General features: G+C 44.6%; 1 protein-coding gene across 1 annotated transcript; it reads right to left on the bottom strand.

The window, feature by feature from the left end:
- Positions 1-23,233: 23,233 nt before the first annotated feature.
- Positions 23,234-43,278, bottom strand: RND3 (Rho family GTPase 3). The gene is made up of 5 exons (XM_077861690.1): positions 42,893-43,278; positions 42,191-42,278; positions 30,035-30,144; positions 26,882-27,016; positions 23,234-25,286 (listed from the first exon to the last, which is right to left on the bottom strand). Exons 1-5 carry the CDS (start codon positions 43,040-43,042, stop codon positions 25,035-25,037), a joined length of 735 nt encoding a protein of 244 aa, XP_077717816.1. The 5' UTR covers positions 43,043-43,278; the 3' UTR covers positions 23,234-25,034.
- Between the last annotated feature and the right edge of the window lie 28,811 nt (positions 43,279-72,089).

The raw sequence follows: 72,089 nt of genomic DNA on the forward strand, positions 1-72,089 counted from the left end.
AGTTTGGAAGAAGTGGATTCCAACCTCAAGGATGACTTTGAGGTGCTTATGACTTCAGTCATGGAAAGTAACTGCAGATGTGATGGAAACAGCAAAAGCACCAGAAATAGAAGTGGGGCCTAAAGATGTAACTGAATGGCTGCAGTCTCATGATAAAAACTTAACAAAATGAGGAGTTGCTTCTTATGGGTAAGGTTGCTTCTTATGGGTAAGAAAGTATATGTTTTTGTTTTTGTTTTGTTTTGCTTTTGATATGGAATCTACTCCAATGAAGATATTGTGAGGACTGCTAAAATGACAGCAATGAATTTAGAATATTGCATACACTTAGTTGATAAAGTAGCGGCAGGAGTTGAGAGGTTTGACTCCAATTTTGAAAGAAGTTCTGCTATACGTGAACGCCAAATGGTCACATGTTACAGAGAAATTGTTTACAAAAGGAGGAGTCAGTTAATGCAGCAAACTTCATTTTCTTATGCTGAGAAATTGCCACAGCCACCTCAACCTTCAGCAACCTGACCAGTCAGAAGCCGTCATCATCAAGGCCAAGATCTCCCACCAGCAAAAAGATGATGACTCTCTAAAAGCTTAGGTGGTGGTTAGTATTTTTTAACAATAAAGCATTTTTAAACTAAAGTATGTATATTTTTTAGATGTCATGCAATCGCTCATTTATAGACTTCAGTCTAGTGTAAACATAATTCTCACATGCACCGGGGAAACAAAAAAATTCATTTGACTTTATTGCGGTGCTCTGGAACTGAACCCGCAATATCTCCAAGGTATGCTTGTGTACTGTGAAGCCAAACACAGATGTCCTCTCTGTAATACAAAGTAAATATTGTCACATGTAATTGAAAATCGATATCATTGCATATCAACAAATGTGCTCTTATCACATATGGGGGGACATATTCTATTTTTTAGATATTTCGTGATTTACTTAACCAGTTTCCTATTGAACCCATGAAGCAAGTATAAAGTAGCGATTACAAAGACCAACTCGAAAACTAGCTGGCTCACTTTGGGCAGGTTATCTAACTTCAACGCTCTCATCTGTAAAATGAATGTAAAAATGGAATTGATGTATGGAGTTATTTTAAGTGTGAAATGAATAAATTCATGTAAATTACTCAGAGCAGTTCCTGGTAGGTAGTAAGTATTCATTAAAGGGAGATGGTATTATTACTATTACTTCTTAATGTCAGAGTGAATAATATATTTCCATGTAAGAGGGAAGAATTTCAGCACATTGTTCCTATCCTCTGTGCTCTTTACTTTTAGAAGCTTAGATTCAGAATCTATGATAGTGTTATTAGATTTGTAATCTATATGAGAGTTATTATAGTTTTAATCTTTATCTTACAACTTCACATACTTGAAAAATATTTTGACATTTGCATTCTTTTTGAGGCTACACCTATAGCTTTATGTGCCTGAGTTTAGAATGTTTTAATGTTGACAATCAGCACCACTTTATAGCATTCATTGTCTCTGTCCAGCTGCCCATTTTATTTTCTTTCTTATAGTATATAAGAAATATTTTTCAAGGAAGATATGTAGGCATTATATGTTCTGAACCTATTCATACTTGAGTATGCATTTCTGATTCCTTCACACATTAAAAAAAACCAAGTTGACTGAGGACGAAATTCTTAACTTAAAATTGTTTCTTTTTGAAACCTTGTAGATTTGATTCTATTACTATTGGGGTTCTTGCTGTTGCCTTGGCATTCTGTCATGCATGTTGAGACCCCTTTTTGTTTCATTTGAGAGTAAACTGTCTTCCTTGAACCCTGTGTGGTTTTACTCTAAACTTTGGCCAAGATGCACTGAGGCAGAAGTCTTTTTCATTAGTATTGCTTACAGCATGGTGGTCTCCTTCAGTGTGCAGCCTCCGAAGGAAAGTTTTCTTCTGTGATATTTTTTTATTGTTTTTCCTATTCCATTTGTGGATTTTTTTTGTTCTTGTTTTTGTTTTGTTTTGTTTGCCACGCAGTTACACAACTAGTTTTCTGCCCTCCCCTTCTGTATAAGTCACTGGGTGGGATATCCTCCATTTGTCCCACAGATCCATTCTCCATCCTTCTCCACTATGTTCTGTGCTCTGGGAGTCTGACCTTTGTGACTGGATAACTCATGTTCCAGGTCTTCTGCCTTCTGGTTGTCTCTGACCAGGGAGGGATGTGTTCAGAGCATAGGAGGGCAAGAAGATTGGTATTTATTCCCTCAGCTCCATCCCTGCTGGATCAAGACTGGGCTATGCCTCAACCATGGCTTCTACAGGGCTTCCGCTACTGCCTTCTCTAGGTTCCATTACTCACTGCTCGCTCAGCTTTTGTGACCCAGGGATGATAACTGGTCTACATTATTGCTAGTTCTAGATGCTTTATCAATCTTTACTGGCTTCCCTTAACCTTACCCACACCATTACGTAGTTCTTTCATTCACCCTCAATTATTTTACTTGATTATCTATTTATTTCCAGCAAGAATGTTTTCTTGTTTATTAATATAACCCTTTTTTCCTCTAATTTTCTTCATACTCTCTCCTCTTCTTTGTTTTGTGAAAGTTTCTTAGTTTTGTCTGTGGTAATGGTTCTTTAATGTCTTCAGTTGAGGTATTAATTCTACTATATATTTATGATTTAGTGTGTGTGCGTGTGTGTATAGATATACCACCTATACATAGAAATAGAATATCCTTGCATTGCTTACTTACTCAGTTTCTTTTTTGCTTCATTTAGGTGCTTTTTTTTATCTCAACCTCTTTTCATTCTTGCTTTGTAGGAGACATGTTTTTCCTTGCTATTTTGTTAGGTTGCCAAGTGTTTACTGAAATTTTTGCCTAAGGCTATAGACCATTTTCAAAGACAAGCTCTTTATCTGGATCTTCTTGTCACCATTCTCTTCTTTTCACAGTAGCTTTCCCTGTCTTGCTGCAGTATCCAGTCTTTCCTCTGAAGTGTCTTGGACTGAGATGAAAGCTTTGCAGTCACAGTTGACCCAGCTGAGACCCGCCCCCCTCTGCTTTCTTCCATTTATTTCCTGGGTTGTATGCTATTTACATACACGCTGACAGCGGGGATGATGCACCCTGGGAAATCATGTGGGGATGGAGCCCGATGGTCACTCAGCTCTTCACTCTTATAGGTCTAAGTGTTCAAGTAACCAAGTACATTAAGACAATTGTGAAGGATTCCTCTACTGTTTTTCAGGTGACGCCTTTTTCATGAAACAAAACTGTGATATTCCAAGAAGCCATGTGTTATAATGACTAAGAATACAGGTGTTCTAGGCTCAGCTGTCAACACCACCAGCTACTAGCTTTATGTGAATCCCTTCACAGTGCTTCTGTTTTTCACAACTGAAAAGTAAAAAAAATAATAGTAACTGAACTCATAGGTTTGTTGTGAGGATGACATGATGATGAGAACAAGTCAAGTCTTAGAACAACGCCACACATCCAGTAAATATCACATAACTGTTTGCCATTATTGCTGTAAGTTGCAGCCTGAGGAGGTTTTCCCTCAATCTGACTCCTTTATAATTAGTGTCAATTATCTGAGATCTCAGCTATGAGTCAGTTGTCAGTTGGTTTCTGATGTTGCAAGTTTTCGGTTTCTTCTCTGTCTGCCCAGGTACTTCATGAAAAAGGCAATGAGATGTTTGGGAATGATTTTCAGACCTCCTTGAAATAAACAGGACCAATAAGCTGTGATTCTGAGCCATCATTTCTGGTCACTCTGTAAAACTGTTCTCATTAAAATGAATTTTGGAGAAATTTGCTAGCCTTTTTAGATTGAGGCTCAAAGCCTAGTTTATAAAAGTCAACATTGCAATTTAGAATTTGGAGATGTTTTATCCTGAAGAAAAAGAGGAAGTATCTGGTAGGAAACATATACTGTATTATTAGAGGAAAGGACAGATCTCTACACAGTCTGAGGCCAAGTTTCAAACCCTTACCTGACTGCCTCCTTCTGTTTAACACTGCTCAAATGAGCCCCATATGTCCCAGTCGAAATCATAAAAAGCAAAGATTACACTTGCTTTGGAAGTGCTTTCCCCTCCTATCCCCTTCCGTATGCACAAGTTTATGCAGAATGGTTGAAAGAAAAGGAAAAGAGATGAAACATGACCTCTAACTTCAACTATTAATATTATCCATGTTTTTTTTACTCGTGTTTTTATTTTGGAGTTTCTAACACTGTTTTTGGCTCTTTGAAGTTCCAACAAAAAGACATTGATTCCATAATAAAAAATGTGAAGCTGTTGAAGGCAATATCAAAATATGAAGCAGCTCAATGAATAATAAGTCGTCTGCCAAGGTATCCATATCTGCCTTTGACTTTTTGAGTCCAACTTTTAAATTTCATGTCCTTTCCATAGGTACAGATTTGTAAAGTGACTTATGATTTAAGTTACCTGGAATTATTAAAAATTACTGTCAAAGAAACTATTGAACTCTTCAATTAGTCTTTACCAAATTAGTATTGTGTACTATCAATATGGTTGTATTTTAAATAGGGTGGACGATTTAAATAAGCCAGAGAATTGATTGAATGTGAATTATAAAGGTCCAAAAAATAGTAGGGAAATAAATTGTTTCTACAATAGCTTTTTATTCAAGTTATGTGATAGTTATCTGAACTCTACACTGGGCATGCTTAGTGTTCTACCAAAACAAGTCGATGACAGAAGAAATTTAGGAAGCAGCAGTGTGTATATGCCAAGCCTGACAGACCTAGGGAACATGTAGTGAAGCAAAGATTTGCCCACTGTCTAATGATTCTAATCTAATATGTAGAACCAAAATGAGAAGTTTTGATGAATCAGAAAATTAACAGACCTCCGTTTGGTTGTGGCCGTGTAGATGAAAGCTCGGGGAACTCTCTGAGCCATGTTTCATTTTTAATGGCATGCTTCTTGAGTCTTTACAAAGAATCAGCCTCAGTAGTGTACCTGGAATGTGGGTATTACATGTGTGTGTTTTCCTGCAAGTGAAAATTATAAAGACTGTATTATTATTATTATTATTATTTAAATATTTTATTTATTTATTCATGAGAGACACAGAGAGAGAGAGAGAGAGAGAGAGAGAGAGAGGCAGAGACACAGGCAGAGGGAGAAGCAGGCTCCATGCAGGGACCCCGACGTGGGACTGGATCCCAGGTCTCCAGGACCATGCCCTGGGCGGAAGACAGGCGCTAAACCACTGAGACACCCAGGGATCCCTAAAAACTGTATTAAATTGTGGAAAGGAGTGGGGCACACATGAGAATGAAAGAAACTTCAGAGACTAAAATAAAGCCAATTGTGTACTTAGAGCTCTTTCTGGCAATATCCTTTGATGAGGATGTTGGAGGAGTTAGGACCTTTCCTGTGTGAGAAGCTGCAGGATAATCATGTCTTTAGCAAAAAAGGCATGCACAAGCTCTGCTGCAAGTTTTGCCTCCAAATCAGTGAAGGGAGAGGTTTTATGTTCCGGAGTTTACCCATACAGGAAGTAATTGAGTTTCTGAAGATGAAAGCCTGTAAAAGGTACTGGGAAATAGCCAACAACAGCTAATATCACTGACAGGATATAATGGATGATTAAAAAAAAAAAAAAAAATATATATATATATATATATGATAGAAATATAATCTTTGGGTTACTTGATCTTTCATAAAGAAAGATTTGAAATATACTTAGATAAAAACATAAGTATTTTAATCAAAGAATAAAGTTATTTTTCAGTGCTATTTTGCTATTTTCATATTCTTCCCTGATTTTACCTAAAGAGAGAACAATATGAACCACACAGAAAAGTAATATTTTTAAAATGTTATTTAAAAATAAAAGTGATAGATTGTAGGTATGAATCTCAAATTGATTAGAGCATTTTGTGTAGAAGATGGAGTCCCATGTGATCATTTACACTACTTTCATAGACACTTTAGCAATGATGTTGCATAAATTTTGTAAAAACAGAAATTCTATGTGCCATAATTTTTTAAAAATCTGATTTCTTTGTAAATTTAGTAAAGCACAGAGGTTCTGATATTCTTCTTATCATTATTTTACAAAATCTTATTTCTAGGGGCACCTGGGTGGTTCAGTAGACTAAGCTCTTATCTTTGGCTCAGGTCATGATCCCAGGATCCTGAGATCGAGCCCCGAATCAGGCTCCCTACTCAGTGGGGAGTCTGCTTCTCTCTCTCTCCCTCTGCCCCTCCCCACTGCTTGTTCTCTCTCTCTCTCTCTCTCTCTCTCTCAAGTAAATAAATAATTTTAAAAAAAATAGCAAAATCTTGGGACACCTGGGTGGCTCAGTGCTTGAGTGTCTGCCTTGGGCTCAGGTTGTGACCCCGGGGTCCCAGGATCGAGTCCCACATCGGGCTCCCCGCAGGAAGCCTGCTTCTCCTTTTGCCTGTGTCTCTGCCTCTGCCTGTGTCTCTCATTAATAAATAAATAAGATCTTTAAAACAAACAAATAAAATCTTATTTCTAAAACTCAGACTCAACAATTGAAAACACAAAGTAAGTAAAATTTATGATCAATTTTCCTTGTCATTTTTCATGTGTCTTTAAACACCCAAACTTCCTGAGTTTGTTCTAAATATTCCTTTCTGCCTTTTTTGTTCAAAATTTATCCCTCTTCCTTCCCTGTGAAAACAACCATTGTTGACTAATTTCTTTGCTAGAAAACTAAAAAAAAAAAAAAAAAAAAAAAAACTAAAAAAAAAAAATATATATATATATGATTAGGCCTAAATCAAATGGATGGTAACAGGGTTTTGTTTTGTTGTTTTTATGTCACTTTCCCAGTGAGAAAGAGAAAAGCAGTCCCTGACACCCAGGGTCTGGCGGGCAATCACAGCTAGGTTGGTGTTCTCCTGTTAAACATAACAATCTCACAGAACATCAACATCAGATGAGGGTACTCTGGGATCATGACAGATCAAGGCAAAAACAAGACTACTCTGTAATAGCGTCTGAACATAACAAAACATGAATGTTGTCCCTGTCACAACATACCAAACACCCCTCTGTCCAAATAATATGAATCACTGTTGTACATTTACCAATGACAGCTTTAGTGTCCCTCTCTTCCTCCTTTTTCTCTACTTAAAATTCATCAAGCTACTCAACTATAGAATTAACGCCACTTGCTGACAGCACTTAATCCACTGTGAATGTTCCCTTCCTTGAATCCTTCCCCAAATCACCAAAGATCAGATCCTACAATAGGTCATGCCTAACTCTTTCATGTTGAGATACCTCATGATTCTCTCATTGCAATGAGAAATAAATCCAACCTTATTTGCTATAGGTGTGTTCTTGGTGGTCTTTTGTGTGGATGAAATTGAAGCCAGGTAACAACCAAAATTTAACAACTTCCAAAATTCAAACTAGTGAGTGAAGGTTCTGATTTTTCTTTTCTTTTCTTTCTTTAAAGATTTTATTTATTTATTTGACAGAGAAAGAGAGCACAAAAAGGGGGAGTGGCAGGCAGAGGGAGAGGGAGAAGCAAGCTCCCAGCTGAGCAGGGAGCCCGACACAGGGTTCAGTCTCAGGACCCTGGGATCACGACGTGAGCCAAAGGCAGCTGCTTAACTGACTGAGCCACCCAGGTGCCCCTGCAGGTGCTGATTTTCAAAAAATAAATGGACAATATTGAGATTCTATTATCGGTCAGACAAGCTTTCTCTCCAAGATGTAAGAGAATAGTGCTTGAGTCCTTACATCCTTTTTCATTTACTCAATCCTTCCTTTACATTCTTTCATGAAACAGATAATTACTGAGTCTGTATACTGTGCCAGGTACTGTATTAGGATCAAGGAATAAACAACAACCAAAATTCCTGTACTCATTAAGGTAACAGGTTAGACCAGATATTAGAAAGATAAGTGCAAAGAACGAGGAGATTTTTGTCTTATGCGCTTGGATTTTTCCTCTGTCATCACGAAATTACAACTGCTCTAACCAGATAGGTCTTTCTACTTCATGTCATTTTTTTCTACACGTGGGGAATAAACAGATTAATTTATATGCTACTGTGTTAAAGGACCTATGAGAAAAATGCTCTCCTCGCTACCATAACTGAGATTTTGGAACAAGTAGTAAACATTAAATATGACTTAAGGTATAATTTTTTAAAAAGCTTTTCTTTTTTTTTTTTTTCCCCTAAAGATTGATTTATTTCTTTGAGAGAGAGTGTGAGTGAGGGCAGAGGCAGAGGGAGAGAGAAAGAAATCCTCAAGCACACTTCCCCATTAAACACAGAGCCTGACATGAAGCTCGACACAGGGCTTGATCTCAGGACCCTGAGATCATGACCTGAGCCAAAATCAAGAGTCAGACACCAACCAACTGAGCCCCACAGACACCCCTAAAGGCTTTTCTGATTCGATTATCTAACCCTAGTACTAAGAGTTTAAATTCCTTTCCTTACCAATGGGAAGCAAGATGAAACTCTTAATCATTTGAGTATTATAAGATATGGAATAGAATAAAGATTAGTTTAAATTATAGCCATTACTCTTTTCAAAGTTTTTAGTGAGTGAATTTCTAGATACTTAGATGGAGAGCTACTGATAATGTTTTCCCATGGTAACAGTGGGAGAATTTTCTTGGCCGAGGATATGGCATCACTCAAGAGGCCACGCACTGAGCTAAGTATGTACCAGGTTATATCTCTTAACCTTCATTCATGCCTATTCATTCCATCAATTATCCATTTGTCAACCTAAATTTGTTGAGTATCAATAGGTTCTGGTAGGTTCCAGTACCAGTCTAGGTACTGGGGACACGCATTAATAAAAAAAAAAAAAATCACAGACATAAATATAAGGTTACAGCTGTGATAAGTGCTAAGGAGGAGGGGTGCATGGTGCTTGGAGAGTGTCTGATGCAGAAAGCAAAAGTGACACTATTGGATGGATTGGGAAGAGCTTTCCTGGGATGGTGTTAATTATGCCAAGATTTAGAAGAAGTGAAGATGTTCATAGCAGGGCTGTCATATGTTTTATCATAACCACATCTTAGAAGAGAGAATAGAGTCTCAGGTATATCTAGCAATTGAGAAGTGGGTGAGCTAAGATTTGAACCCCTGTCTACAATTTTTACAACCCAGCATGTATTCCACACTGGGTAACCCTGCACATCCATCCCTTTAGATGTTCTTACTCTGCTGGAATGATGTGTATACACCTGTCTTCCCAATTAAACAGAGATATTCTAGTGGACAGACACTATGGCTTAAATGGCACAAGTTCCAGATACATAGTGTCTTCTCTGAAGGTTGACTAGATAATAAAATAATCTATATGTTCAATGCAATTTTGTTTATTTTAGAAGTTCTTTTTTGGGGAGAAGGGATTTTGGAGAATTTGTATATCTTAAAATATCTATGGAAGTTTCAATTGTTGCTGTTTCTTTCTTTTCTTTTCTCTCAACTGTAGAGGTTTTTATCCAAAATCTTTCTACTGAAAGTAGAACTGCGCTTAAACCTGTATTTTTTTTAAATGGCCTTTGTGGTCTATCACTATTTGAAGGTTTCCCTCTTTGATTTCCTAAGAAAATCAAAGCCAAATTTGTGGTTCATTTTAAAGCATTTGAAGGTCTTGATTCAAATTATTTTTCTTTCTTCATTTTTTGTGTATTTATTTTATTATCTTGTTTTGTATATGTCTTACAAGTCACCTCTATTCCTTCTTGGAATATGGCAAGATATAAATGAATAAACAAATATTATTTTAAAAGGCTTCACAAAAGAATTTGGATTTAGAGAGTTTACTTCCATTAAATCTAGTTCCATTATTCTTCTGTTTTTTTTTTTTAATATTTTAAATTTAATCTCTATATCAGGGGAAAATTTAAAAAAAAAGCTCTTTATGGGAAAAGAAAACAGAAAGGGGACCTAACGGGAATGCATGAAGATGAAGTTAGAGAAGCAGTTAAGTCATGATGATGATGGTGGTGGTAATGGTGATGAAGAAGGCTTAGGGGATAATTGTGTGGATATTTTCTACAGGACCTTTGCATTAACTGTAAATGGTTCTGTCATCTGCTTCCTGATTCACTGCCAAGTGCCAAAATTTAATGGGTAAACAAAAGTAATAAAAAGTGAAGGATATGGATATTAAGACCAGTGAATGAGCAAAGTAAAACAGAGAAAAAAGCAAAGCTGAGGTGAGGTTGAGTGGAAGAAAGGATGGGTGTTTTATGAAGCTGCTGTTATAGAGGATTTTTTTTTTTCTATGTCTTTATTTTCCTAAAACAAGAATACATTCATGGATTCCATATGCAATTAGTTTATTTTGAGAGCAGCTGCCCATGGAGTAAGCTCTGTGGCTGGGATTTCCACATCTTAAAAGTTCACCTATATCACAACCACTACATAGGCAGCAATCTAGTAAGAGCCCAAAACTTATTTTTCCAAAGTCCTTAGGCCCTTTAAATCTTAAACTGATTATCATCAAGTTTCAGAACTGTGTTAACCTAAAGTCTCTTATATAGATACATAACCAGGCCTAAAACGGAATGACACTTAGTAAAAAACCTAATCTAAGAATATTAGTTTTATTTATTTATTTTTTTTAATTTTATTTATTTATTTATTTTTTTAAGATTTTATTTATTTATGATAGTCACAGAGAGAGAGAGAGAGGGGCAGAGACACAGGCAGAGGGAGAAGCAGGCTCCATGCACTGGGAGCCCGACGTGGGATTCGATCCCGGGTCTCCAGGATCGCGCCCTGGGCCAAAGGCAGGCGCCAAACCGCTGCGCCACCCAGGGATCCCTAGAATATTAGTTTTAGATGCTATTTTGGTCAAACTCTTTTGTAAAGGGAAAACTTAAATAAGTGATTTATTGTTAACACAAAAGAATTCTCAGAATCACCAAAAAATGAGACAGTTCTACCAATTTAATACAGAGAAAAGAACCCAAGTTTCAGGCAAATATTACATCTGAGCTAATTTCACTGTCTAGGTTTATACAGAGATCTGGACATCTGAAAAGAAGAAAAAGGACTTTTTCCATTGGTATTTTGTGTTAATGTGCAAGCAAACATCAACACTATGGCAGATTTGGCTATAACAAAACCATATGGGACTATAACAAGCCCATATGGAATCATTCCCTTAAAGGGGAAATGTCAACTAATGTTTTTCACCAAATCATGCTACTCATAAAAGTAGAAAGATCAAGAAGGTAGGAGAAAAAACAGTAGGTAAATCAATTCAGGAAAATTCCTGTACATTATTTGTTCAAGCAATCAGGAAACCAATATTTAGTGAACATGTATGAAAGATGCCATGGAGGGATGAAACGAAGAATATGGGTCAGTCCTCACTCATCGGGAGATGTCAATCAGTACTCTCTCTAGGCTTTAATCATTTTAATAATAATTTAAAACCCTTGCAAGTTGCTACATACATTGCTTATATTCTTAAGAGATGTGTACTCTTTTGCCTTTCTGTGCTACTCTTTACTTTGGTCAACATGAGGAGATTCAGAATTCCCTTCCCTCTCTAAAATACTAAAAAAAAAAAAAAAAAATACTATACTACATACACTATACTACAATATAATTTGATGATTCTAATTCAAATACGGCATAAATGGTCCATTTTAAGTTCTATCCAGTGTACTTCATTGCTATGATGTACCCCTGTTTTCAGTGTATAATTATTTTTTTATTGTTTATTTAACAAATACTTATTGGATAATCATTATACATTAGATACTGTATTAGATGCTGGGATGGAATTCCTAGACTCATGGGTCTTACAATTCATAGTGATCTTTATCACAGCAACACATAGGACAAATCTGGGGAGGACTTAAAAAGATTTAAAGAACTACATTCTCAAAGATCTGGTTCCATTTTTCTTTAAAATTTTTAAAAAACTTCTTTAACTTTGTAAAAAGGAATCCATGATCTTTACTTGGCCTCAGCAGCACACTAAGGAGTGAGAATATTACCAGAAGAAGTAAAACTATGGTGGGTGATCCAAGCTGTTAACCAAAGCAGCTACATTGGGTTAAAAGAACAAGAACCATGAGACAGTGAGAAAAAAAAGCAGGGAGGATGAAAAAATTATAGATAAGCGAGCCAGAAAAAAAGTCTACTACTGTGTAATTATCTGTTACTTAAGGATGTGGTCCCTGTGGTTTCGGAGAGACTTGTTTGAGGCATGTTTGTCTGCAGGGTTGGCGGGATTATAAGGCTGGGATTGGAGGACAAACAAAGATAAAACTTGTTGGGAAACAAACATAGAAGAAATTGCACCGTGAAGTCTTCCAGCTCCTGAACATTCCCCAATATCTCCAGGACTAGCTTGTTGGTAGCTACAAGAAGTCACGTGCATTTCTGAAGAAGCGAGCAAACAAGGAAATTAACTGAAAAAGTCCTGATGAGATGTTCCCATGAGAACAAAGGGAAATTTTACTAGCAAAGGGTATGGCATCGCTTAAGGGGCAAGGCACCAGGCTAAGGATGTGCCATTTTAGGTCACTTCATCTTTTTTTATTAATTTTTTATCTTTATTTAGGCAAGTAATCATTTTTAAATTATTCATTCATCAATCTAAATTTATTGAGCACCTACTTGGTTCCAGGTGCCAGACTAAGTACCAGAGACATGCATTAATCAAAGAATCATAAATATAGTTACAGCTGTGATAGTGCTAAGAAGGAGGGGCACACAGTGCTACGAGACTGATGAGGAAAGTAACACCATCAGGTGGGGTAAGAAGAGCTTTCCTGAGATGGTGCTAAGCATGCTGAGATCCAAAAGAAGGAGATGAATGAACTTTAGAGATCTACCGTACAGCATTATAGCAACCATAGTCAAAGTACTATAGACTACACTAAACACTTGTTAAGAGGGTAGATCTGACGTTAAGCGTTCTTTCCACAATAAAGGAAGGAAGGAAGGAAGGAAGGAAGGAAGGAAGGAAGGAAGGAAGGAAGGAAGGAAAGGAGGGAGGGGAGGAAATAAGATGTTCATAGAAAACCTACATTGTAGGGATTATTGTCCTTATTATCCTTCCATCTTTTAGAAGAAAGATGTCAGTCTCAGATATACCTAGCAACGGGGAAGTGAAAGAGTTAGGATTTAAACCTGTGTCTTCATGCTTACCTACCACATTGAGATGTGTACAGATGATGAGCTCATGGTGCCATTAATGGTGATGCTAGGGCCAGAGGGGTCTTTCTTCGGGAAGGCGTCATCAACCTCACCTCCAGACAGGCACAGGTCTATTCTAAGACTTCAGCGCTTCCTTGTCCTTCTGATGCTTAGTGCTTCTCATTGGTTAATTTCTTTAGAGCAAACTGTATACTAATTGTATTTTCTGTTAGCTTCTATTTCTTATTTCCTAAGCAAAAATGAAAAATGTTGACCGTACTCCCTTCTCTCATAGTTGAATAATGACATCAGAGGTCTACTCTGGACCCTTTCAATCCTTTTGTTTTGGAGGCCTGATTCTAGTTTCACAATTTGCGTTGACTAAGGCCCTCCAAAAATTTAATGAAAAGTTAGGTCCAGGTTTCCTAAAGACTTTCTTCCATATTGTTACCCTTCACTCCAAGACTGAATCTATTTTCTTAAACATAATTGCTTACTTTTTTCATGTATTCCCTTGGAGTCATATTAAAAATGTCCTTTTCCTGTTTTCCCAAATGTTGTTCATTAGGTCTCATCTTCCATTTGTATGGTTTTCCATCCCCCCTCCCCATCTCCACTTGGCCCATGTTCTTGGCACATGAGTTTCAGCCTCCTGGCTTCAGATGAGCATAGCCCTAGTTTGCTTTCTTCCTTTCTGCGGGAGTGGACTAGTATTGGCAGAGAAAATGAAAGAAGAACATTATCTTTGCTGATTGCTCAATAAACACATATTTATTGAAAGCCTAGTGTGTGCCAGAAACCAGGTCGACGTTCGGTTCTAATGATGAAAAAGGCAGATATGTGTGCTCGTGCTGTGATACATCCTGTGATGTGGGAAGTCTCTTAGATCCAGAAAACAGGAACATCTAACCCAACGTGTAAGATCAGCGGGAATGTACATAGATCAGCGTTACCTGAGTTCAGATTTGAAGGACCAGAATGACTTTGCCAGATAACCAAGGCCAACTATGGGAAGAAAGAAGAGTATTTCTGGCAGAAGGAATAGCATATGTGACGGAGAATTTAATAACAGTAGCCTTTTTCCTAATCTTCATGCAAACTAAGAGATGTAGAAGAACATAAATTAATATTTTATTCTTTTAGTTGGGAGGGGGAGAAAGCTTACATCTTATATGTAGTATTATAGAAATAATTCCCTTATAAGTAATTGCCTATAAACTTTGGGATCACATAATGACCTGTGCAGGGGGGATTAGTGGTCCATGGACTGTGAGAGTTACAGATTTAAAAGGACTTAAAGAAGCTCCCAAAGGCTGGAGCAGACCGTAGGAGGAGAGGAAACTAGTGACTGGGAAGAGGGAAAATGTGGTACGAGGTGTCTCCATTGGCAAACAAGGAACAGAGGGACTGTATCTTAGAAACCACAGAAAGATGGTAGACCATGACCGTACATGTGATGGGAAGCCAGTTTTCAGCCAGTTTCTGTTGTTTCACAAGGAAAGGTAGCAGGTATTGTATTTTTCCCATCCTCTCTTCTTCCTTTGCTCTCCGTTAAATTAGAAGTCACAGCAATAAAGATGAATTAAAAAGATACTGTCTCCTACCCCAGTTTTATGAGAAACAGCCCCACTGATAAATCTAGGGTGATTTGATTTGACTAAACCCATGTTTAAATGATCACCAAAAACAACTCACCATTTAATTGTGGACAGCACTTAAAAGAGTCACAACGTACAAAAAAAATGCAGAGATCTGGGGTCTGCTGTCTAAAAGCTTATCATTTACTCTCCTGCCTGTGTTCTCCCCAAGCTATCATCATTCCTCCACCGCGTCTCAACCTTTTCTGTGTCATTAGCAAACTGCAAATCCAACCCACTTTTTCTCTTGAGTGATACCAAGAGATGCCAAAGAATTCGGCAGCATTCTTTCTAGAAAGATATTTTCTTCTCACCCCAGCAGGACATCGGAGAGTGACAAAAGTAGCCATGATCTGAAGCCCGGCAAGTCCTGGTTTCCCCTGGCTGACAGCTTCATTTCAAGGACCATGCTTTGCCAACACTCTGACTTACGCAGCTGGAAGGTTATTTCCATAAATCTAGATGACTCTTTAAAAATAGAAGCAATCTGTTCCTTTTTTCTCCAGACACCCATTTCTTTATAATTAAGTCAGCATTAAGGGGATTTCCCACCATCTTTTATCTGACGCTGCAGAGAGGGTGACTAACTCCCGCCTAAGGTGGGTTTAACAGATCCTGGGTAAGCAGTACGAAAGTCTCACAAATTAAAAAATGTCTTGGTATGAGAAGAAAAGATGCCACTCATATTGTCCCTCGTTAAGGAATTAAGGTTTGGGATCTGAATTGCTGAGTTCTATTCTTTAGGACAGCTCGGCCGTTACTGCTACTTTGCTCTTGAAGCTAATTGGTCTTACCATATAGATCGGCGTCCTCTCTTCTCCAGCAACACACACTCACCCTATGGTGCTTATGTCTTTCCTAAGACGTCACTCCTTTTACTATTGATTATGAAAAGTAATTCGCTCCTGCTTCGGTATATGGGATCAAGAGAACATCTGTGCCTTCTCTCTCTTAACTCCAGGAAAACTATGAGTTTGCATTTGGAGGACAAAGCATCACTTTTTTATTTTTTATTGACAGAATTAGACAGTCCTTCTCAATAATAATTACAAAGGGGGAAAATATCTGCCACTGGTGATCTGATTTTATTTTATTCTTTGTCTTCTGGTTCTTCTAAGACTCCATCTTTGGAATGCAGGACAGGAGCAGAATGCATCAACAACAATAATAGTAACAGAGACAGGAGAGAGCTGTTCATACTTTCCCTGTGTTACTTATCACTCTGAATTCTGGCTTTATTTTTATTTGTCTTTCTCACCGTTAGACTGGCATCCATAATGATAAGGGCAGGGGCTGATTTATCTCTCTCTGTACCCAGCACAGAACACAGACATTTGTTGACTATGGAAACTACTAGGTCCCCAAAAGCAGAAGACATCACCTGAATAATAATTTCTGTTGTATTACTTTTCACTCTCAGAAAAGTTCTGTTGCATTTGCCTGTAGTGCCACATTGGGATTTAGAAGAGATCATGTATTCTATTCCCATCAAGAGGCAGATGCACAGGAACTGGGCCTTTTCAAGCAGTAGGCTGCTCATTGGTCTAGGTCTGGGAAAAGAATGACTCAGAAATTCCAAGGCATAGGTTTAGTCTCTGCCATTACCTTACTTCTCGCAACTTTTGGCAAGTCCCCAAGTGACTGGGCTTCCATTCTCCTGTTTGCATAATAGAGAAGTTGGACAGAGGAATTTCTAGCTGGAGAGCAGAGATTTATGGGTATCAAAGCAAGTCTGTGAACTTCCTGTGTGTAAAATGTTACAGTTACATGGATAAATGCATATGTGCATTTTTTTGGGGGGGTAGGGCAGGAAATGGGGTTAAACTTGTCATTAGTTTTTTTTTTTAAAGAAAAATAACTCAAAAAACAAAGGTGAAGAAAATCCTGAAGAGATAACTTCTGATATCCCTTTCTCCTATAAAATGTCTACACTTCCAAGAAAACATCTAAAACTTTTTCAGCCATAATACGTTTTCTCTTCTCATTGTCCATTTTTCCCCAGATCATTCACAGCCTCATGATACTTTATTTTATTTTATTTTTATTTTTTCCCCATGATACTTTAAATATCTATATATGTCCTGCTCAAATTCCATCTACTTTATTAAGTGCAGAACTAAGCCTTTCATTTTTCCAAAGGCCCACAGTAAATATTGAATGAAAATTTTTGTAGATGTTTGATCCCAGAACACTGATTATTTTCCCTCAAATACTGCATGTCTTCCAGGATTAGGGCTATAAATATTCTAGACCCAAAAAGAGCTCAAGGGATAGTAGAAGGATTGTTTGTTGAGACTATCCATCCACATAACAGGCCAGTGGGGTGAGACTGTAGTCTAGGAACTTTGGAGGGAAGATTCCTGATACTTACCAGGAATGGCAGGTAGACATTAAGTGAAAGGAGTGACTTGGGTCTTTGGTAGCAACTCTATGAGCAAAGCCCATTACCTCATAACATGGAACCATGTTATGGTTACATTACTGGAACCAACTGTAATGGGTGAAGGAAGAGGAGGATTTTGCTTAACATATCTGTGTGGGCTTCCTGTAATTACTTCAACAAATCACCACAGTGACTGAAAACAACACAAATTTATTACAGTATAGTTCCTGGGGTCAGAAGTCTAAAATAGCTCTTCAAAGATGCATTCCTGCTAGAAGCTCTAGGGGAGAATTCCTTTCTGTGATCTTTCCAACTTTTAGAGGCCAACTACAGCCTTTGGCTGTTGGTCCCCTGCCTCCATGTTCAAAGCCGGTGGCTTAGCTTTCTCTTTCTCTCCAGCCCCCTGCAAAGCCTCTGTCATCACATTGTCACTGTCTTGAGTCTTCCTGTGTCCCTTGTGTAAGGGTTTATGATTACTTGGGACCCACTTGGATAATCTAGAACATTCTCTCCATCTCAAGAGCTTTAACTTCATCATGAAAACAAAGTCCCTTTTGCCATGTAGGGTAAATGTTCGCAGTTAATAGGGATTAGGAAGCACACATGCACGGGGAGCTGTCCTTCAGCCTATATACTACCTTGTGTTTCCTTGCCTCTATTTCCTTCTTATGCCACAGTTTTGCAGGAAGAGTCCCGTTCATGGATATTATGTGCAGAGAAGGAAAAAGCAGAAAAGGAATTCATATAGCTAAGTATGAACAAGCAGTAAGAGAAGAGAGAAGGAACCATGGGCTTGGAGCTGAAGGAAACCTGAAGTTTTTAACAAGTGGTCAATTGTCTCTGGAGGACAGAAAGAATGAAGGAATCCCCCTTCCCCAGCATTTTGTCACATACCCCACTTCTAGACTGCTTATATATGAAGGCTGGAAAATTGGGAAGATTTTCAATAATATAATATTATATATTGCAATAATATTATTATAATACATTAGCTGTGTGCTATAGCTAAATGAAATGAGAGTATCTGTGGCATTCTCATAGGTTGATATTTTCCTGGCAGTGGAGATGCGTGCAGTGGAGAAGGGGCACAAATACAGGGTTGGGATAAATATGGGGTGAGTACATTCCAGAGGGCCACAGGTACACAAAGATTTCCTGCATAGTCTTGTCCTCCCATTAGGGTAATTCCAGACCCAGCAAGCTTTCAGGGGCTGAGACAATCCTAAGAACTCTGCTTAATCTGGGCTGTTAGAAATGATTCAAGTCAGGCCTTAGCAACCCAAAGAGCACCCTTTTATTTGGTAGTTCAAGTTGTGAATTAATTAATTAATTAATTAACCTGCTATCTACTGTTGCAAATGATGGGTATGCATTAGTATAAAACATAGTCTCTTCCTTGTAGAGCTAAGAGTCAGGCATTTCAAGGCACCCCGGAGGTTCTGCTATCTCACGAGGAGCCGTGGAGGTCCACATGCACAGATTGGAGAAAATCTGGGCACAGAGTGACCAAGAAAGTCCAGACATTTGCAGACTCAGAGATGATGTTAAAAAGACCATAAAAGTCATATTAGTTGATTGCCTTTGGCCTTCTTTGCAAACGTAATGCTTGAGGAAAGATGAACAAATGATTAGAAATGACCACTTGGCCCAGTTGGACAGTGAGCGGATGAAGGGCAGGGCCTCAGAAGGTTGGGAACCAGATAAACAAGAGGAGGATGACAAACTTCTTTTCCAGAAGCGTACAGTGGCACTTAGAAAAGAGGGAACGTCACACCATCCTGATGACAGGTACATGCGGCATGTCTCTCAGCTCTGTTAAAGTTAGCTGATTCACCCTGGGAATGATCGATCCCATGCAAATCACTGCATTGTTTTCATGGAGTTGAGTTTTCTCTGTCCATCTCTGTTCTCTAGAACTATGTCAGCCCCCAAGAAGGAACGTAAGTTTTAGCTATTCTTCAACATTCTTAAACAGCAATTTACTGTGGGTGCACCCTTGGGAGACCCAAAGTGAGTAAGAGTAGCTACCTCCTCTAATTGGCTTCCTTGGATTTCGAAAGGGCTTATGTGTTCGCCATTTGTGGGTCCTGTTATGGACTGAACTGTGTCCCCCAGAATTCATGTGTTGAAGCCCTAACTCCCAAAGATAAGGATTGGAGTTGAGGCCTTTAGGAGGTAATTAAAGTGAAAGGGGGTCATAAATGTAGGGTCCTAATCCAATAGGACTGGTGGCTTTTTTTTTTTTTTTTTAAAGATTTCATTTATTTATTCATGAGAGACCGAGAGAGAGAGAGAGAGAGAGAGAGAGAGAGAGAAAGGCAGAGATACAGGCAGAAGGAGAAGCAGGCTCCATGCAGGGAGCCCGATGCGGGACTCGATCCCGGGATCCCAGGATCACGCCCTGGGCGGAGGACAGCGCTAAACCCCTGAGCCACCCGGGCTGCCCGGACTGGTGGCTTTTTAAGAAGAGGAAGAGGGGATCCCTGGGTGGCTCAGCGGTTTACCTCCTGCCTTCGACCCAGGGTGTGATCCTGAAGTCCCAGGGTCAAGTCCCACGTCGGGCTCCCTGCATGGAGTCTGCTTCTCCCTCTGCCTGTGTCTCTTCCTCTCTCTCTGTGTCTCTCGTGAGTAAATAAATAAAATCTTAAAAAAAAAAAAAAAAAAGAGGAAGATATCTCCTGCCCTCCACGCCCTCTCCACACACACGGAGGAAAGGCCACGTGAGCACACAGCGACCGGATGGCCGTTTATAATCCAAGAAGAGAATCTCACCAGGAACCCAAGGGCTGGCACCTCCATCTTGCACTTTGATTCTCCAGAACTATGACAAAGAAATGTCTGTTGTGCGGGCCACCCAGGCCGTGGTATTCTGTTACGGGAGCCTCAGCAGACCAGGACAGGTCCTTTCACTGTCTCCTAGGAATGCTCTTGCCCCCCAAGAAGCAGGGCAAACATGCAGAGAAGTAACAGCAGAGGTGAAAGAGTGAACGGGAGTGTGAGCAGCGTCAAGAAGTAGCTGGCAACATGGGAAGGACAAGTAGCGGTGCAGACCTGGGGAGATCACGGGGGATGTCCTCTGGCTCAGATGCATGGCCATGATGCTCGGTTTCCACGCACCTGGGACACGCTCCATACCCGTGAAGTCTGTGTTACGACAAGATAGCGTTGTAGTGAAGAGCGTGGGCTTGCAGAGCCCAGCTGCCCTGCCCGAGTCCTAATCTCGGGTCCTCCATGGGATTCTGAAGAAAACACCTGGTTCCTTAGCTGAAGGAGGGGGAACTTGATTGCACTTAACCTACTAAATCTATTTGTAATGGGGAAGGAGTTATCATATAAATTAGAACAGCGCCTGGCACATACTTTGTGCAATATCAGTGCTAACTATTACTTTGACGGTAGGGCTGACCATACACTGGCCTAGTTTTCATTTCCATTGTGGAATGCCTTTTAAAAATTTCATTTCACTGTTCATGGAAGAAAGGCACTAATGATTCCCCTCAAAGGAAACAAAATCCGAAAGAAAAAAAAAAAAAAAGTCCCAAAGAATGAATTGGTTTTGCCAATCCTGAAATTTCTTGTTTTGGGGTTCATTAGGATTTGTTTCCTGTGTTCCCAAAGGGGTTAGAGACAAAGAGCCTTAGAATTCACTATTAGTGAATACTCTCAAAAAGATTTTTTACTTTACTTCCTACTAAATACCTATTTTCGACATCAGATAATGAGTTCTGTGCCTTCACCCAGTGCCATTAGAAATACCCCCTGAGTTAATTCTACAATTTCTCAAGAGCTCATTTCATTTTATAATTGGGGTGCTTTCCATTTATTTCAAACTTTATTTCCTTTTTACTTTTCTAGTATGTTCAACAAGCGAAGACTTCATGGAAACAGAGTACAACTCTTTAACAATCCCAGCAGGTTTTATAAGAAACAGATTGAAGGCCTTTCAGGTTCAGATGGGAAGGACGTTGTCCCCTACTGGACTCCTAAAACCAGCCGCAGAATCCAAAGTCGTTGTACAGAAACTAAAATGCCTGGCAACCAGCATTCACATCGCTCTTCCTCGATCACCGTAAATGGACTCCAGCTGTTCTGTTAGGATCACTTGAATATTCCTTCTGCACCATCGTTGGTGCAGCACAGAAATCACAGCATAGACACGGACCATTGGTGGCTATTGCATTGGTGTACCTGGCTACCCGCTGTCATGTTTCCCACCGACCCAGCATTTCCGGCTCAGTTAATGTTGATGGAAACCACACCCAGACATTGTGCATCGGGACTGTCTCCCTCCATTAGATTGTAAACTCTCGGGACAGATTTTTTTGTTGTGATTATGTTCCAGGCCTAAAAATGGCGAGGCACATGGTAAGGACTCAGAAATATGTGGCCAATGAAAGAATGACAAACAAAAATTGGGGCGATTTAAAAGAGAATGCTCTCTTATTATGTCAAAATAATCCATCAAAAAGAGGATATGAAGCTTTCACAGTTTCAGCAATCTTAAGGGAATGAGGTGATTTTTTTTTTTATTCCTTTTAATAAAAAATAATTCCCTGGGTTATTTCTAAATTTGCACTTAAGGCACATTTTCTGAAAGACCAGAGTTTTCCAAGCAACTATTCCTGGAAAAGATTAATAGAAGTGAGAGAGACACAATTAAAGTCTTACTCCAAGTTTGAAAATCACCTTTTAGTATTTAAGGAGGCATTAATCATGATCATTAATCAATAGAAAGGAATGTGCACAGAATGCTTAGAATAAATGTTTGCAGAAGCAAAAAGTCAGAGGAGAAAAGGAAGGCATACATGCCCAGGGCTGAAGACAAACTTTTTTTTTCTTTTTGGTTTAACAAATTAAAGCTGCTGGAAAAGAACAATTCGCTAGAGGGAAACATTACTGTACAACCTATAAAATACTGCCAAGGTCAGCAGAACCTCAGCCGTGTGTGTTTCTGTGCTTGTGCTTGTTGAGAAATGAGTTTCTTGCAAGCCTGATTTAGGTATTAAGCCTAGGAGTTACTCAACACCAAGGATTAGGAAAGTACTTTTATTTCCTTTGCTGCTTACTGACAAGAATGAGTTACATTTTTGGTAATTCCTCGTGCTTGCTGAATTTTTTCACAAGGCTATCCTATTATGTCAATGCGCTTTAACTTTGTTCTTTCGTGCCAGCTCCTCTGGTTTTCCCCTTGGTTTGTGCTTCTGAGAATTATTTCCAAGCAAGTAACTATCCCTCAAAGATTGCTAAAGTCATTTTTTTTTTTTTTTTAAATCCACAAGGATGCAGTTTTTATAGGAAGTGACTTAGCTGTGCGGCGAGAAGAGCTGTTTTGAAGTCCTCCGTGGAGTACCCCCTGGACGCTCATGCAGAACATCTATGTAAGGGTTTTAGCTAAAGACCGTTCGTGAACCTACTGGGCTGTGAGGACCCAGGCCACTCATGCTGCTAACCATCCCATGCTTGCATCCTTCAGGTCACTGGAAAAGCTTATACTGTCTTCCTGTGTTAGTGAGAGATGCTGCTACAATAAACAAGGCCATTTCTTCTTATGCTTTATTTTTGTTGTTGTTCCTTCCCTGTAATTGTTCATAGCTCGGTCCTGAGTCATCAACACAACTGGCCTCTGTGAACAAGAACACGCAATCCAAGGTGGATTAGGGATGGAGGCCGGGGGTGGGGGACGGAGTGGGGGACCAAGGGAAGGGAAGCAAACCAGGCTCCTCCACAGAATGAAACCCGTGGCCTGGGACTGCATCACGCTGTCTCACTACTGAAGAGCTCCAGGAATTTCCTATTTCCTTGCAATTTTAAGATTCTTTCCCTAGTTTTGAATCTTAGGATCGTAGCTCTTTTGGTCTATGAGCGAATCACTTTGACTACACTCCATTTTCTTCTTGAGATTTGAAAATGATGAAAACCTCTCATCTCTGTGGGTTTACCTTTGCCTAAGGAACCTGCACTGTGGGCAAGCCATCAGGAAATTCCAAAGCCTACGAGTTCAGAAAACTTGAGGCCGGATGCTCTCATCAGCTCTATAGTAAAGAACAAAACCAAACAGCTACATCAGAAAGCAGATAAAAGGACAAATCACATTTAGACAAAGACGTGGTTACTTTTTTATTCGAAGGGAAAAAAAAAGTATGTTTTAATAAATACTGCGGAAACATTGACCAAACAAACATACAAAGTGACTTCGACACTTAAAAAAATGCAACGCAAGTTCTGCTTTATAACAGTTATAACTTATTTTCTCTTTACAATATTTAAATACAGAAAGCACTTGCCAGCTATTTTGTAATACTGCCCAAAGCATAACGCTGCCTCGATCAAAGCATAGTATGTCGGTAAAACGTCTGTATTTCGTGGGAAATGACGGGAATGGCATTTTCTCGCAGAGACCAAACAAAGTGCTTGTAAGACAAAGAACTGAGTGTTGTAATTACCTTAATCTCCTCTCCTGCCACAATTTAATGGGAGCACAGCTTCAACACTTCAAAAATGAAGCTTTATCATTGGAAAGAAAGCTCGTTTTCAACAAGCGCCAACAATAAACAGGTCAGATCTGGTTTCTTCTCTGAAAGAAGCTCTAAAAGGAACTGGTCAAAAAAATATCTGTAAACTATTTTAAATGCTGATTATTTCACGTAACAACAGCAATCAAGTATTGAACGCGGGCCTTGGCTGAATCCGGGTACGTGAGGTTTAGCAATCGCCCTCTGGAAACGCCCTAGCGTAGTGTCGGGACTGAGCTCGCACACCTTTCCTCTAAGGATTCTCGGAAGCTTAGGTCAGAAGGTCCCTTAGACTCTTACCGATGTTCTTTGCAAAAAGTGAAATAAAGCAAGAGATCATCAGATGCTGCCAAGCTTTGGAGCTTCATCCCAAGATAACGGGCCTTTTGCTTTTGGTTACTTTTGGTAACGGGATCCCAAAGCTTTACTCACAGATGTGTGCTTTCCGCTGCTATTCCTTCATTATCTCTCCGGGCGAAAATAGTACCTACACTCCCCCCCCCTCCCTTGGATCATTTTCTGACGTCAAACGGAGACACCTCTTATCTGACTCTGCACCTTCATCAATGATGGCAAAAGAAATCACACACCTTCTTTTCTAAACAGCGCACAAAAATATTACACTGAGCAATTTACCACTTTTTAATGACAATCACAATGATGAACAGAACCATCAGACTGAATAAAAACGGACACCCTTTTCTCTATTTGATCTATTTCGTCTTGGTGGCGCCGGGTCCGCATTATCTCGCCAGACTCCAGAAGCCTTTCCTCAGAACCATCTTGCTCAGCTAGCTTCGGGGAGGCAAGATTTCAGAGCCTCACGAACTTTTCCTCTGGAGATCCCACGGGTCCTGATACAATTTCCATTTTAATGATGAGCTAGGAGGAAATTAGATCACATCCTCTAGAAAACTAAACGCTAAGGTCACAGTGCCAGGTCCCCGGCGAGGACGGTATATTAATATATACTTTCTGTAAAGGAGATTAAAACATTTAAAAATCAAATCAAAGAGTCGAGATCCATGAAGAGATTGCAACAAAGAGAACGAAAACGCAAGCACCATTCAGAGCGTGATCCTTCTTCGTGGAGGTCCTCGTCGTCCTCCTCCTTCTCTACCTCCAGCCCGGGGGGGATCTCTCTTTTTTGGCATATTTTTCAAGTCACACCTCCCAACTCTTCAACGTGTTCACCATCTGCTCTACGTGCCGAACCTAAGGACGGGATTCCAAAAAGATGAGCATCTTTTCAAACACCTCCTAAGCCGCCGGCATGCGGGACTTGGGCTGTGCACTTCATTCAGATTCCACCTTTTTGCTTCGCGGGTGGGTTCTCTTAGCCGGCCCGGCCCTCCGCTCCGCGCTCCGGGGGGGCGGCCTCTCACATCACGGTGCAGCTCTTGGCTTTGTCCTTCCGTAAGTCCGTGGCGACCGCAGACAGTTCGGGTCTGCTGGGCATGTGTGAGATCCGCTTTGTGGCCCGCTGAGATTTGTTCCGCTTAACGTTTTTATTTGTCTTGTTGACACACGCCAAGGTGGCAACGTGAAAAATGTCTCTGACGCTGTTCTCGGACTGCAGAGCCGAGCACTCGATGTACGTGGCCGCTCCGATCTGTTTGGCCATATTTGCCCCCTGAGAAGCAGAAGAAGGGGTCGCGATCAGCAACGGGTCTTTGGGGAAGATGCAAGTGTCTTCCCAATACCACAAAATAACAACGACTCGTGAACCGTACTTTCAAAGTGTTGCTGCGAAAAAACCGCCCCCAAACCCCTCCTTTTAAACAATTTAATGATTTCTTGATAAATTATAATAACAATGAATTATTTCATTAATATCTGCAGCCAAGACTCCGTCCTAAGGTGTTCGATTCTCATCACTCAATACAGTCCTGGACTTCCCGGAGGTACGAAAGTCTGATTTTTCAGGAGTGTAAATGGGGCTCAAGAGTGGTCGATAAAGACTCATCAATAAGCTGCCGGGGATAATAAAACCGGGGAAGGGCAAGGGATGGAATTTAGAATCAATTTTGAAAGGCGTGGCCAAAATGCATTGAGGAGAGGAACAACACTCTCACGATTCCTGGGGCTTCGGGAAACACACAATACGGAAGGTCCAGCACGGACCAGGCAACCAGGGTGCACAGTAACGAGCATGTGTGCATCAAAAGGACTTATTTAACTAACTAGGTTTTTATTAATTAGATACATAACACCGCAGTATTCAAGAAGGTGATCACGACGGACAGTCGTAGCTACTTCGACTTGAAGTCTCTTTAGAACCTGGTTTTAAGTTCATCTGACGCCAATTCTCTTCCCTTCTAGATACTTGGGGGAAACCCCCACGGAAATGACGAGTCTCTAAAAGACCGTTTCATGGGGACTTCGACTTTACTGGCAACGTCCTCCTCAAGTATTTTATTGTGCTGCTGAGCGTAAAGTAAGATCAACCCTCTCAAGAGTATTACCAATTTGATCACATTCTCTTTTGGATTTTTTACTTTTTCTTTTTTTTAAAGACTTATTTATTCATGAGAGACACAGAGAGAGGCAGAGACACAGGCAGAGGGAGAAGGAGGCTTCCTGCAGGAGCCCGATGTGGGACTCGATCCTGGGACCCACGGGTCACGCCCTGAGCCCCAGGCAGGTGCTCAACCCCTGAGGCCCCCAGGCACCCCTAGATTTTTTAACTTTAATCCCAGTGAGCATTGCAGAGACATACAAGGGGTGGACTACGAGCCTCTGTCTACACTCAGGCATCAAGTGTCACGTGATTACCCTACTGAACAACAGAACTGTTCTCATTTTGAAAGATGTTTTCCAAACTTGTCCTGTTTATGCTCACACACAGATCCTCACGTAATCCAAGCTCATTCTACAGCATAACTCAAGGGTCGTCAACCTGAGGCCGACCATTGGTTGAGCCCTTAGAAAAGCGGCTCCTTTTTATCATGAGTGATATCCTACTTCTTTTTGTTTTTAAGATTTTGTTTATTTATTCATGAGAATACACAGAAAGAGAGACAGAGACAGAGACAGACAGAGACAGAGAGACAGAGACACAGGCAGAGGGAGAAGCAGGCTCCATGCAGGGAGCCTGACGTGGGACTCGATCCCGGGACTCTAGGATCACACTCTGGGCCAACAGCAGGTGCTAAACCGCTGAGCTCCCCAGGGGGCCCCAATGTCCTACTTCTGAAAACCCTATCTGCACCCCGACAGCGTACGTACCTGGTCATAGGACACCGGGGTCTGTCTGTGGTTGGAGAGCTCTACCAATGTGCTGACATCTGTCCGGAGGTCAGATTTGCAGCCAACCAAGAGCATTTTGGTGTTGGGGCAAAACTCCTGGATCTCACCTTTCCACTACAGGGAGAGACAAGAGAGATGAAGAGTCAACAATGTGCGGGCATCTGTAGGTCGGTGCCCGGAATGGGGCACAAAAGGAACATTTAGGAGTGTCCCTTGAGATGAAGAAGGACACCTGCATTTACCTTCTAAGTAGACATTAACTTTTCCTCTTTAAAATCTTATGTATTTAGTCTAGAGAGCGTGCATGTGAGTCGAGGGAGAGGCAGGCTCCCGGCCGACAGTGAGCCCGATGCAGAGCTCGGCCCCCGGGACCATGACCTGAGCCAAAGGCAGACACACTCAACTGGCTGAGCCACCCGGGTGCCCCCAAACTTTACTACTTTTTAAAGTGGATCCACTGGGGAACACTCGTGTGTATTCTCATCTATCCTCCCTCTCTGTGCGGCTCGTGACCAGTCCCTACTACAGGAGAGTTGTAGGGTGCTGCTGTCAGAAGGCGGCTTCAATAATTTCTTGATTATTGGGGTATCTCTGCAAGATGAAAGTGCCTGAGGAATGATTATATGTTCTAACAAGTACTATGCCCTCAGATTCATGGAGCTGGTACTTCCCAGCACGGAAGGCTGGGGGGGAAGGCAGAGGAAGCACAAGCACGAGTATGCACCTCCAAGGCCCATCGAGGACGACTGCACAGCTCCCCTGAGCTGGAATTGCTGATGAGGTTTCCGGGGCTGGAGACAATGTTCATGAACAGACTGTCCTGCCCTTAAGGAACCTCCACTCAGGTGACTGGACCAACACGGACTGCGGCCTGGTCAAAAAGGCCCATCTCCTGGGCTCCTGGGAAAGCATCTGGTCCTAAGTGCAGAGGCCCTGAAGTCAGCTTTAAATTACCCAAGTTGTTTACTATTTCAATTTCAATTCAGTCCAATTGCCTACTTGTTGCAAGACTTGACGAGAATTATTAGAACCTCCAGAGATGCCTAAGCAGGGAATTCCAACTTCCTCTTAAAGAGCAGACAACTGCGTTCTTGTGGTTCCATTTACTCAAGCTCAAGGCTACCATCAGGATGGGAGTGAAGGGTGGGCACCTGACAGGATGAGCACTGGGTGTTACACTATATGTTGGGCAAATTGAACTCCAAAAAAATGTATACAAATAATAATAAAAACTGGTCAACTGAACTGTCACCTAAGAAATACAATGCAGCACACAGAGAATAATAAAAATAAATAAATAAAATTTAAGAAAGACCAGTTGACCATTAAAAAAAAAAAAAAGGATGGGAGTGAAGGGAGGGCACCTGAAGAGATGAGCACTGGGTGTTACACTATATGTCGGCAAATGGAACTCCAAAAAATAATAATAATAATAATAATAATAAAAATATAATAATAAAAAAGAATAAAAATAAAATTTAAAAAGACCAGTTGACCATTAAAAAAAAAAGGATGGGAGTGAAGGGTTCAGAATGTTACCAGGAGAGCTCTGGTTCCTGGGGAGGGGGCACCAGAGGGCTGCAATCGGGAACCAGGTGGGCTCACCCAGGCCCCGTGCTCAAATACGCATCGAGTGCTCTACTAGGTACCGTGGTCGTCACAAAGGTGAGGACAGGGGTGCGGAATTCACCGAGGGGCGAGGGTGACCAAGCCACGTGTACAATACAAGGTAACGGGGACGTCCTGCAGGAGCCGTTTAGCAGACCGCTGGAGGCGGCATGTGCAGATCTAGAGGCGCACCTGGGGCAGACCCAGGGACGGGACGCACTTCCCATGAAAGCCTCGGGTATCCGCCAACCGCCTCCCTCCTTCCTTCCTTCCCACCAGAGTTATTACAAGCATCTACCACTTGCTAGAGGGCGCGGACATAGCGACTGGAGGATGAACTGGGGAAAAAAAAAAATTCAAAAAATATTCTGCTTTATGTCACTCGGAACGCGTGGATAGTCAAGGACTTGCGGAGTCAATTCATCGAGACAAATCCCAGCACCGGTGATGCTGAGCCTTAAACTTGACACAAACGCAAGACACGTCCATTAATGTCTCTCTAAGGCCAAAGTCACTACATCAGGTCTCAGAAGACAAAAGCAAAATAAAGCAAGAGCAAGGAGTTTCATCCCGAATTATGCGTGACCTGAGGGACAGGAGGAGAACCCCCGGTAAACAAGCGGTGCCTTTCATCTGCACACAGGCAGGGCACGCCCGGGCGGTGCTCGGCGCCACCTGTGCAACGACTCGGGCCGCCCGCTGCACGCCGAGCAGTTGTTTACAGGCGCGGAGGGGAGGCCGGGAAAGGGGTGCTCCTGCCCGGGCGACAAACAGGAGCCTTCGGTGCGTGGGTGCACGACTCACAGCCAGATGGACTTAGAGCCTTTGATCTCCTGCGAAATTCGTATGTAACCGAGCGAACGGCGTTTGTCATGTTTGGTACAGACCCGGGTGCGGGGGGAATAAACCACCTCCAAAGCCGGACACGTAAGACGAGCCGAGCCGCCAACTATCATCTGAAACCTGACGGCGCTGGGGCCAGGACCGGGAACACCTGCCCCCGCCACCAGGTGCCCTCCTGGCCTCGGCCCGGCCCTCCGCCACCCCCAGGCCCTAGACCGTCCTCTCGCGGCCCGAGTGCAGCCGGGCTCCTTCGCTCTGGGATCTCCTCCGTCTGTCACCGCAACTCCCTTAGTCTCAGGTCTGGAAACACCCCTGCGCCCTCCCCGGAGCCGCGCCACCTCCAATAGATGGCATCACAGTACACAGATGGCACCATCATCATCTCAGTACCGCAGTGAGGCCAAACGCGAAGGTGTCCACCGCGGCGCCAGCGCGAGCGCGAGCCGAGCCCGAGCCCGACGGGGACGGTGGATGGGAGCCGGCAGGGCCCTCGCGTTAGGCCTCGGCCCGCAGGGGAACCACGGAGGCTCTTCAACGGCTACGTCGTTTCTTAACAGGAAAGAAAATCTTGCACAGGTTCAGCGTCGAACCTCGTGACGGCCGCGTGGAAACCCGTCGCGGTGTGCGACAGGGCGCGGGCGCTCCCCAGCCCCGAACCGAGCCACCGGCCCCAGCACCTGCCTTTTTCAGGACGCTGTCCAGGGTCTCCGGCCGACTGACGTCAAAGCAAATCAGCACAGCATCCGAATCGGGGTAGGAGAGGGGCCGGACGTTGTCGTAGTAGGGAGAACCTGAGGGAACAGAGATACACACGTTTTCAGATAAACATTCTTCTCTGTCAAACGTCACCTCCACCTCTGGGGTCAGATCACCGGACGATCACGGGGCCCGTCTCCACCTCCCCTGATTCCTGGAGAAGGACGCACACGAGCAAAGGCCCAGCGGTGGGGTCTCATTTCGAGTGGAAGACAATGAAGCCCCCCAACGTCTGTCTTACGATCCAGGGGAGGAGTCCGGGCCTTAAGGTGCAATCTGCCCGGCTGAGTCCCCGAAGGCCCCTGGGGGAGGCAGAGCAGACGCGCCAGGAGTCAGGCGGCCTGGGATGCAAATCCAGCTCCACCACTGAGGTTCGGGGGGCTTGGGGGGGGGGAGGTGGATCACGACTCTGCACCCCTGACTCTTTATTCTAAAACGAGGATGACGACAGCACCAATCCGGGAGTGGGCGAACCCGGTAGAGACGGGAACTGAGGAAGGGACGGGTAGGTCACACCACGGCCCTGCGGCCCGGCTGCCAGGACAAGCTGAGCGTGGCAAGCACCGCAGTGGAGCTACGTCTTCGGAAAGAGACCGGAGCTCAGGATCTCTCTGGCAACAGGTGGGACCGGTGGGGAGGAGAGGGCCAGCCCCGTGGAGGACCGCGGTGCACGCAGAGCCACCCCGTCGCAGTCACGGGCCTGGGGGACTCCGCGGTACCCCCGGGGTCCACGTTTACAGCCAACTCACTCAACCAAGGGACCATCTCATAGCTCAGACGATTCCTTCCATTTCTCTAAGAACACCAGTTATCATAAGAAGGTGCGACTATAAAACGAAACCCAGCTTGCCAGCGCCGTCTGTTCCTTAAGAACATCACTTTCTGGACACGGACCTTTCATCAGCAGGCGCAGGAAACCCCCTGACGGCCCGTGGGGGGAGTCCAGGAGACAGAGAAGGTCTCAGCTACTGAAGCTTGTTTCGAGACCCAAGTTCAGTTTGACATCCCCTTCCACTTCCAACGGGAACCCAGGACATGTTGTCCCCATAAATCAAAACCTCCGTAGTCAAAGTCAGGAGGAAAGACTCAAGAAGCTTTAAAAATAATCCATTAAACTTCTATCAAAACAACACTTTTCAGCAGGTTGCTCTCGACCTAGAAGTGGCTGTCGCGGGGTGCGTCGTCCCTACTCACGGCCCACCCTGGTTGGTCCCCAGTGTTTACTAGGGGACCCTACGAACACCGTGGGCTCTTCGCTGGCTGCTTCCAGGATGGACGCAGCAACTTCAAGGCGGCTGCGTCTAAGGGGAAGGAGGGGAATGTTCTAGAAGCCAGGAAGAAATCTAAGCCAGGAGTTGTCATGTGCTGCAGCAGCTCCCGACACACTTCTGGAATCAGGGCTCCGGCCTGAGGGACACTGGCAACTCAAAGACGCTTTCCAAAAGATTTAAGGGTTTGGGGTCAAAACACATCAAATCGTCCTAAATATTAAGGCACACTGGAATGAAGTGCTGTGTGGACACGGCAGGGCGCTGCGGCTGCTTTCTCAGCCCCTCGGAGAACGCTGAGGCCGAGAGGATATTCGCCAGCGGCTCACCGATTCGAACGTTTTTATGGGGTCTCAGAAATGAGGCGGCTCAGCGCTGCTTCTGGGCAGAGGTTACTTGGGTATTTGTTCCGTGACGTTCCACTGCAACCCGCCTCGTGGCTGGGTCCAAAGTCTAACTCCGACACCGCTTCTTCGGTCAACATTTAGCAGGTCTCTCGCCAAACACGGAGTCAGAAAATTCCAGATCACAGAGTGGAAATCCGAATACCAGCCGCGTACACGAGGACCTCCTCTGCTCGTCCAAGCCGGCAAGAGCTGCCGTGACCCCGCCCCGCCTCCAGCGGCGCAGCGCAGCTCCCAACAACTCCCCGGGTCCGGGGCCTAGCGGGGCCTCGGGGGTCTCTCCCGGAAATCAGTCCCTTACAGAAGACAGCTATGGCACTGGCTGCGTCCCAGCCTCAGTCAGACCTGAGCTTCGGAGAAGGGGCATCTCCGGGGGCTCTCAGGACACAGCCCACGACTCGATGAGCGCGCTCACCACTGACCTTGGATCCGAGAGTGCTCACCCCTCATCCTGGATCTGAGAGTGCTCACCACTCATCCCGGATCCGAGAGTACTCACCAGTCACCCTGGATCTGAGAGTGCTCACCACTGACCTTGGATCTGAGAGTGCTCACTACTCATCCTAGATCTGAGTGCTCACCACTCACCCTGGATCCGAGAGTGCTCACCACTCCTCCTGGATCCAAGAGTGCTCACCACTGACCATGGATCTGAGAGTGCTCACTACTCATCCTGGATCTGAGAGTGCTCACCACTCATCCCGGATCCGAGAGTGCTCACCAGTCACCCTGGATCTGAGAGTGCTCACCACTGACCTTGGATCTGAGAGTGCTCACTACTCATCCTAGATCTGAGTGCTCACCACTCACCCTGGATCCAAGAGTGCTCACCACTGACCTTGGATCTGAGAGTGCTCACTACTCATCCTAGATCTGAGTGCTCACCACTCACCCTGGATCCAAGAGTGCTCACCAGTCACCCTGGATCTGAGAGTGCTCACTACTCATCCTAGATCTGAGTGCTCACCACTCACCCTGGATCCAAGAGTGCTCACCAGTCACCCTGGATCTGAGAGTGCTCACTACTCATCCTAGATCTGAGTGCTCACCACTCACCCTGGATCCAAGAGTGCTCACCAGTCACCCTGGATCTGAGAGTGCTCACTACTCATCCTAGATCTGAGTGCTCACCACTCACCCTGGATCCAAGAGTGCTCACCAGTCACCCTGGATCTGAGAGTGCTCACTACTCATCCTAGATCTGAGTGCTCACCACTCACCCTGGATCCGAGTGCTCACCACTGACCTTGTAATCTGAGAGTGCTCACCACTCATCCTGGATCTAAGAGTGCTCTCACCACTGACCTTATATCTGAGAGTACTCTCCACTGACCTTGGATCTGAGAGTGCTCACCACTCCTCCTGGATCCAAGAGTGCTCACCACTGACCTTGGATCTGAGAGTGCTCACCACTCACCCTGGATCCGAGAGTGCTCACCACACCTCCTGGATCCAAGAGTGCTCACCACTGACCATGGATCTGAGAGTGCTCACCACTCCTCCTAGATCTGAGTGCTCACCACTCACCCTGGATCCGAGTGCTCACCACTGACCTTGTAATCTGAGAGTGCTCACCACTCATCCTGGATCTAAGAGTGCTCTCACCACTGACCTTATATCTGAGAGTACTCTCCACTGACCTTGGATCTGAGAGTGCTCACCACTCCTCCTGGATCCAAGAGTGCTCACCACTGACCTTGGATCTGAGAGTGCTCACCACTCACCCTGGATCCGAGAGTGCTCACCACACCTCCTGGATCCAAGAGTGCTCACCACTGACCATGGATCTGAGAGTGCTCACCACTCCTCCTAGATCTGAGTGCTCACCACTCACCCTGGACCCGAGACTGTTCACCACTCATCCTGGATCTGAGCCTGTTCACCACTGACCTTGGATCCAAGAGTGTTCACCACTCCTCTTAGATCTGACAGTGCTCACCACTCATCTTGGATCTGAGACTCCCCCTCCCACTCCCCGACAATGGAGACCACCTTTCCCAAGTAGAGTTTAACCAAGACATCTGGGGAATTACTATGGCGCTAAAACAATAATCAGCACTGGGACTACCAGTAAAACCCGGAAGTAGATTCAGCACTTAGGTCACCGTTTGGCTGCAGAGCATTCTCCTCCCTCCCTCTGGGTACTGAGTTTCCCCTCCCCACCCACTTTTGGCCCCAGAGAGGGTCTGGCTTTGTCTTCAGTCCTCAGCCAAAGGTGGAGACTCCCACTTACTACTATCAAGTGAGCTGCCCCCTGTGCCTCGGAGTACCTGGCGTACCTGTAGTGGTGGCACCTGAAAACGAAACTGTTTGCAACTGAAACCAGATTCTATGGAGGTTTGCTTCTGCTTTTGTTCTTATTTGCTTTCATATTTTGAATAAAAATACAGGGACACCTGGGTGGCTCAGCAGTTGAGCACCTGCCTTTGGCCCAGGGCGTGGTCCTGGAGTCCCGGGATCAAGTCCCACATCGGGCTCCCTGCATGGAGCCTGCTTCTCCCTCTGCCTGTGTCTCTCATGAATAAATAAACAAAATCTTAAAAAAAAAAAAAAAAAAAACGAAAAGAAAAGAAAAGAAAGTACATCTGTATGCAAAGGTTCATGAGAAGTAAACCAACTCACTTCCAAGGTAGAGAGCTCTTTTAAAGAGCTTTAACAAGACCTAATTATGAATGACACTTTGATCCTGCCTTATTACTTTTGCTAACGACCAGCACTTTTAGATCAACAAGTGTCCAAAGGTGCTAATAAAAACCGATGCCCACACTTATTAGTTATAAGCATAATTTGTCTAACCACTAACTACAAGAGTAATTTGTCATTAAAGATGAAAAGTCCACTTGTTCATTTTGTTTTTTTGCTGGGGTTAAGGTGAACACTTTTTCGGAATGAAAAATCTGTCTCTATTATAATTTTGTAGTCACGAAAAAAAGACGGCATGGAATCATAGAGAACTATCGTACCAGGAAAAGCAGGGCGAAGCAGGGCCGTCAGTTAAAAAACAAATCCTGACTGGACAGCAGGCACCCTGCGTTTCAGCACTCTGAATTCTTCCCAAATCCTCCGTGGCTATAGAGCCCATGTGAGGGTGGGGCGTGATCCCCGAGTGTGGGCCCCCCCAGCAGCCACAGGGACACGGAGGGGACCCCCCCGGGGTGCCCGTGAAGGGACAGCAACACAGGCCAGCAGCTGTGACATGAAGGATCGAGCCCAGGTAGGCAGATGAGCGGGACGGTGCCTGCCTCAACCTCCCGCGTCCCTCCAAAAAAGTCTCCCAACATTCTACTAAGCCAAACAACAACAAAAAAAAAATCTAAATTCTACAGATTTAAAAAAGATGCACATGAAAAGCTTCCAGGTTAAGTGTAGACCTGAGCACAGCCCAAGGAAGGGTGCAGCATCATTGGGTAGTCCGCAGGAAGGGCACTGCTTACACACGACCAGGACCCAGCACCCAGGGGTGCCCCCGGGCTCACCCAGTCTGCCCAGGGACTGAGCTCTGCTTGTCAGGTCCAACCCCTTCCTGGCGGGTGCAACAGCTCCAGGCCCCTGGGCAGTCCCTAACACCACAGTTTTGTCACCCTACAGGCAACTCTGTGCACACAGCACTGTCCAGGTCCTGCCTAGTTCACCTATCAGAACATAAAGGGTGGACCCCAGCAAGCTCTATCGTAAAGAAGCACCTGCAGCACGTATGCAACATGGGTCCACACCCCGCCCCGCCCCGCCCAATACACTCAAGGTGCTTTGCTCTGCGTAGACCAGGTAAGTAGGCATTTGGGGCCCTCGGAGCTCCTCGAGCTTGGCTAACGTCAGCAGAGTTCTGAAGGGCTTTTGAAGCTTCAGGTCTGACCATCTTTGTCCTCAAGATCGTGAATTCTGGGTGACGGCACTGTTTCCAGCCCGAGAATAGTCACCAAGTGCCTCACCCAGAAACTAATTCTGCAGACACATAGCTTCTTGCTTCAGTCATCCTTGCACGAAGATAGAACACACCATATATGTCCATAATTAAATGTATATGTAAGAAGATTCGTGCCCAACAGGGAAGCTGTATGGAACCTTTTGCAAAACCAGTTCAAACACTGAGGTTTTATGGGAGCTTGAGAGCTGCAGACCCCTCGAGTTATTTCATAAACACAACTTCCTTTCCTTGAACCTGAAATTGAAAAACTTTCCCGTCCCCCACGAGAAGTTCCTACCAAGAGCAGTAAAATTAGGAATATGGCAGGATGTTGGCAGAGAAAATATATTAACGTTTTAGTGTTTTTAGTGGCCAGCTAGAGAACATCTGTACCCACCAGCAGCTAACAGGTGGGCCTGGATGAATCTGCCCAATTATTACCAGATTCCATTTCCTCATGCCATCGCTACTAAGCATGAAAGCTTCAAATCAGCAATAATCCCAAGAATGTGAATCAAGTCTGGGCAGCACTTCTGTGTCTGGCTTAGTACAAGACTCTTGAACTATTTTCCCAAGCAGCCTGCACTGTAAGCGCGATCCATGCCCATAAAAATGCAACAAACATTCCCAGGGAGGCCATTTCCTTGGTTTCTTTCTAAGTTATTAATTCCTAAATTAAGAAGAATTATGAACAGATTTGATGAAAATTTGAGGGCATTTCTGTGTTCCTATGAAAATACAGTCAGTACTTTCAATTTCTGGGGGCAGGCAGGTATATTGTTGGAGAGGAAGTCTAGGAGGTAGAAATGATGGCTATTTTTGAGCCTGAAATAGAGCATTAGCTTCAACCCCTGATCTTATGGAGATACCTAGAAAATAGAAGAATCAAACTATTTTGCTTAAAGTAGAGCCATTGTATACTGGTCACAGAACTTTAGGGATAAGAGTAGACAGGTATTCTCAAAATTACATGATCGCTCCATGAGAGAGATTGAAGATTCTGTGTCGTATCTACTACTTAAGCGTCTGAGGCCTTGGAGGCGAGTCCCAGGAGTGGATTCACCTGGCCACATGCTGTCCTCAGGCTCACTTTTCAAGATCAATGTGCACAACTCCTGATGAAACTTCCGAGGCAGCTTACATGCCACGACAACAAAATTACGGGCGTCTCTGGGTCAAGTTGCCAATGTAGAGTGACCGAGAAGACGTTTGAAGGGCATCACAAAATGGCCAGGGCACAACTAATTCACCTGGCACAGCCCACCCGGCACCACGAGCTACCTGGAGAAATTATTGGTCCTCGGTGTCCTATCTACAAGCTAGAACTGGGTTAATGAGGAAACATCTGTTTATTTCAGGTGGCATCTGAATGACCAACCTGGACACCTCACTGAAATGCGCAGAACCTAGCAAGAAACCAGGTTGGGGGAAAAAAAAAAAACAGTACTAAATGAGATTTTTTAAAAGGTCTAGAGATAAATATAGACTGAAAAAGGGAATTTATACCCTTTTTTTAAAAAAAATGCTTGGTGGACAAATCTCCAAATGTAGTTTTATGTATTGCTTATTGGGAATCACTATACACTGCCTGTCTTACGGAGTTTCAGGGTAAAAATGGAGTTGAGTCCGGTTTTGAGACTCAGCTGCTAGGGATCATTACCACCTTAAAATCTAACTGGTTTTCTGCAGTTGTGCCCCAGATATTCACATCCTAAGTCCTCCTGCTTCCCTGGCCTCTTTGTAAATTTTTGCCCCGCTTTCTTTCTCTACCGAGATTCATTTAAGTGAGAAAGTTTCAAGTTTCAGAATCTTGTGGTCACTGAAGGCCATTAAATGTAGGCATGTTTTCAAGTGGGAGGGCTGTTAAGGACTTCCTAAGGATGGAGTCAACTCTGGAGCCAAGGGAAGAATTGTGGTGAGCTTCAATGGGAGGAGTCACGGGTCAGGCGTGGGGGCTGGCTCTGGGGCCTCTGACTAGTCTCTGGATCCTCTTGCTGTGAGGTGAATCTGGCTTTCCAATGTGTGGGCCCACCCTCCTCTAAGCCAGGACTAGAGTTCCAAGGCCGAGGCCCAGAGAACCTCGGGGGCAGGGACCGCTGCTCCCACGGCGTCTGGCTGTCTTCCTGCACACAGATGGCCTTGAAACATGTTGACTGGTTTTAGAATCATTTCTATAGGTCTTGCCTTGAGGGTTAATTTCCATGTTAAGTCACCAAACAAGGGACCAGTGAACTCTTCTTGAAGCCACTTTTCTGGGTTAATTACATACTGATCCCCAACACAGCTGGGAACACTTCTAGGTCTGTCAAGAAATATTTCAGTTGGGAGCTTGCCTCGAAGACCATTCTTCTAATGTGATGGGGAAGGTACAAATGCAATACGCATCCACTTGTGTTTGCACCCGAGTTTGTCCTCAAAGTCAGGCCCTTAAGGGTAATTGAGGTTTTTCTCTCTTAAGTATACGATTTAAAGAATACTACATTCTCTGTTAATTATGCTAAAAACACAGGAAGTGCTAACTTTAGCACCCACGGGCTAAAAGCAGCCTGTATCTTGACAAGATTCAAAAGAGTGTTCACGAGGCAATAGCATAGTTATTGTGGGGGAATTTTAGCAGCTGAATGGAGTATTTTATAACTAATAATACGCCTTAAATAAAATGCGCATTAACTTGCATTGGTTAAAAACTGGCATGAATGATTATTGCTCCCGTGTGCTGAAATGATACCATCAGCAAATCACTTAGAAAAAGATATGGTGATCCTTAAGTGACTAAGTCTCTGTTATCAGGAAGCATTTGGCTTCTTGCTTCAAATTGCTTCTGTGCTTGGCAAATGTGGCACGTTCTGAAAACACAAGGTATTAGGACCACTTTGGGCTCCCTTGTCACTTCAAAATGTTGACACCACTACCCACTGTTTTGCAGGCACTCACTGAGCTCATCTGAAAAACCACTGGGTGCATTTCTGCAACTGATAATAAAAAGGCTCATCTTATCAACAGAAGGGGAATATGTCATTAAAATACAGATAGGCCAGATCTGCATGCAAAGACCACCTTTAAATTTCCCCTTCCCCTTCAGAGGATTGATAATAACATTACTTGGTTTTGTCTACTTTGGGGGGGAGGGGGAGGCGTGGTGGCTGGAAGAACTCCAAGCAGCTATATAAGAAATCAAGTGGCAAATTGCCATTTGTGGTTGCTTTTATTGGTGTGTGCCTTGAGGGTGGGAGGGAGGAAGTGTTTCCTACCTGAGGAGGACCGAAAGGGTGGGTCAGCACTAGGGACTCCTGACTAGGGAAATACACTGCACCCTGGGTGGAGCGGGCACTTGGGTATGGGAACCGAACAAAATTAGGTCAACACAGGTTGCCTCTCAGCTACACTAGGCTGGGAGAGCTTCCTTCTCCCCCCTCCCCACCCCAGCAGGGCCATAGGAGTCTTAGGGGAGAGACTATAAAGCAACACTGCACCCCTAGGCCTAACAGAGGCCCTGTTCATCTAGGAATGGAAAGAATGGAGGGAGAGAGAGTGCGAAGGACTGTTAAATACTCTGCCTCAAAAAGTGGGGAATCAGTTCTCTTGTCTTGGTGCAAAGAGGGCCCACATACCGGACTTACACTTGATGTTCTTTCCTACATGCAAATTAGCAATTTTGCCTATGCACCTATGCATGATTGCATGACCCCCGGGGCGGGGCGGGGGAGACCATTTATGAGGCGCTGTCCAAGTAAAGAAGCCACAAGAGAACTACTTCCGTCTCCTAAATGCTTGCCCCTCTGCCAAGAGGCTAGACAGGATGTGAATACCACCCAGAAGGTCAATGCCGATGCCATCTGTCTTCCTACCTAAAAGAAGTTAGGCCTACCTCATTTTTTTCTACTAACCGTAAACTTTCACAAAGTTCTAGAAGGCAGAAAAAGATCTGACATTTAGGACTTTAGAGGCTTTGGCTCCAATGTTCAGTCCAGTTCAGTTAAACTGATAGAAGCTGGGAAAAAAAAAAAAAATGTATCAAGAGGCACTGGACATTTGCAATTATTTTCACAATCTGAACTAAACAAATGTCTCAGTGGGCAAAGAAAATGTCAAATATTTGTCAAGAACTAAACCTGTTCAGAAATTTGTGATGAAAAAACCTTGAGGTGAAGTAGAAAAATGTTCAATACTCCACGAGCCGCTTGACACAATGGCTCTTGCTAGATGTTTATCAGGGACCATAAACCTTTCTTGGTAGAAACAGTCTATTTTTAGAATTTAAGAAATGCTTCATGACCAGGCTTAATCACTTAACATTTCACCTCACCAACAACCTAATAGGATTCTAAACAATACCCTTATGCTTTTTTGTTCCCATTTATATAAATCTAAATTTCAGCTAAGATTTCATTACTGGATGATTCTGCAATGTGAGGTTTCTTAATCAGGTTTTTTTTTTTTCAAACCCTTATATTTTAGTTAAACATGCACAGGTTTTGTTTTCATTAAATAAAAATACAAGTGATTATTTCACTACAGACTTCGTTTCAGGTGATTATCTTTAATGCGATGAAAGGCAGTGTTCATAAAGTTGCCATTCTTTGTGAACAGGTAATTCAGCGGTAATAAATGTCAGGGAATCTCATCTCCTTGGAAACTGTGCATATGATTATTCATGTAACAGGTTTTCCTGGGTGACTACTGCATGCAAGGCGTGAGCTTACATGTGCGGGGACTACAAACTCTCCGGGAAGGAGGAAGCAACGGAGAATCTCTGAAGTGCTCTTACCCGACCAAGCACTGACCACATTTTGTTTGTCATCCAGCCTTTGAAAAAACAATATGCCTTTTCTCTCCTAAAAACAAAGTCAATTTAGCCCTTTGGTCGCCTCCTATAAACGCTCCATTGGTGGTCCTCTGACTCAGGAGGCAGGACACAGGGGAGGCATGATCCAGCATTCCTGGGAGCCCAGCCATGCCCCCTCCCGCCCCACACGGGGCTCCTTCCCAAATCTGCCAGGAAGCGGGGGCTCCCTTCAGAGCCCGGCTGGCTCTCTGGGTGGTGCGAGGCCCAGCAGGGGACGCCAGGGCCCCTGGGCCCACCGAGGTCCTGGGAAACAAAAAGACTGGCCGCTCTCGCGTGCAAGGCCAAGGAGTATGCAGCTGGGGGAGGGAGGTCCTGCGCTTTGTCTAGCTCTGCACCCCCCACCCCCAAGGGGACAGGAGACTCAGGGAGGCAGCGATTTGCACACAGAAATCCCCAGTAACCAGTACTAAGAGCTAAACACAGTCGTTGCCTTTTTTTTTTCATAAACAGTGGATCAGAATCACAGACCCCACTCCTGAATGATTCTTATCCTGCATTGGGCCCCTACAGACTGGGGGGGGGAGTAGGCCGCGGGGGAGCCCGGCGGCGGAGGGGCCCCGGCGGGAGGAGCCGCAGGAGCAAGGGCGCCTGGCACCTGGGCGCGTGGGCGCTGTGGGCGCCTGGCGCTGTGGGTCACAGCCTCCCGGCCACGTGCACAGCCGCGCGCGGGGCTCCCTGCGGCCCGACCGAGCCGACTCCCCGCGACCCTCGGGGGCTGCGGGCGGCTGCTGGGCCACAGGCGCGTCCCCGGCCTCGGGGCCCCTCTCCCGCCGCAGCCCCGCAGCCGCTCCCCACCCGCTGCGCCCGCCTCCCGCGGCTCCTCCCCCTGCAGAGGCGACACCTCCGGGAAGCGGGATTCCCCCGCCCCCCCCGCCCCAGCTTCCCCGCGCCGCAGGGGGGCCGGGCACCAGCCCTGGGGCCGCCGGGGCCTCCCGCCCGCACCCCCGCGGCCGCCCCGCGCCCGGGACCCGGTGACCCGGCCTTGAACCCCGGACCCCTCAAGATAATTCACCGCGACGCCGAGGATTCAGCGGGACAGGAAGGTCAAGGCCGGCGGAGGGTGATGCAGGGGGGCCGGGAGGGGGGCGGGGGGGCCGGGATCTGCGCGTCCGCACCCACGCGGCGCGGCCGGCCGGCTGCCGGACTCCCGGCCCCGCGCCCCTCCGACCCGCGCCCCTGCGCCCTCTCCACCCCGTGCCCCTGCGCCCCCCTGCGCCCCCTCCACCCCGCGCTCCTCCGCCCTCCACCTCGCGCCCCTCCACCCCGTGCCCCTGCGCCCCCCGGCGCCCCTGCGCCCCCCTGCCCCTGCGCCCCCCCGCACGTCCCGGCCGCTCGCGCCCCCGCTGCTGACCCCGCACGCGCTCCCCACACGCGGGGCTGCGTGGCTCCGGGCACTTTGTCCCCCTCCCGGCGCCCCGCGGCCCCCGCAGCCGTCAGCAGGTCGGCTCCCGGAGGGGCGCACGCAGCCCCCGACCTCGGGCCACCTGGCTGTCCCCTTCGGCCCCACTCCCTCCCCCCGCCCCGCCCCGCCCCGCCGGGCGGGGACCGCGGGCACCCGAGGCGGAGGCGAAGTCACCCGAAGTCACCCGGGGCCGCGGGGAGCCACGCGCTGGGGCCCGGGACCCGCCCCGAGCGCCACGCGGCCCGACGGTCTCTTACCCGACGTGTCCCACAGGCTCAGCTCTATCCTTTGTGTGTCGATCTCAAAACTGGCCGTGTAATTCTCAAACACCGTGGGGACGTAATTCTGGACAGACAGCGGACAGAGGAGGGAGAGAGGGCGCAGAGGTTACCGGAGGTGCGCGACACCCGCAGAGCGCCCTCGAAACCCGCCTCCTCGCTCCCCGATTGGAAAAAGACAAGAAAAGGGGGGGAAAGCCGCACACGCGAGACGGCCGGAGCGACCCCGAAGGCCCCGAGTGCCCTCCGCGCTATGGGGACGCGGCCGCCGAGCCTCCCCGTTATGGGGACGCGGCCGCCGAGCCTCCTCCGCGCTATGGGGACGCGGCCGCCGAGCCTCCTCCGCGCTATGGGGACGCGGCCGCCGAGCCTCCCCGTTATGGGGACGCGGCCGCCGAGCCTCCTCCGCGCTATGGGGACGCGGCCGCCGAGCCTCCCCGTTATGGGGAAGCGGCCGCCGAGCCTCCGCGCGCTCTCGGGACGCGGCCGCCGAGCCTCCGCGCTATGGGGACGCGGCCGCCGAGCCTCCCCACCCGCCCGCGCGCACCGGAGCCGGCAGGTGTCGGCCGCCGGAGCGGAAGGTGCAGACGCGTCCCCGGGGGCTCGCGGGTCACCGCCCGGCCGGGGGCGCGGGGGGCGCGGGGGGCGCGGCGGGGGGCAGGCGGGGCCCGGCGCGCTCACCTCGGGGAAGCAGTCCTTGGCGAAGACGTGCAGCAGCGCCGTTTTCCCGCACTGACTGTCCCCCACCACCACGATCTTGCACTTCACGTTCTGATTAGGATCCATGATCGATTTACTGGACAATTTCTGGCTGGCCCTTCTCTCCTTCATTGATCTTGCCTTCTTTTCTCTTGGAACAGGAATTTTCTCTTTTGGAGGAAAAAAAAAAAAAAGAGAGAGAGAGAGAGAGAGAGGAGAGAGTTCCGTCTCTCTGGAAGCCGGTCTGGAAACAGGAGGCGGGCGGGGCGGCGGGGCGGCGGGGCTTGGGGGCGCAGGCGACCCTCCCCTCCGCGAGTCTCAGGCCGGCTCGGCGCGCCGCCCGCGTCCACCTCGGCCCGACTGCTTTGTCTCCCGCGCCCGGCGCCGCTTTATAGGCCGGGCCTTCCAATCCTCTTTCTCAATGAGCCGGGAAGCGACCCGCCTCCTGCCTCCGCGGGGCCGCGAGCGGGGCGGTCCCCTCGCCGCGGAGAGCGCGCCCCGGGCGCCCTCTAGGGTGGCCGCGCGGGATGGCGGTGCGCACCGAGCGGGCCGCGGGACCCCGGAGGGGGGGGTTGGGGGGCTGGGGGGCGGGGGGGGGTCCGGGGGGCGGGGACTGGCTTTTATTAGGGTTCCCGAGCGGGCCGCTTGGCGGAGGCCGCAGGAACGTCGGTGAGAGCCAACGCGCTTCTCACCCAAGTTCAGGCAGCTCAGGCGCCGAGGAAGCAGCCAGTCTCGGGTTGGGAAGGGTTAAGCGCTTGCATTCTTTTTTTTTTTTTTTTTAGGCATGGTTTCTATCACCTATGTAGGCCAGGGAACAATAGTTGAGCCAGGCTATTTCGGATGCGGGAACTGGCCTGTCTGGGTCACAGCGACACAGGGGCTTCCAAAACTGTCACTCAGGAGGAGGCAGGAGGGTTTTGAGGAGTGCCCAGCTGAGGTGGGAACAGGAAAGGAAAAAAGAAAAGAAAAAAGGAAGAGGAAAAGAAAAGCAGAAGATGCTTATAACTGAGTGTGAAAGTCTTGTGCAGTCAGCCCCACTGTCCCAGGAACCCAAAGGTGCAGGGCAGCGGCTGCCCGGTTCCAGGAAGGAGACTGGGTAGGCGGGTGTGCGGCCCTGCCCCGTGTCCTCCCTCCGTAGCCTTCCCTCCCCCAGGATCAAAGATGAGCCCAGATACCACAACTGTGCCCAGCTGGAGAACACAGGTACAGCTCCCTGCTCCCTCTCCTCCTCTCTTCCAGGCCGTCCCCTGACACACACACACACACACACACACACACCCAAAAAGGAGGAGCCAAATGGCCACGCATCTGTTGCCTCCCCTATCAGAGGTCCTTCTTTACCATCTGGATCTCCCGTGTTTCCAATGGAAAGGTTTCAACTATTAAACTGTAGTAAAGACATTGGCCAAAAGTCTCATAGGTACCCTTGTTGGAGACTTGTAGGCTTGTAAATGAGAAGGTGAGGCAAAAACCCAGAATGTTCGGTGTGCCTGGGTGGCTCAGGTAGTTCATGGACTGTCTGTGACCCTTCATGACCCTGGGGGCCTGTGACAGAACCTGGCATTTGGCTCCCTGCTGGTGGGGGGAGTCCCAAGGCTCCAAGGCTCCCTCTCCCCCTGCTCCTATCTGTGCTTCTGCTCTCTCTTACTCTCTCTTTCTCTCTCAAATGAATAAATAAAATCTTAAAAAAAAAAAAAAAAAAAAAAAGGAAAAAAAGAAACCCCAGAATGTTCAGCATGGGGAATGAGAAGGCACTGAAACGGGGCTAAAAACACAGATGTAAGTATCCGGTGAGATGAGAGAAAAAAGAAAAAGTACTACTAATGATCATGAAGCCTCATGGATCCCGGGGGTGGTCATGTCTCTGCTTCCGAACTGACAAAACCGGAGCCCCTCAGGGAGGACCCTTCCGCAGACCCAGGGAGAGGGTGTGTGTTGATACACAGGCAGGGCTGACCCAGAGAAGAAGGGGGAGCTGGCCCCGATCAAGGTCCCAAAGCAGCAAAGTATTGTCTGTAGGACTTTAGTCCTCCTCACAAACAGGGACGTGGGTCCCAATGAATGAGGGAGACACCGTGCCCATGTCACCCCTTGAGGGTGCACGAAGTGCTTCGATAGGTTACAGACACAAAAAAAGTTCTAAGGAATAGTAGCCTCCTCAATGTCCTTGATCCCGCCTTCCCTACTTAAGCACAGGAAGCTTTCATCAAATTATTTGCTCGTTTGTCTGAGAAGCAATGGGTGCAATGGCCGGGGCCAGGGGGTCACCAAGAAGTGCATCCGTGTGACCCTAGACGAGTTCCTCAACCTCTTGGAGCCTCAATGGCATCATCTCTTACACAGGAATCCTAAGAGTAACAATGAGGACATGCAAGGGAACTTTGTGGAGTAGTTTCTGGCACAATAAAGAATCTCTACGTTGCCTTATGTTTTGCCTGTAACTCCCATTTACATGTCTTGGAATTATTGAACATACCTCGGGAAATACTAGCCTCATTGGTGGACTCCTTAATTAGTACGGGGAGAAGAGGTCCACCCTTCTTTCGGATTCTTAACTTAAAAAGTTGCCCTTTTCTAGAGATACGATGTGAACTTCCATTTTACGGTATTGAAATGGTCTATGCGGTTAAGCCACCCTAACTAGCAATAATTATGAATTATTAGTGTTTGGCTGACAGTGAATAGGCATGTAATTTGTCATATCAACCGGGCACTTTTGAGAGAAAAAAAAAAAAGGTACTACTAATGATTATGTCAGAACAGCAGTTGTAAACAAGGTCTATCCCAGGCAACATGAGAGCCCTAATCGGAAATCACAGTGGAGGACTATTTTTGGAAACCAGGTGACCTGAGTCTCCAGGAACCTGCCAGTTGCTGAGCGAAATTTAACGGCCACATAATAGAGGAGGAAACCACCTGCCGGATGTTCCGGGTCTCCAAGTGTCATTAGAGCAAGAGTTCTTTCCTTTTCTTCTCCAGATCTCTGGAACTCTGTGTGTCATAGATATTCAGTACTTAAAAAAAAATCATTTAGGATTTAGTTCAACAAATATTTAGTAAACACCTGCCATATGCCAGGCACACTTCCAGGAGCTGTAGGTGTAACAGCAAAGAGGCCGGACCTGTTTGCTGTTATCACCGGGCACATGCTCCAGACCAGGGACAGACCGTAAGGGAGGAAGTACGCAAATAAGAAGGCCTGTGCAAGCTCCAGGGAGAAAAAACAAGATGGTACCATAAGTGGGTGGGGAGTAGAGCCAGGGCCTGGCTCCCACTGGGGCCATAGGAGGGCAGAAAGCTGGGGGGTGACATGACAGGACTACCTGAATGAATGAATGAGTGAATGAATGGCTCCACATTTAGGTCTGCCCCTGTCACTTCACTGCCTGTAAGATGATGATGAAACTGCTCATCTTCAATGTGATTTTCAGACCTAAATGGAATCTAAAGTCCTGGAAAAGGCTTAACTTTTAGACTGTGGTGAAAGTTTTCCCCTGAAGCAAAACATTCATCTGGAGGATGTGAAGCCCCATGGAGGGATCATACATTACCTACTGTCCTCCTTTTTCTGACCTTTCCTGTTTGTCTTCTCATTATGCTCTCCTTTCCCTACCTAACCCCTAAATGCAAGGCAGAGAAAACAATAATGAAGATTCCAAAATGAACTGGCTGATAACCCACGTGGGGTCAGCATTCCATTGCCCTGAGAGGTGTGAGCTTAAGAATTCCTTCCTTTACGGTCAACAACCCTTGTTCTTAATTGCAGGGAAGCCAACCCTCCCACAGGAACTACCTTTCATGGGACACAAAGAAAGGGTTTGTGCCGGGCCTGGCGAGTAGGCTGGCCTGGTCCGGGTCCGGGTCACACCAACGTGCCGTGTGTCCCCTGGCAAACATGACCCAGTGATTTCCCTCAGCTTCATCCTTACAAGAGAATGAGGACATCTGCCTCCTTCAGGTTGCAAGATAAGGCTGCTTGAAAATCACGTGCCCTGTATCTTCAAACATTCTTCTTTGGAAACACACCACAGACACCGAGGCTCTGCAGGTCCCCTGTGTTCATGGAGCCCCCGGCTCGCGGAGCGACATCGTGAGGCAGCTCCGAGTTGTTTACTCGTGGTTGCTGCCTCTCTTCTGACTCCAGCAGACGTGTTCCAAGGAGCAAGTGCCCTGTGAGGAGGAGGCTCAGACCCCTCTTGGGCATCAGCAGTGGAGCAGGAGGGTGACAGAGACGCAAGGAAACATGCAGGATGACTTCGTAGACATCGTGTCAGAAAATAGGGAGAGGAGTCATGGGTGTTCTCTTCGAGAGTTTGGTAACATGGTGGGTATGCAACAGCTTCAGATACCTGAAGTTCAATATGAAAACAAGGGCAGGATGTACACTCTGTCCTGAGGTTGTCTCTTCTTTGTCATAGTCACTCAGCTGGCCTTATGTAACATCAACAGAATGGGATGCATTTTTTTTTTTTAAGAGGAATTGAGGAAAGGTTCATAAAAAAAAACTCAGTGGATTGAATTTGTTGTCTGGGAAGAATTTGTTCTCTTGGAAGACAGTCTTTATCTTTATCTCCTCTTAAAATTGGGGCTGAGTGCCCTGTCAAGGGCATTGCAGTAAGCTGTGTAGTCTGTTTGGTAAGGGTATTCCAGTTGGGTTGCAGAATCTGATCTTGTTTTTCCTCATTAATGCTGACTGCTAATGTGATTTACTGCTGCTGTGTAGACTTAGCTCTCACCCTTTGGCCAACAGGAAATGACACAGCTGTGTGAATGTTGAATAATAAGTGATTGCTCAATTGATCATCCTTTTCTCTCTTTATAGCAAATTCGACAAAGACATTGCACCCTTCTAAGACCGGGACCTCATAATTTTAGTTTTGTATGTTATCGGGCACCCATAATCCTTCCCAACTGCTCTTTCCAAACTTCAGAGTCTTTGATTCCTGATGGCATTTCTTTATTTTACCGTTCAGGATTTCCTAGGGGAAACAAAAAGATCAACACATAAAGGGTTAATACAGGATTATGAGACTCATTGATTCCTTAATATACTAAACATCCATATATATACTTTATATTAGTTGATCAGTGCAATAGGAAAAAAAAATTAAGGAACTTCCCTAAGAAAAGATTTTTAAAAGGAGTGCTTTATAACTTGTTCTCTTTGAAAAGCACATAGTACACTCCAAAGATACACCTTTTTCGGCATCCTAGGAGTATTGGGAGAAAAGCAAAGATTATTACCGAGCACAGATCGGGCCTTCTTTCAGAGACTGCCAGGGCTGCATCACTAATCTGATGAGATTTTCAGAGCCAGGGTACTCAGGGCTCCGTATGTGGTCAAGTGGCATCCAATATCTTAATCCAAGACTTAAAAGATGGAGTCAGAAAGGTCCTGTCAAGTTTCTGGAAATATCTTTTGTGAAAATTCTTGCCCCCTACGATGAAACGCTAAAAAAAAAAAAAAAAAAAAAAACGAGAGAGAGAGAGAGAGAGAGAGAAAAGAAATGTGAAAATGAAAATGTAGTTGAGGTTTCTGTTTGCTTAAAGAAAAGACAGTGATTGTTAGCTTAACCTTGAAAACAAAAAACACTGAACTCAACGTGAGGAAACAAAATGATTGGCCGGGTTGAACTGAATGGATTCATTAGCTCAGGCAAAGACCAAGACAGCAGGTTAGGTTTCAAAGCATTTAACCTTAAATTGCAGATATTGCTCGACAGTAGTAGCTTTCAATGTAGGATGGGGTGGAGGGTTACTACTGTCATAAATAAGACCAACGCGCTCACCACCGACCAAGAAGAAAAGCCGCAGGTGTTCTCCGGGATGCTACACCTGGAATTAACAGCCAAATTACAATCATTTTGATGACAAGCCTATAAAGCGACGTCCAGGTCTTCTACTCTGTAGTATTTACTTAAAAGTTGCGTACCCTAGACGAGTCATTTTAGAACTTGAATGGCACGTGATGCGTGAACAAGGCTTACAATGGATCACCAGGGATTCCAGACCTAGAATCTGAGAATGGCTGCTCTAACCCAGATTTTAGAGGGGACACATTTCCTTTCTGACCCTACCAACTTGACTGCAGCAGAGCAGATTCAGTGCCTTAGATTATATTCTCAGCCGGAGGGGTAGCACTTGCCAGAGAGTTCTTGGCTTACGTGCTAAGGACTACAGACTCTATGACAATATCGGTTCTTCCATTTTGTTGCAGAAATGGGAGTAAAATAATTTTCTTTGCTCTCAATTAATTATTGAAAATAGTTGAGGTTCTTACCATAAAAGATCCTTCCAGTTAAATTTTCTTTATATCTGGCTATAAATTAAAACCCCAGATCTTATTCTTTCCTTTGAAGGACACCTGTGTAAGGGAAGAGGGCATCCCCAAGTGCTCAAAATAATGTTCAAAAATATCTAAGATAATGCAGGTCCCGATGAGATCCTGCAACCAATAATTTTTGAAAGCATGGATGAGGGAAAGAAAAGTACTCTTCCATGCCTGGCCAGCAAGCGTCTTGTCTTCTATAAACCCTTGCCAGTCTTGTGGGTCCTCTGTTCCCTCCTTCTCCACTCCAACCTCCAAGGAACCTTCTATGAAAGGCACTGCTTTTTATAATGCTGGCTCATACTGAGTGTCGTTGAATGTGATTATGAACTAACTGTTAGCGCCTTCAACTGGGCCACCTAAGTAGAGGTCAGATGACTCACCGCAGTCTGATCCTGGCCCTTCTCCAAGACGTTTCTGCAGGTCACATCACTGTCACCAAACCACTGCAGACTGGCCATAGGTTAAATGACTGTGTAAGCGTCATGATGCAATGTCTGGTAACTAACACGATGTATAAGTCATATGGAAAATAAAACCTGTCTTGTGCTTTAAGAGCAGAGAGGGGGCCTCAACACATCAATTATACAATTCATCTTAATGTTAAGTCTGAGCAAAAGGCTACCATCAGCACATTGTGTGTAGCCATTGATCTTAATAAATATTTACTGAGGATTTATGCCAGTATACATTGTTCTGGCTTATAGCCTCCACGGTGCCTCTGAAAATGCCTCTACACTGTCACAGCAAGGCTGTGTTGTTTTAGGATCTAAAGGATGGATGAGCACAAGGGACTCCTGACTGGGGAAATACACCGCAACCGGCTGGAACGGGCCCCTGGGGTACCGGAACCAGACAAAATCATCTCAACACGGGTTGACTCTCAGCTCCACTAGGCAGGGAGAGCTTCTTTCTCCCCACTCCCCGCCCCGCTAGATGACACGGGAGGCGTCTAAGAGCGGTACGTAGAGGAGTCTAGCTTCGTGTTAGACCAGGTCACTAGAGGCTCTGAACATGTCGCCACCAGGGCATTTATGGCAGTTCACGTACAATCAAAACACATTTGAAACCAAATTTTATAGTACATCGGAAATCTTGGCCTGGTGTGAATGAAGAAAAAAAAAGGGGGGGACAAATACGAATGTATTTATTTTTATTAAAAAGCATGAATTAGAAAGAAAGGCTAATATTAGTGCGCTAAAGAGAGGTTTATTTATTATGATGTACGATGGAAGCCATTCGACTTTGATTCATTTTCCAAAAAGCTAACTAGCCGTTGCCCAATTAATACATCTTAGAAATTTTCCCCAAGGGGTGCTTCCCACATTTATAAATGCACAGTTTGCTGTCTCCCCGGAGCTCTCAGTTTGCATTTTCAGTGGCCGCGTTGAGTGCTACGTGGCCTGTGCTTCTCAGGCAGGGGCTGCGAAGTCAGGTCGGAGGAGTTGGAGCGAAGAGAATCGGGAGCTCTGCGGTTGTGTGGGCCTCCCTAGGCCGCTCCGTGGGCCGCAGGACTTCCCAAGGCCTCTCGAGCGGACTGACGCTAGTGGAACTTCCCCCCGGGCCCTCACGCGGCCTCGGAGGAGTGAGGACAAGACTCTAGGAGCAGCAGGTCTAACCTGGCAAATGTCTCTCTGTACTAGAGGGGGATGTCTGGGCGCCAGTGTAATGGGAGGAGTCCTCTACTAAGGAGGGACAAACTGGCTAACTCGAGGCCCCAGGTGTCCACTGTCCCCCCCTCCCCACAAGTGCCCAAGGGCCTTCACTAAGACGAAGAGAATCAGTCTGTATTAAAATATAAACAGCACGACCGGCTGTGACCCAGTCGCCAAAGGAGATCTGGGCCGCAAGCGTGATCTCTAGGTTTTCTCAAATTCCACAGGAGTAACAACAATGAAGTTACAGTCTGGAAAGCGACGTTTTGCTTACTTGTTGAAAATGTAAATGATCCTTAGATGGTTTTAAAACGCCCAATGAAATTACTGCGTAAGTGCAAAGGAACGGTTGTGCGCACCTCGCGCACAGGGGCAGGTTCTCAGTCCGATGATGCGCTGCCCTCCCCGGCCTGGTCTGAAAAGCTCCACGGAAAGGCCGCCCTAAGAGAGGGCAACGCGGGGCTTGAGCGAAACCCTTCTCGGTCCCGAGCGGGCCCTCGAGGCTCATGGGCTCAGGCAAAGACCCTTAGCTACTCACTTCCCGCGCTGCTCTGAATCTGGGTCGAGTCTCTCAGAGGAAGCCTTTGGAGGTTTGGGGCAAACTCAGGAGATGTTTCCACTGGCGAGTGGAGGCTCTGGTGGTCCACTCACTGCTGCTTCACAATCACGACACGTTACAGGTGTGACAGGCGTCCAGGCATAACGGCTTCACAGGATGCTGGGAGAACAGCTATTTTGATTGTCGCTGGCTGCCGGGGTGCAGCCTCTCTGACCGTCGAGTCTGTGCCCGTAGAATTAGAAGGCTGACCTAGACGGCCCCTGGGACTGCGTGCAGCTCCCGCACGGCCTGGCTCATGGCTTGCATCGCTTTTTTTAAATCAATAGGAAGAGCTACGTCTTCCACGGCCCACTTTCGATTAGCCTGCAGCACCTGGCTCCCAAACGTAGGGCTCTGGGCACTTAGACCACCTTTCCAGGAATTGGATCCTCCACAGGCACGTTTATATTTCGACTCACAGATCCAACTACAGGACACATTGTGCTCATGGGCCTATAAGGCGTTTAATCTCCAGGTCTTGTCCCCATAGCATCTCTCATACGGCATTAAGAAACATCCATTCAAATCCGATGCAGAAGAGAAGATTGCCACGGGCTCGAATGACCTGGTTTCTTCATACGCACACGTGCAAACGTACCTGCAGATATCACACCTGCCCACGATGACATGAATCGAAGAGATTTTCTTTATTTTATGGAGGTGTAATTACATACAGTATTAAGTATAGACTTTGAGTGGACTTGGGGCACCCAGGGGGGTCAGGGGTTGAGCACCTGCCTTCAGCCCAGGGCATGACCCCGGGGTTCTGGGATCAAGTCCCGCATCAGGTTTCCCGCAGGGAGCTTCTCCCTCTGCCTGTGTCTCTGCCTCTCTCTCTCTCTGTGTGTCTCTCATGAATAGAGAAATAAAATCTTTTTTTCAAAAAAAGACGAAGTGGACACATGAGTGAATCTAGACAAATGTATACGCTTATGTTATCAATGTCCCAAGAAAGATATAAAACATTGCCTTTGAGACTTTCCTTAGCTCTTTTTCTAGTCAATTTCTCGTCTGAAGGGAGCAACTCTGGTTTTGATTTTCTCCCCACAGGTTAGCTTTGCCTACCCTGGAACGCTGCGTGTTGCTTAATATAATTAAGCAATAATTATATCTATTATCTAGTTTAATTTATCTATGGGATTGTGTGTATTTGCAATTTGCTCCTTTTTCTTGCTGCATAGGATTCCGTCCTACGACTCTACAACGACCTACCCAGGCTTTTGTTAATAGACAAGTTGGCTCCATTCCAATTTCTCGTTAAAATGAATAAAGTCACAGTGCACCTTCCTGTACGTGGCTTTTTGGGGACTTACATTTTCCTTGGCAGAGGAGGGGTGTGTGTGTATTAACACCTAGGAGAGGATTGCTGGGTGAAAGGTTAAGTACATATTTAACTTCATGAGAAATTGCCAAGCAGCTCTCTGGTGCTGATGTACTATTTTACTCTCTCATTTGCAATGTGCGAGCGATTCCATCGCCCTACATTTTCCCCGACATTTGGTAATTTTGCTGTTAGTAGCCATCCTCATCTACAATGAGGATGTACAATGATAGCTCTTCGTGGTTTTAATTTGCATTTCCCTTATGTACTTCCCATGTTTTCATATGTCTACTGGGAATTTGTATATTGTCTTTCTGAAGTATCTGTGTAAAACTTTTACCCATTTTTTCTTGAGTATTAATCTTTTTACTGTTGATTTGTAGTTTAAAAAAAACATTCTCCTGTGTAGGTTATTTGTCAGGTGTGTGGATTGTGAAAATTTTATCCCAGCCTGTGGTTTACTGTTTCATTTCTGTAACAGTGTCTTTTGAATTTTGGTAAGTTTTGTGTATCATTTTTTTCCCCTTTTTGCCATCTGTTTGTAAATATTTTTCTACCCCAACTTCACAAAGATACTCTCCAGCTGTTTTCTTTGTAGGCTTTGTTTTTAGTTTCTGCCTTAGGTCTGTAATCCTTTTCCAGTTAATCTTTGTGTACAGTGTAAAAAATTTTTTATATGAATATCCAGTTATCTAGCACTTTTCATTGGGGAAAATTATTTTACTATTAAATTTCATTGACTTCTTTGTAAAAAATATTTTGATCATAAATGTACAGTCTATTTCTGTACTCTCCATATCATTCCACATATCTGTCATCTATTCTTACATAAAACCCATACTCTCAGCTATAACTTTATATGAACTCTTGATCATATAGTAAAAATTCTCCAATTTATTCTACTTTTGGAATTTTGTCTCAATTATTGTAGGCCTTTTACATTTTCAGTATCAATTTCAGTTTCAGCTTGTCAAAAAAAAAAGACTTGCTGGGTATGTGATTGCAGTGGCATTGAAGCTATAGGTAAATACGGGGAGAATTGGGATCTTAGTGATATTCAGTCTTCTGATACAGGAATCTGGCTCATTTCTCCATTTTTTAGGTTTTTAATTTTCTCAGCAGTATTTTGTATTTTTCAAAGTGTGGGTCTTGCACATATTATATGTATTCCTAAGCATGTATTTTTGCCATCATTTTGAAATGTTTATTTCTGACCTTCTATTGCTAGTATATAGAAACAGAATTGATTTTTTTGTATACCAATCTTAAATCTTGTGACCTTGTTGAAATCACATGATCGTTTATTACATTTCATAGGTTTTTGGTTTTGGTTTTGGGGGTTGTTTTTGATTTTTGCTAAATTCCTTAGGATTCTCTTCACACAAAATCCTATTGTCTGAAATAAAGATAGTTTAAGTTTTTCTTAGAATCAATACAATATCGGGTAGGGTTGGTGAAAGTAAACATCCTTAGCCTGATGTTTGCCTTGGTGGAAAGTGTTCAATATTTCTCCATTAAGTGTGATATTAGCTACAGGCTTTTCATAAATGTCCTTTATCATCTTAAGGAATTTAATTCTGTCCATGGTTTGCTGAGAGTTTGCTGGGCTTTGTCAAATGCTTTTTTTATACCTATTGAAAGTATTGGGAGAGTTTCTCATTTATTTTAATACAGCGATTTCAGCTGAAAGATGTTTAAATATTAAACCGATTATCGAATTCTTCTGATGAGCTCTATTTGCTTATATATTATATTTGCTTATAATATAATGCATTATCATTTTAATATGTTGTTAAATTTGTTAAGATTTTGTGTGGGTATGTATGTTTGTGAGGAATATTGGTCTGTAATTTCTTTTCTTATAGTGTCATTTTAAAATTTCAGTTATAAGGTTAATCTGGCCTCATAAAACACATTGGGATGCATCCCTGCCCCCTTATTTTCCAAAAAGTTTTGTGTAACATTCTTTCTTCTTTTAAATACTTGATAGAATTTCCCCTGAGCCAGGTGTCTGAAACAGGAATTTTCTTCGTTGGAAATTCTTAATTACAAATTCAATTTCTCTGACATAGACACTTTTATTCATGTTATATGTCTTCTTGTATCCATTTGGGAAATAATATTTGTCAGGGAATTTTTCCATTTCATCTGTGTTGTCAAAATTGTTGCCATACAGCTGTTCATAGAATTTTCTTGTTTTCTTTCTAAGGATCTGTTGTGATGGTCCCTCTTTCATTCTTGATTTTAGCATTTTTACAAATTTTTTGATTAGTTTTAATAGAAGTCTATCAATTTTATTAGTTTTTTAGAAAAATCAACTTTTGATTCTTCCAAATGTGTTAATTTTCTTATATGGGGCTGAGTCTCACAACCCTGAGATCATGACCTGAGCCAAATCAAGAGTCAGATGCCCAACCGACTGAGCCACGCAGGTGCCCCTTTTTCTATAACTTTAAAGTGCAATAAATTTTAGACTTATATTGTTTTTCTAATATAAGCAGCTAAAGCTATAAATTTCCTTTTAAACATGTTCTTAGCTGCATCTTACAAATTTCAATATTTGTGCTTTTTATTGTTCTATTCAAAGTATTTTCTAACTCCTCATGATTTCTTCTTTAACCAATGGGTGAGTAAGAAATATGTTGTTTAATATCCAAATATTTGGAGGAATCTATTGATTTTTTTGTTACTGATTTCTAATATAAACTTGTTGGGGTCAGATTGAAAAAATACTCTGTGATTTCAATCCTTTAAAATTTATTGATGGCTTTTGATAGACTAGCACGTTGCTTTTTTTTGTTTGTTTAATATTCCATGTGTGCTTAAAGAGAATGTATATTCCGCAGCTGTCAGATGTAGTATTCTATAAAAGTCAATCAGTTCACTGGTTGGCTGTTCAAATCTTATTTTGCTGTTGATTTTTAAAAATCTATTTGTTCTTTCAATTTCTGAGAGTTGGCTATTAAAGTTTCTAGTGGTAATTGTGAATTTATCTCTTTCCCCATTTCATTTCGTCAGTTTTTGTTTTATGTACTTTAAAGCTCCGTTATTAGGTATCTTATGTTCAAAATTGTCATGTTGGTTGATACATTCAATATTTTATCAACATAAAATATCCCTCTTTACCTTGGACAATACTTCTTGTTGGAAGTCTACTTTGTCTGACAGAAATGCAATTACACTAGCTTTCTTATGACTTATGTTTAAATAGTGTATATTTTTCTTTTTACTTTTAAATTATCTGTGCCCTATATTTAAAGTGTATTCATATGGCAACACACATTTCAGTCTTACATTATTCATTCTGATAATCTCTATTTTTCATTGAAAATTTTAATACAATCACATTTAATATAGTAATTGATATAGTTCATTTGCTATAATATATCCATTGTTTTTTCTTTTTCCTTCCATGCTAGGTTTCCTTTTGTCATATATTATCTAAATAGATTCCCAGGTGTCATCCTTTCAGCTTAGACTGCTTCTCTTATCTTGCAACAGAAGTAGATCACCACAAAATCTATATACTAAATAAAACCAAATAAATAGGGAAATGGAAAATATGTCTATTGGGAAGATAGGCTAGGGTGGATCACACAACTTCTGGTCATTTTGCAGAGAGGCCTTATCAGAGGATCTGTGTCAACATTTGTGGTACTACTCTGGGGCCAACGCCAGCCTTGATACTGCAAAATATTTTCCTTGGTGATTTGTGAGAATAATAATTAAGGAGGTAAATGATGTACTGCCAGGTGGAAAGGTTGTTTAGTCCGTGGTTGACCAGATTATAAAAATAAAATAATATGTTGGAGAAATAATCGGTAGCAAACAAAATGAATGTTAATTAGATATGTCTTTAGCTGATACACTTAAAAACAGAGCTAAAGGGGATCCCTGGTTGGCTCAATGGTTTAGCGCCGCCTTCGGCCCAGGGCATGATTCTGGAGTCCTGGGATCGAGTCCCCGCATTGGGCTCCCTGCAGGGAGCCTGCTTCTCCCTCTGCCTGTGTCTCTGCCTCTCTCTCTCTGTGTCTCTCATGAATAAATAAAATAAAATTTTAAAAATAAAAAACACAGCTAAAAAAATTCAAAGCTAGTAAGGATGACAAAGATCAGTAGGAAAAAAGGTCTTGAGGTTAACATGGATAATAAAATGATTCTTTCACCACTTACATCCAATAATTTAAAAATATTGTGAGACTAGGATTCAGAAGTAGTACTACAGCATGTCCCAGTAATGATCTAACTTCTATACTTAACACCAGCATGTTGTGTCCAGTTGTGGCTTCCCTAATTAATGTGGAAGAACTAGATAGATTTCAGGGAAGCATCAGAAATTGGGTTTTAGAGATAAATGAAAAGTCAGAGATAACTGTATCCAAACTCCACATTTCACTGATGACGAATCTCAGAAGGTTGAAATATTTTATCCAAGGGTACACAGTTAATCTGTGATAGAATTGTGACGAGAGCCTTAACTGTTAACTCCTTATCTGTTGTTCTTTCCAATTCTCAGAATGAATTAGGGATTGTGAAATGAGAGGAGATGAGGAAAGATGCAGAGAAGTGAGATTATTTATTACAGAGAAGAAGATGTTTAGATTATATACAATACCTATCATCGAGCCTATGAAAATTTCTTATTTAAGGGTTGGTGACTAGACACTCTTCATCTCTTCTAACAAGGAACTTCATTTTTTTACTGAGGATTAAATGGGAGGAAATGCACAATAAAGTGCAATAGGAGGAATTTAGGAGACACATCAGGGAACTATTTCATGCAGCAAGAATCATTCCTTATTGGTGTGGTAACTTATAATATCTGTTACGGTCCAAAAGCATTCCCAGAGCGAGCCGACTCCCTGTTGAGCCTTTATTTTATGATTTCAGTTTTCATCTTCTACTATGAACTACAGGATTGTGGTGTTAGGTGAGACAATTTACCTAAGCACTCCCTTGGCTGGCCAAGATCTATCGGAGAACATGACACTGCTTGGCAGTAGCAAATGGAATTCTTCTTGATAAATGCCATAGAAAAATCTTAAATTACCAAGTCGTGAAATGCTCAAAATAATAATTTGTTACCAGTTTATTGAGGAAATTGTAAAAACCTAGATACTACAAACTACAAGAAAAACTATGATTAGAAGTAATTGCCTGTGGTTGATTTTTGCTTGTAAGACAGAGTTTTTAAATGGAAAGCAAGTTCAATTAACATCAAAATCTGTTATTACATAAGTTCAAATGTATAAATTTAGAGCAACCTTAATGATCTTAGAAGTGCAGAGATTGAATTTTGTTATTTATCTATCTTCTTCCCCAAAGGTCTTGTGCTACGAAAGAAAACAATTTCCCCCTTTTTTCCTTTCTTTTCCTTTTACTGTATTTATATGAGCTGACGGATGTTAGCTGAACCTATTGTGTTTATCATTTCACAGTATATATAAGTCAAACCATCAAACCGTATGTCTTAAACTTTTACAGTAATGTATGTCAATCATTTCTCAATAAAACTGGAAAAAAGCCCAATATAGTATCCCTGATAGTTGAAAGTGAATTGAAATTCTTTTTTTAGGCAAGTACTTTCAGTCAAGAAAAATAACTGTGTTTTAGTTTATTTCAGAGTTGATTCTCTTCCTTATGGAAGAGTGCTTACAAATGATTTTGACAAAGATCGCACAACCAAGTCATTATTTTTCTTTCAAGAATGTACCTGTATAAAAGATAACAAAGTAAGAACCAGCCAAGGAAAGTAAATAAGTTTGTTGAGTTCTCTTGAGTATATGTGAGGACAGTTTGACTTGCCCACATCCCAGATAATTTATAAAGGAAAGAAAACAATTACACTATAACATGCATTGGTTTGAATTGGCTTTAGTGTTCAAAGGTATCTTCTTGTATTCCATTCCAGGTTGTTTTCCATCAGATAACATGCACCCATTAGATGATGTTAATAAAGAATTTTGTTACGCCATGGAAGCTGTGGCACACATTTTTTTATGCCCAGTCATATTCCTCATGTAGAGAGAGGAGTTCTGGGTGTGGACGGATAAGAGTGTGGACAATGGAAGTCAGTAGACCTGGGTCAGATTTTGACTAGTAATTTCCTGTGAACGGGCACTCTGGGCAAGTCACTCAACCTGTAGTTTCTCTGTGCTTGTGGATGATGACTCAATTACATTCTTTTGTTTCTAGTAATCATCTCTGACTTCTGTAACGTTTTCTGTTTGTCTTTATGCTTACTCGCATGAAAGCAGGCAGAGCAACCCCTGCAAGTCCAGGAAAGCTGGTCCTGACAATGTCGCAGCTGTACAGGATACCCCACGGTATCCTCCAGACTGGAGGGAGCAGCTCTACCTCTCTCTATCTTGGGCAACATGAATCTTAAGGGATCATCTGGAGTGTCTGCAAATAGACAGATGTCACCATTGTTAGTTTAAAAGTACACATTTGGTTTACATTCCCTGGATATTAATTGCACGAACTTTCATGGTAATTAGAGCGATACCAGGGTTAGAACTTCTGACAAGCCAACAAAGTGATTTTTTAGAGTTACAGGTCATGATTTCCAAGCAGCCCAGCATTCTATGCAGATAACACAACATCTATTCTGAAGACTCCTCTGCAACTTTATGGCATATTTTATTCATTTCTCTGCACTTGTATTAATAAATGTGGAAAATGTCTGATTTTTTTTAAAAGATTTTATTTATTTATTTATGAGAGATACACAGAGAGAGGCATAGACAAAGGCAGAGGGAGAAGCAGTATCCCCGGTGGGGTGGCTGTTGTGGGACTCGATCCCCGGACTCGGGGATCATGACCTGAGTCGAAGGCAGACGCTCAACCACTGAGCCACCCAGGCGTCCCCTGGAAAAATGTCTTAGATTGGCTGACATAACAAAACAGCACAAACTACATAGACTTAAACAGCATAAATTTATTTTCTGGTAATTCTGGGGAAAGGAAAGTCTAAGGTTAAGGCCCAACAGGGCACTGTTTCTGAGGAAGCTTCTCTTCTTAGTTTGTAGGGAGACGTCTTCTTGCGGTGTCCTCACATGGCCCTTCCTCTGTTTTCACAGAGAGACAGAGATGGAGAGGCAGAGAGAAAGAGGTCTCTGTCTTCATGTAAGACTTTCAGTCCCATCTGATTAGGGCTCCACCCTTCTTACATCATTTAATGTCATTACCTCCTTAAGATCCTATCTCCAAATACAGTCACGTTGGGGGTTAGGGTTTCAACATATTAATTTACGGGGCATAATTTAGTCCTTAGCTGACAATAAATATGGATATTTATTGACATCATCTCAATTTCTTAGTACATTTTTCTAAAGAAAGGCAATTATTTTTATGTATAATTAAATGTGATATGATTTTATTTTACTAGGTTTTTTAAGGGTAAAATACTTCTGTATCTTTGCTTGACTCTGCCAGAGTCTTGTATTTATAGAGCCTACTTAGATATGTTGTAAATCTGAAAATGACCTTTGTTACATCACCAGCTGTTGGGTTCAAAAGATGACCGTAGCTTTTTAAAGTACCTTTAGAAAAACTAGGTGGGGAGCAAGAAACATGAACATCATCTTGAAAGGCCAGAGAAATTGAGTTCAGTGCCTCCTAAAAACTACAAAACTCATGCACCTGAGGTCCAAGGAGCATCACAGACAAATAAGTAGCTGAGGCACTTCTACAAACTTGATCAGCTTTCAGACTCTCACTGAACTTTGCCTTCCTCACTAATTCATCCACAATCCTTCTTTCTCCTACCCACGTTCTTTTAAAGTCAAGAATTAAATGTAAAACTCTTCCATGGAGTGCGCACAAGGCGTAACCTGAGTCTGTAGCTGAAGAAATTCTTGTGCTGTGAAGTGGTGGCACAATTTTGACCTTATAAATCGATCCAATAAACCTGAATTTCTAAGTGACTAGAGATTCCTAGGAATTCAATCGGTCACACAATGACCCAATTTAGAAGAATAAATGATGTAATAATATATAGCCATGAAGAGAAAGACATCAACTCTTAACTGAAGCAAGTTATTTAAAACTTGAAATTGTTGGCGTGTTAAACAATCATCAGATGGACCAGAATGCTGATAAAGTATTTCATGGGTTATTTTATAGAATACATATCTAGTGGTCACCTAATCAATAACTGTAGTTTACTGAGCACTAGGAAACAGTATCAAATAGTAAAATGGCATAATTGCTCTGTTTTCCAAATTGAGACAACCTCCCAATGTTACCTAAAGTATTTTATTTTATTTATTTTTATTTATTTATTTTTTTTTTACCTAAAGTATTTTAAACTAAGATGAAAAACATACATGCGTTGTCTTATAAACAAAGGATTTCATAATAAGGGCAAAATAATCAAAATTTTAAAATCAAAAGCATAGACAGCGAATATTTCATTACATCCCAAAGTACTGAGTTCCATTGTAGTGAAAGCTGCCAATTCACTGCCCAGAACAGGTCAGACACGGAGGTGAAGAGGTACCAAAGGGAAAGGAGAGCTCTAAATAAAAGCTCGGCCTCGCTGCAGAGTCACTCAGGCCTCTCTGTGGGGTGCTGGAATCCACCTGCCCTCAGCAAACTATCTCACTTACCTTCCACTTGTCTCTTGCCCCAGCCTGAGTGCCTCAGTGAGACAGTGGAGAGAAGTGACTCTTGGGACTGGCTGTGGGTTGTAAGATACTTTTGCTAATGATAGTGTAGGCAAGGACCTGGTTCAGAGGGGGTTAAATCGAGGGCATGGAGCATTCATTCCTGCTTTGGGTTGCAGAAATCTCAAAGGTGTTCCTGAGCTCAAATGTAAACTGCTGAAAAGCAATAATTAAACTTACACCTTTAACTTTGTTAAGTGACTGATCTAAAAGCTCCACCCCTCTCCCGGAAAAAAATAAATTAAGTAGCATGAGTGTGCTCTGGCAACTGCAGTGATTATATGGGGTGTGCAGTCCGGGATTATTTGGATTAAGAACAAATTGTATGCATGGAGCATTCAACCACTGAGGAAATATTATGATTCTTCCAGGACATGTTCACTATTATAGGATATAAACATTTATCAGATAAAGCCAAAATCTCCCCCAGACAGGAATCAGTCTACAGTTCATAGGACTGTACCTCCAAAAAATAGTGAGAAAAAAATTAAATGTTCTTTCTTTTGGATCTTAAAAATGATACAATCCTCTGTTCTAAAATTCCCCTTAATGTCATTTGTAAGGAAAATGTTCTTATAAAGGCCAAGCAGAGAAAAAGTCAAGATTGATGTTGAAACTATATTGAGAAGAGTCAAGATTCTCACAATACAAAGGCAACAAACGTCAATATAACCACAGCTCAAGAAACCAAAGAAACAGAGACCTCATTCCATCTAAGGAGACAGGGGACCGACGGGTGAAAACAGCCAGGTGTTGCGTTCGGCACCTTCCGGTGAGGTCATGGAGATGGTAAGAAGAATCTACGACCCTGTGCCTTTCCTTCTACTCTGGCTAATAAGTGTGTGCGTGTGTTTGTGTACATCTGAAGTGTTACCATTAGGCCTCCTTCCTCTCTGTGGACTTGTCTTCAGTGTAGACCATAAAATTCTTCCTGACGGACACCATGCAACCGCCCCTGCTGTGCTCCCCACCTCCACTGAGCGTGCAACACGCTGGCCGGGCTCTCAAGGAGCACCTGCGCTCCGGAGCAAGAGGGCCCTCCACCACTTGCTCTTTCCCGGAGGCTCAGGAGTAAACCCCTTGGAAGAAGAGGCTCTTCCCACCTACGAGAGGTGACCTTGCGGGGGAGGAGTTTGCTCTCTGTGCTGCTCTGCTGACTGGGCACTCGGGGAATCCTTTGAAGAAGCCCATGGCCTCACCAGTGTTCGGTCACCCCGAGTTCTGTAGATAATACCACGCAATCACCCCGAGGCATCTCAACCGAGTGAGCATGACTGGCCCGATTAGGCAAGAGGCCTCACTATTAAACATTATTAGACTTAATTTGGTGCCCCGGGAAAATTCTCGATGGAGCCCATCCCACTAAGGATGGGGCAGCCGTACACCCACAACCTCACTCTCGGAAAACCCTTCTGCGGTCTTGTCGCTGAAGTCCCAGGCAAGGCCACTTGGTGATATGTTCAGGGGGTGTGTGGAAACTTCCAGCATTGCAGCTGGAAAGAATTTGGGCAAGGGCACGATGTCTGACCCTGTCCCTTTACAGATGAGGAAGAGGAGGTCCGTGCTGGTGTGGGTGGCCGGTTAGCAGAAAGAAGACTGGATCTTGGTTCTCCTGACTCCTCCAGCCCAGAGTTTTTTACGCAAGACTGTCGTACACCCCAAACTACGCCGGTGACTACAAGCACCTCCCTAAAGCTGTGATCTCTCAACCAGGCTGCTGTTGGCGGTGGAGTGACAGTCCTTAGCTTTGCATTTCTAACCAGTGTTTTAACCTGGAGGAAGTCAATCTGACTGCATCTCATTTCTAATTGTAAATTAGAGATAATTTTGTCTGTCTCAGGAAGTTGGGGTGAAAATGTAACACGCATTGCACGACAGGGTGATTTCTGAAAACATAATGGTAAAACGGAGATGACCATTTGTCTTGGGAAGCTTCTCTGTGACTTCTGGTTCCAGATGGTGAATTGAGCACCTGTGTTGTTTTCTGCACTGGGCAAGCATGATAGCTCACTACTGTGTTAGTTTTACTTTCTGGGATTCTTAGTGGGATTTATCTTCTGTTCATATGCTTATTAACCATCTGCATTTTTTATTCATAGCTTTCAATTGTAGCCATTTTCCTACTTAGCTGTTTGTGGTTTTCTTATTACGCTTTAGTTCTTTATCTCGTAGAAATATTTGTTTTATTATATATGATGGAAGCATTTTCTCCCAGGCTATTGTTTGTCTTCTGTGTTTTTAATTTATAAGTGTCACCAACTGCCTATGGATTGTCAGAGAAGTCAGAGAGGGGATAGAGTTAGTTATTTCTGTGAGCGCTTAGTTTTTTATATACATCAATTTGCCTTGACTATTGAATTTTCGCTGTATACTAATACTATATGAATCAAATCTAATTTGCAACTTCTTAGGATATGTCCCTTCAAAATTAAAAACGAAATTTAATAAAACTCATTTCAGAGATTCAATTTCCCAAGCAAACTCTTTTTCAGGAGTTTTTGAGGATCGTCCTCAGCAAAATGAGGGAATTAACCAAGAAAAAAGAAAAGCATGAACTCAAGTGTATCCAAACCAGGGGAACAGTTGAAGGAAGATCCAGAAGGGCAGCGGCCCAGCAGGCTCATAGAGCAACCAGCACAGACTGAAGGAAGACGAGCCTTCTCTTCCCGTATGATGTGATTTTTTTTAAGGCGTATCCATGTATTCTAGTCACTAAACATCTTTAAGATTTAAAAAACAGCATATTTAATGTTACTGACTTTACTCCAAGCACACGAAGCCCTCCCTCTGCATTTTTATTTTTAACACATTGTGTTTTTAAAAATTCCATTAAGTGGCAACATCAGTCAATGGAAAGGAAAGTATATGGAAGTACAATGAACGTCTCTGGCTGCCTCCTACATGCCCGGGAGTCAGCGACTGTTGACATTATGCATCTTCTCAAACTCTAGTTTTTATTATGATTATATGTTTTACCAAAAGAAGATCATATTATGTATATATATATATATCCTTTCACACCTGGCTGTTTCGCACGATGCCACGTCACAGATATACTCCCTTGTCAATGAGCACACATTCAGCTTATTCTCTTTCACGACTGTACAGATTTCTGCAGATGGACAGACCACAATTTATTTAACCTGCACCTTATTAATAGATATTTAGATTGCTTCCAATTTTTCACTAATGCAACAAATGCTGCCAGAAACATTCAGACACATGCTTCTTTGTACAAGTATTTTCTTAAGATAAATTTCAAGATGTGGAATTGCTGGTTCAAAGGACACATGTGTTTTAAATTTTAATAGATTAGAAAGTGAAAACCCCTTCCCCCAAAATGAGCTGTACTGTTTTACACCCACACTAAAAATATATGAGTAGTCATTGCCCCAGATTTTACCAATCACTGATATTATTGACCTTTTTAAAGTTTTGTTTTATGAAAACAGCAAGCATAATAACTCACCTTTGTTTTAATTTGACTTTTTATTACTAGCAGGGCCTATCTTCTTAAGTTTATTAGCCATTTGTATTTTTCATTCGTATCCTTCAGTTATTATTATTTTCCCATTTGGCTGTTTGTTATTTTCTTGTTATTTTGTGGTTCTCTCTTCCTTAGGAGTTGTCCTTTTATTATATTATATATGTTATAATTCTTCCAGGCTGTCGTCTTTAAGTTTTTAATTTATAAATTGCCAGTATTGCCATCCAGGGCTTTAAAGAACTTGATTACAACATGACTTTTCTCTTTGTCTGCATTAAAAATAAATCAAAGCCGCCACAGAAATCTCACAGAGGAAGACATAGACATGGCCAACAAGCACATGAGGAAATGCTCCACATCACTTGCCATCAGGGAAACACGTCAACCAAAACCACAATGAGATCCCACCTCACACCAGTGAGAACGGGGAAAATTAGCAAAGCAGGAAACCACAAATGTTGGAGAGGATGCGGAGAAAGGGGAACCCTCCTGCACTGTTGGTGGGAATATGAACTGGTGCAGCCACTCTGGAAAACTGTGTGGAGGCTCCTCAAAGAGTTAAAAAATATACCTGCCCTACGACCCAGCAATTGGACTGCTGGGGATTTACCCCAAAGATACAGATGCAGTGAAACGCCGGGACACCTGCACCCCGATGTTTCTAGCAGCAATGGCCACGATAGCCAAACTGTGGAAGGAGCCTCGGTGTCCATCGAAAGATGAATGGATAAAGAAGATGTGGTTTATGTATACAATGGAATATTACTCAGCTATTAGAAATGACAAATACCCACCATTTGCTTCGACATGGATGGAACTGGAGGGTATTATGCTGAGTGAAGTAAGCCAGTCGGAGGAGGACAAACATTATATGTTCTCATTCATTTGGGGAATATAAATAATAGTGAAGGGGAATATAAGGGAAGGGAGAAGAAATGTGTGGGAAATATCAGAAAGGGAGACAGAACGTGAAAGACTCCTAACTCTGGGAAACGAACTAGGAGTAGGGGAAGGGGAGGTGGGTGGGGGGGTGGGGTGACTGGGTGACGGGCACTGAGGGGGACACTTGATGGGATGAGCACTGGGTGTTATTCTATATGTTGGCAAATTGAACACCAATAAAAAATAAATTTATAAAAAAAAGAGCTCCACTTGAAAAATAAAAATAAAAAAAAAATCAAAGCAAAATGAAGCTATTGAGCAAATCCTAATGGAATATGTTCACTATATTCAGTAATCACAGAGGAGACTAAGGTAGAAAGAAGATCCCTGATCATAAAGATTATCCAAGGCAAGGAGCAGATAAACCTGAAAATACACAATTCCACTACAATAAATTCATAACATAATATACACTGGGGGCAGGGGAGAAAACTACCAAAAACTACCCATGGGGTAATCAGAGAAGAACTCATGGAGGGAAAAGAGCCATTTTGCTATTTCTCTGAGTTCTTGACTCTTTGGTACCCATCAGTTTGCCTCAACTGTTGAATTCCTATTATATGCTAATAGTGTCTGATTCGAATATAGTTTGCAAGCCCTTGGTATACTTCTCTTTTAAAAATTGTTAAAGCTCAAAATTCTAATAAGCAAATTCTTGGAAATTTATATATCTTATTGCCATTCAGTCACGGAGGTATTTGTAAAGAACAACTGGAGAGTGAGTCATAGGAACGTGAAACACAAAGACTCTTTCATTTTTAAGGTACTTGTTCTAATGCTTCAAATTTAATAATTTTTAATAGTCCAAAATTCTTCCTATTTACAGAAGTATGAACCATTTAGCAATATTTTCTAGGAACAATTTGTAAATGCACGTTATGTGAAAAGGGACCCTCCCTCCCAACACCCTACACAGCCGCTTCGTCCAAACATGCTCACTTTAAAGGAGGAAAATATGATAAAGTGTTTCTTTTAAATCTTTAAAACTTTCTTTTACTGGTTCCCCTCTTTGACTCTGGCATTTGCCTTGTCTTGCACAAACTATTCCACAACAGACTTAAAAAATGAGGAATGCAACTGCTCATAATGTCTCAAAACCTCTTTAATTATTTGAGGTGTTAAATACAGTTGGAAGGCTTGCCGACCCTCAACAGGAAACCAGGAGGCATTGAAACACTTATCACATGCCGATCCGCAGCCCTGTTCTGCTCCTGTGACCTTCACAGCATTTTTCATTCTTCTTCCCCCCCCAAGCCTGCTTGGCGCAGTCCGTTTCCAGTATTCATCTGAAAAAGATCTTCAAGGAAACCCCCACTGCATGTAGAAGGTAAGGTGCTGACCTGGGCAAAATTCTTTCTCTAAATGTCTCTTTATTACTCCATCCCAAGAAAGACAAAGCATAACCTTCGAATACCTTGAATTTTTTAATAATGAACAAAAAAAAAAAGTCCACGTAAATTGGCCCTACCCATAGTTCTAAGCAATCAGAGATTTGTTTCTAAATAGCTCTGGGGGATTTCACCATATGACTCCTATTAATGGAAATTGCTGAGCTAATCTCTCCGTGTGACATTACAAATATTAGCTTCCCATCCGACTTTGTTTGAAGATTTTCTGTATTTCTTCTGCTGTTAGAACAAGAACTGTAGATCTGGAAAGAATTTTTAAGATCAATCAATTCTGTCTTCTAATATTACAGGTGAAGGAAGAGATTGCTGGAGGTTGTCGCTGGTTATCAAACGGCCATGTGAGCTTGGGCAATTTGACCCGCCGACTGGTGAAGACCAGCTTGGACTTCCGGAAGCTGTTTGTAGGCGCGCTCTACAGAAAAGAGAAGACGCGAGGAAGCTTGAGGAATAATCTAGATCATCCGGATTCAGTGTTGCAAGGGTTTTCTTTTATCCTACAAGCATTATTGCTAACGATTGTGTCAATATTTGGAAGCCGTCCGTGCCAAAGACTGTATTAGGGGGAACAGGGTCGGTGCGGGTCACCAGATGAGCCCACTCCAGGGTTGTCACTACCTCCCCAGGACGCATTTGGCTGTGGCTCCCCGAGTAAAAGGTGACGCATCGCAGCGACATCATAAAAGCTGGATTTGAATACGCGTTGGTTGAGTGGGGCCTGCTGTGCAGGTCACCGTAAAGCTTCCGATTGGGTGGTGACCACGTCACATGGCGGTGTGGGCCGCGGGCTTGGATTCTCCAAGCCGGTAACTCTCAGTAACGTCGCCATCCTCCTTGCAGAAACTGAAATTCCTCCACATTTATGGGTTCTGTCCATTTTTTTTAGAGCCAATGAGGTGCCTGTTTTTCTTTCATGATACTCTTGTTTTTATTTTTTTACTTTGGTTCTCGGTATGGAAGAAATAGGTTCTTTAATAGGTTCTTTCTTATCTTTTGGTGACTTTTCGACACTTGAATGTTTCCACACATTCCTAGGGTTACGCGGGACGGATGACAAGTGTTACAAGCTATTGTTGCCCTTTCAAAACTCTCCTCAGGTGGAGAAAAAAACATTTGGCGTCCACTCATGTATGATTCATGATCCTCTGACTTTGTTTTTGTGGTGGCCATAGTAACCCGGGTCTGAATAAAGGACACGCTCTTCCAATTCAAATCTGACGTTTATCTTTTTCTCTTTACCTTCGATCCCAACGAGGGCGGAATATTGTGAAAACCAATAGTTCGTGCAGCGAGTCGCCCCCGAGGGAGGGGCAAGTGTGTGACTGATTCCAAGAAAGCCCCTCGGGACTGGCGTTGTCTGCTTAAACCTAACATTTTCTAGGAAACAAATACTTTGTTGTGTAGAAATCCCTATCTGGAAAATTGTTTTTTCATCAAAATATTTCTTTTGGGAAATGAGTGATCCTACACCTACAGCCACAAATATCATAGTTTTGCATGTGGAAGTTTTTCGGTTTTGTTTCTTTCAGAGACCTTGATTCCTCTCACTGCGTAGGGAGCCGATGACTTTGATTTCACCGCATATGGGGCTTTATGGTCGCGGAAAGACGATCTAATAATTGGAGCATGACTCTTCATGTTGCTTCTCCTCTGTACTTCCTTACAAATGGCTCATGACGTGACGTCGGAGCCGACTTCTGCAATTAGGAAAAGGGTTTGTATTGCCTGGATCTTGAAAACAGAAAACAACAACAACAAAACCACCCAAAACTCTTGAAAGAACAAAAGAGAAAAATGGAGCCAAAAGGAAAAAAAAAAAAAATCTTGGCATTTGCTCACCTCTTTTAACCCTTGTTCCTTCATAAATAAAAGCATGTTGGAAAAATTGTTGTGAACAAAGGGTATTAATTGCAAACGAGTCTTTAGGAAAGTTTGAAGGGAAATGACACAGTGCATTGCCTGGGCCTGGGCCTGGGCCTGGGCCTGGGCCTGGGCCGGGCACCCGTGTCTTTCCATATTCATCTTCCATCCACCTGGATGTTGGCCGAGGACGGACCTTGCGGCCTCTTCACAGACGCCGCGTAGAGGAGCCTGGAGACCGCGGGACACCAGCCAAGCGAAGACATAAAAGCGTGCTCAGAAACACAAGCTGCGAGGCGCAGCTGACGCGGAGCGGGATCAGGCCGAGGTGCGGAGGCGAGGAGGCGAGGAGGCCACCACCGGGCCGGGGCCGGGCCCGCGCTCTCAGGCCTGAGTCGGCTGCGGCCGCGCCTTCGGAGGAGGCTCGGAGGCTCGTGCAGAGGCTGCACTGACCACACGCTGGCCCTTCCCTTCTCCCCGGGGTCGCGGGAGAAGTTGGGCCCAAAAGCCTGCCGTTCGCAAGGACTGCGATTTTCTTTTTTTTGTCTTATAAAGATGGAAGCTATTATATTTTAGAGCATGTGGTTTCAATGGTGCCTCGTTGATTTATGACCAAGAAGTCTCTGTCTCCACGCCCCATTAGCACCCTCGTGGAATTAGTTCCCCTCTGGAACTTAGCTTAGGCTGAGTTCTGGTTCACCAAGGCAGGGAGTGGGGTGTGGACTCCGAGGCCCAAAGCACGTAAGAGATGCGGAGCACGGGGCCTCTTCCCTCTTGGGCTTCACGTGGCAAAAACCTCTGTCCTTCCGGACGGAGGGACGTGGGCTGGAGGGACTCGGAGGGGCCTGGGTCGCCGGCCTCCAGGCCTTGTCGGGATGACACGGGCGTGTGAGCCTCGGCGGGATTAACGGGAGATGAGCCTGAGCACAGCTGACACGTGCAAATCGAGTCCCCATTATTTTCACCAAAAAGGCAGGAGCATAAATCCCGAAGATGGTTCCACGTGAGGGGCCGTGGATCCCAGTGTTCCTTCCTTTTGTGGACCCGCTTCTCCCGCAAGACGTCAGGCTTCCCTGTGCCTGTGAGCGGTCAGTGCAAGCCCTAGACAGTTACCTGTGTAGACCTAGGATTTATTTAAAAAAAAAAAAAAAAATCCCAATCCTGCAGCAAGTGATTATACTGAGTATGAGTCAACCCTCACAAGAGATCCCGGCGGGACTGGAGGGTGACAGCCTCCCGTCAAGTTGTCATCGCCTCCTCTGGCGCCTTTCCACTTCTGCAAGATTCCCCTGCTCCCTCCCTGCCTCCCGCACAAGGAGATTCAAAGGAAGGTCCTGGAAAGAACTTGACTGACGACGGCGCAGCCAGCAGGTCACACACCGGGCGCCCCGCACACCCCCGGAGGCCGGCGGGGCCTGTCCCCGGGACGCACCTGCTCCGCGGCCCAGCGGCCTTGCCTTGCTCCTGCCCCGTAAGTACAGAGAACCGCACATCTGGCCAGTTAGTCCTCAGAGCGGCTCCCTTCGTGTTCGCTCTCTCCTTCGCCACCCCGGCCCCGCCCCCGGCGCCCCCCGGGTCTGCACCTCCTAGGGGGACCCCAGCCCCTGTGTGTGCCCCGCAGGTTTGCACCTTCGGGGGGGACCCCAACCCCGAGCGTGCCCCACGGGTCTGCACCTCCTGGGGGGACCCCAGCCCCGATCGTGCCCCACAGGTCTGCACCTCCTGAGGGGACCCTGGCCCTGATGGTGCCCCGAGGGTCTTCACTTCCTGGGGCCGCGTGGGTCTGCACCTTCTGGGGGGACCCCAGCCCCTGTGTGCCCCGCAGGTTTGCACCTTCTGGGGGGACCCCGACCCCGAGCGTGCCCCATGGGTCTGCACCTCCTGGGGGGACCCCAGCCCCGAGCGTGCCCCACGGGTCTGCACCTCCTGAAGGGACCCTGGCACTGATGGTGCCCCGAGGATCTTCACCTCCTGGGGCCCCGTGGGTCTGCACCTCCTGGGGGGACCCGGCCCCAATTGCACCCCGAGGGTCTGCACCTCCTGGGGCCCCGAGGGTCTGCACCTCCTGGGGGGACCCGGCCCCAATTGCGCCCCGAGGGTCTACACCTTCTGGGGGACCCCCCCGGCCCCATGCGCGCCGAGGGTCTACACCTCCTGGGGCCCCGCGGGTCTGCACCTCCTGGGGGGACCCCGGCCCCGTGCGTGCCCCGCGGGTCTGCACCTCCTGGGGGGACCCCGGCCCTGAGCGCGCCCCAAGGGTCTGCACCTCCTGGGTGGACTCGGCCCGATTTGCACCCTGAAGGTCTGCACCTCCTGGGGGGACCCCGGCCCCGTGCGCGCCCCTCCTGGGGGTCCAGCGCCGGGTCTGACATGAGCGGCGTCCCCAGCCTTGGTCCCTGGCTGTGATGCCTCCCGACGCTGCACCCACAGCACCCTCAGCAGTTGGGCGTCCCGCTGCTACCACGTACCCGGAGGAGGCCCCGGGACCACCCCTGGGCTTCTGGGCTTGGGCAGGGTTGGGGGCACCGGGGGTGACAGTGCTCGTCCTGACGCCGCCCATGTGTGGGCCCCGCACGGGGACGGGTGCTCGTCCTAGGACGCAGCTGCAGCACTGACTGTCTTGGTTCATCAGGTTGGGTCGCGGGGTCAGGGCCAGGCTAGGACAGAGCTCTGCTGGGAACAGCTCCCCCCCCCCCCCCCATCGTGGGCTGGAGACTTGAGCCAACCTAAAGCTAGAAGCAGACTCACTTGGACAGAGACAGGTGCACCTTTTGCTGTCCCTCTCAGTCTTTTTGTTTTGGTTTGTTTGCGTCACTTTCTTACATTTTCTTTGATGAGAAAGGACTTGATAGGAACGGGCTCTATGACCTACATGCTTTTTCCCCTTGGGTCTTATTTCCTGTTACCTACTAA

Source organism: Canis aureus, chromosome 20, assembly GCF_053574225.1.
Source record: "Canis aureus isolate CA01 chromosome 20, VMU_Caureus_v.1.0, whole genome shotgun sequence".
Taxonomy (NCBI): Eukaryota; Metazoa; Chordata; class Mammalia; order Carnivora; family Canidae; genus Canis; species Canis aureus.

Excerpts from the sequence above, each read along its gene's own strand:
- RND3 (XM_077861690.1), bottom strand. The coding sequence starts at position 43,042 with ATGAAGGAGAGAAGGGCCAGCCAGAAATTGTCCAGTAAATCGATCATG. Across the intron at positions 42,279-42,892 it reads CCAAGGACTGCTTCCCCGAG|AATTACGTCCCCACGGTGTT; the intron begins GTGAGCGCGCCG and ends CTGTCTGTCCAG. Across the intron at positions 30,145-42,190 it reads GAGCCTGTGGGACACGTCGG|GTTCTCCCTACTACGACAAC; the intron begins GTAAGAGACCGT and ends CTGTTCCCTCAG.